This window comes from Armigeres subalbatus, chromosome 3 (genome assembly GCF_024139115.2).
Source record: "Armigeres subalbatus isolate Guangzhou_Male chromosome 3, GZ_Asu_2, whole genome shotgun sequence".
In the NCBI taxonomy this organism is placed as follows: domain Eukaryota; kingdom Metazoa; phylum Arthropoda; class Insecta; order Diptera; family Culicidae; genus Armigeres; species Armigeres subalbatus.
The window spans coordinates 194,453,730-194,513,286 of NC_085141.1; the positions used below are offsets into that span (position 1 = coordinate 194,453,730).

At 38.9% G+C, this 59,557-nt stretch overlaps 1 protein-coding gene across 2 annotated transcripts; it reads right to left on the bottom strand.

Moving 5' to 3' along the window:
- Positions 1 to 14,776: 14,776 nt before the first annotated feature.
- LOC134224412 (sex-lethal homolog) lies at positions 14,777 to 59,190 on the bottom strand. 2 transcript variants are annotated; one of them, XM_062703747.1, is made up of 5 exons: positions 58,687 to 59,190; positions 57,695 to 57,740; positions 24,972 to 25,250; positions 15,761 to 16,050; positions 14,777 to 15,691 (listed from the first exon to the last, which is right to left on the bottom strand). In XM_062703747.1, the coding sequence occupies exons 1-5, from the start codon at positions 58,731 to 58,733 to the stop codon at positions 15,496 to 15,498; spliced, it is 858 nt and encodes a 285-aa protein (XP_062559731.1). In that variant the 5' UTR covers positions 58,734 to 59,190; the 3' UTR covers positions 14,777 to 15,495. The 2 variants fall into 2 exon arrangements, with proteins under 2 accessions (XP_062559731.1, XP_062559732.1); XM_062703748.1 differs by having other exon boundaries at positions 24,972 to 25,229; positions 58,687 to 59,188.
- Between the last annotated feature and the right edge of the window lie 367 nt (positions 59,191 to 59,557).

Here is a 59,557-nt window from a genome sequence, read left to right on the forward strand (position 1 = left end):
CAAGGTGTTGACTTTGCAAAATCTATTGATCTGTATCAGAAGAAATCGAAAGATTCGGTTGCAAATTTGTTCCAAAAACAGTTTTTGTTTTTTCGAAAAAAGTGTAAAATGGACTTATGCAGTTTCTCAAACAAACAAATGATTCAATTTTTAAGCAGCGTACTAGAATTGCACCAAATCTTTTAACCGCCGAAATGTAGGCAATAAGCATTGCATTTTCTACATAATTTCGAATTCAACATATTAAATCGAGAAAACCATTATCACTGGTGGATAAATTTGGGTTTTTTTTGTGTACCACATCAATTGCCGGACCCTGTAATACAGTTCGGCCTAAGAAACTTTTAGAAACTGTATTAAATTTTGGTATATAAAATGGGAAGATTTTCATACATAACCATTGTATTGAAATCTCGCAATTTTTCATGGTTTGAATACAGTATATGTATGAGAAGCTTTCATTCTTTTTATTAAAATCTTGCAGAACTGTACTGCCCATGATCGCATATTTGTAACAATTGCATTTTTTGCGAATTTGAGTTAGGCTCATGAATTGTCTTCAAATTGTTAGTTCTTTCATCTAAGTTGGTGATATCTAAAGTTTGTTCTAAAATCTTGAAAAAACTACCAAGTTGTTTTTGTAACATCGAGCATAGTGACCGCATAATTGTAACACTGGAAAATTATTTCACCGGTGCGCCATGTTCCTTGAGCAAAATTAGCACAATTGATTTACACTCAAATATTAAGTAATGCAGATATAGCTGCCGATGATTTTAACTGCAAAAAGTGTTTGTGCAATTTGGTGATTTTTTTAATTAGTTGGATTTCCATACTAATGCATATCACAAACTTCATCGTTCCATTTTCGTCCATGCCTACTTTTGTCAGATTATTTACAAATATGCGATCATGGGCGGTGTAGGTATATGCCAAGATTTAATACAATGATTGAATAAAATCAACGACGCGCTGATATGTGGAGCAAGCCGTTGCCAGGTCGTTCAGCACGCTCCTCTGCGGCGGGTGTCACCATTAACGTCAACAAGACCAAATCGTTGAATGAACACGGTAATTTATTATTCTGGTCTGGTGGTTTTAAAACTGGATCCTGAACTCTACACTGAGCTCAAAACCAATGAAATTTGCAAGTAAGCGCTCTATTGCAATCCGGTAAAATGTCGCAGGATCTCCAGTAACCTTGCTAGCAAAGGCGTAAGATTGTCAATCCGGAATTACGATTCTCGGTCCGGGCCTAGTTCAGGCTAGAATATTTTCTGGTGGAAAACATTCTCGACATACTAATGCTATGGCGAGCATAGAAAAGCTTTCAATTAATAACTGAGGAAATGCTATTAGAATACTAAGTTGAAAAGCAGGCCAATCCAGTTGGAATGTATAGCCATAGAAGAAGAAGAAGAATGTCGCAGCATAGGCAAACAATTAAAAGCAGTCGATAGAAATCTGATCAAAGCTTAGGTCAAGGCTGAAGCGAGCAGTTGCCTAGGATGAAGATCTTTTACTTTAACCCTTTGTAATCCTGAAAGGTGGACTGATCCGGAAATATACGCAATTACGCAATTTTTCGCTGAAATTTGAAGAATCATAACAAATGTTGCAGATTCATTGAGAAATTACTCCGGAACTTCATTAGGAAATTCATCTAAATATTCCTCAGGAAATTCTTTGGAAATTCCTCGGAAAATTCTTCGCATTTTTCTCGAGAAGTTCGACGCAATTTCGTCGGAAATTTTTACGCAATTTAGAATTTTATTTAGAATTTTCATAGGGAATTCTTTTGAACTTCGTTGAGCAAAATCTTCGGGAACAGCTTAGGAATTTCCTCAGAAAATTCTTCGGTATTTTCTCAGGACATTTTTCGCAATTTGTTCAAGTAGTTCTTCAGATTTTCCTCGGATTCTTTGGATTTATTTCGGAGAACTCGGGAGATTCTTCGAGAAATTCATCAAAATTTTCTCGAAAAATTCTTTACAATTTCCATGTGATAAATCTTTGAAATTTTTAGGAAAATTCCATCGGAATTTTTCTCAGAAATTCTTCAAATTGCTCAGGAAAGAATTTCCCGCGTGAAAATCTTTGTAATTCATGGGAATTTCCTCGGGAAGTTCTTTGGAACTTCTTAGGGAAATTCTTTGCAACCTCCTCGGAAAATTCTTCGCTTCTTCTCCGAGAAATTAATCACCATTTCCTCGAGAAATTCTTCGCAATTTCCTCGTATTATTTTTTTTAGGAAAATTCTTTAGAATTTCCTCGAGAAATTATTCGGAATTGTAAAGAGAAATCCTTTGAGGCGTCCACGAAAAATCCTTCGAAATTTATTTCGGGAAATCATCCAAAATTTGATCAGAAAGCTCTTAACTTCTTGGAGTTATTTGGAATAATCAGAACAAGAAGAATATATACTAACGTATACATTGATGGTGAATTCAAACCGACAGGAGCAAAAATGTAAAAATGTACGTTGTTCCATACTAATCCCCATATAACTTTCAAACGTGATGCGACCAATCGAACTCAATCTGCGCACTTATTGGTGGGACCTCAAACGTCTAAGAAAAATATTTATCTTACTTGATTGGATGAAGTTTGCGTTATGCTATAGCGTTTTCCTACAACTGCGTCCCACTATAATGTGTCATGAATGAATTATACTGCCGCTAACCGCAAGTCAGACTTATCTGTATATGAACGCCATATACAGATAAGTCTGACTTACAGGAATTAACAATATAGGAAATGTAACTATCGAAATAAGTAATAAAACGCACAAAAGGCAGTGTTATCGGTTTGGATTAATCAGGATTTAAATCAACGTTCTCTGCATAAAACGATGAATAATATGCTTTGTGCACAAATTACGTAACGCTTGAAGGGGAGAGAGGGGGAGTTTATGAATCGTGTTAATTGCGTTATTATACGTAACAAAATAAATTATTTGAAAATAAATCAAAATCGGATACGCAATATGCATTAATAAAATGCCCTGCTTAAAATGATGATAAAAAAATAATAGCTGATTTTTGTGGTGTTTTTGCAATAGAAGTTAGGGAGGGATTGTCTTAGTAAACGTTACGTAATTAAAAGGGGGGATGGTCACGCGTTACTTGTCGTTACATCAGGGGAAAAGGGGGATAAAAATCCCAATTTTTTACTTTACGTAGTTAGTGTAGTGCTATACAACGTACAACAAATTACGCCTTCATTAGTTTTTTTACCTCTTTTGAGACGAAATGGATTGTCATTTTTTTTTGGAATATGATTTCAACTGGCTGGCATACTTCCACACTGAAATTAAATCAACATTACTGGCTTCACCACGACTTTAAATGCAGCATATAAGAATTAATTCATCAATATCGATATTTAATAACTAACTACATACAATATAGAGGAAATTTATGTATATAATATTAGCCAATGTAACGAATTTTATGTGTAACAATCGATAATAGATAATTATCAATACTGGCACATAAAATTCAATAGCGAACATTTTTTTTCTCAAGAACATGGTTGGCTGTTGGTTGTCGATGAAATTTGTCTTTGGCGAAAAAATGTAAATAAATTCAGTTTCTTCTTCTTCAATGGCTCTATATTCCAACTGGAATTTGGCCTGCTTTTCAACTTAGTATTCTATTAACATTTCCTCAGCTATTAATTGAAAGCTTTCTATGCCCGCCATTGCATGAGTATGTATCTTGTGTGGCAAGTACAATTGATACACTATGCCCAGGGTGTCGAGAAAATTTCCAACCCGAAAACATCCTAGACCGGACCGAGAATCGAACTCGCCATCTCCGGATTGGCAATTCTACGCCTTTGCTTGCAAGTTTATTGGAGATCCTGCCTGAAAAAAATCAGTTTATTATTCCCAAATCAACTTCAAATTATTTTTCAATTTTCAGCTTCATTTGGTCGGGGTTCAGCCAAACCGCACCAAGCGGCTTTTCGACTGACTTGTGATATTTTGTTCGTACAAGGACAACGGAAATAGTTTCATATCAAATTAAGCATACATTTGCGGTAGGATATCCTCAGTTATGGGTTTGAGGTATATTCGATGCGATTTGCGATCAACTAAATCTGCTAAACGAAAGTTTGAGCAGAAAAATCGGTAATTTTTCGATGGCACTTGGTGTGATTCGGCTGAGCCCCGACCATTTGAACTTCGGCCAAAGACGTTAACAAAAACGCAGAGCCAACTATTCGTAGGCTTCGCCAGCAAGTTTTCGTTATGCCAGCATATCCTTGCGCCATCATGAGTAAGGGAGGATATCGAGTTGCACAGGTAAAATTTTGGAAATAGTATGAAGAAACCGATCAGGGTAGCCAGGATTTTCATCGAGTTAGGGAATATCAAAAGGGAGAGTTGAATGTATGTGTGAAATTCATTTAAATAGCAATTAACCCCGACTGATGGCGAACTTGTTTCACTAGCCATATGTTTCACCAAAAGTCGAAATAAAAAAAATCTAAATCAACAACTCTAATTTGATGCTTTTTCTTATAATAAAAACAGGGTATTCATTGAAAATAATATGTCTGTGTTATTTAGTGCAATGTATGATGCTTGTATTTAAATACACGAAAAACTGTAATGGCTTTTGTGGCAACTATAATGAGCCAGTAATGCCTCAAATGTTTACATTGATGGTGATGGTCATCAAAATAACTTTATGAGTAATACTTCAATATACCTACGAAAGGAAAAAATATTATATTTGTGGAGTTATCATTTATACATGAGCAATGCAATATCTTTAGCCCAGTCGCATCTTCTGAAATAAACCTTTTTGCCTTTCTCGTATTTTTATCAAGCTTTATATCATTTAAGAATCTTTCATCGGAATCGGTGTTGTAATAAAACATTTTGTTATTGGTAAATAATCATCTCTCTGTAAAAACGCAACTCAAAAGTTTTCTTTTTAACTATTTTGAACAGATTTGTTTTTATGATGGTGAACATATGGATGACAGACCCTTAATCTCGATACCATTATGAACTGGGCATAAAATGACTAATGCTGTGTTTAACTCATATAACTATTGGAGACAGTGCAACATAATATCCTTTCGTTGTACAATTTGTATTGGAAGTAACTGTAGGGGGTTTTCAAATATATTTGAGTTTGTCATTCAGTTCAATGAGTTTAGTTAGCCTAAATATGATAAATACACTTCCAGGAATCACGGTTTCATATAGTCTAAATAAGTTCGATTATATAAAACTATCGATTTAGTATGTATATATTTAGGTATCTCAATTCCATACTACAAACTACCGATGTTCGTTATGATAATACCCTTGACGATTTCCATAGTCGTGTAATTGAAATGTACAATTCGATAAAATATTTTTATTCTCTCTAGCGTATCATGTTTCATTTCCTAATATCTAATAATACCTTAAATATCAGTAGGGATACGCTTCGATTTTTTTTCGGTTGTTAAAATCCAATCCGTCAGCTATAAGATTATCGGCAAACGCAAGTAGAGAAAAAAACATAGCTTCAACATATCGTTACTATTTGTTTCGAAACTAACCACTATAGGGGGTTCTTACGCTAAGCATCGAAGATGAGAGGGTATGGACGGTGATAACTACAACATCATCTACATAGGACTAGAGCGATTCGATGGGCTCTTCAAAGAACACCATTGACAGGTTAGCTTATTCTATCCTACAATATAAAACTTAATCCAATGAAGCCTTACTGGATTGAAAGTAAGCGATGAAGCAATGACACTAAATGAAGTTTCGCAAGGAAGAGATTGTGTTTATGCTATGCTACTATCGTTAATTGTAAGCAGGAAGAAATTTCATTTTTTGACTAGCATATTTCTCAGCAACACAGTTTTTAGAATAATGTTACTCCAAACACGATGAAGTAAACTTACGAATCCAGTTATTATAGAGATTTTGAACATTGTTTTAGTACTCACTCAGTCAGTGAGTTGGAAACAAACAAAAACCTTGTTTCGCAAATTTGTATTGAAATAAATAAATAAATAAAAACAGTTTGTATTTTCACATTATGAAAGTCCCAATATCCTCCTAGGGGTAAATCAATCCATGCAATTCAAAATGCCACCTAATAAATGATCTCATCCCAAAAAGCTAAAATAAAGTTCATAAGTCAATGAAAAATATAAGTCTGGGAATGTACAGGGTGTTGCATAAGTTCGAATACACTTTCAAAAAATGTTTAAGAATCTTATAATATCATATTTAGTAATCATGTTGATTTCATTGACAGCAAAATTTGTTTTCAGTATGATTTCACAGTGTAAAAATATGCTCTCATTTCTGCTGTGTTAACCGTTAATCCATACAAAACGAGATCAACTGGAGTAATCAAATCTCGCTTGATTTTTGAAAACGTCGTATGTCCAAATGAGAGACTCTCTTTCATAACGCTCTCTTTCACTAATATCTAACCTAGTTTTGCATTTATTGCTAAATTTTCACCTCAACACGCTAGACAAAGCAATTTTCTTCAGATCTCTGTTTAAAAATCCGATGTGAATGTTTTTTTTTCCTGTTCGGGTGTGCCACTGCGACCAATTATTAGATCTATTGTAGCGTTACCCGTATCCTTAGTGTTTAAGTGCATGTCGAATTACTCCAGTGCTATTGAGAAGCAATGCAGTATCGGTTTCGATACAGTTGTTGTTTTGTTTCTCAAGACCACCATGACAATGTCCTGCCATTTAGACCCTTCATAGAGAAGCAATCCCATTGAAGGCACGCCCCTTATCAATAGGAAATCAATCCTTTCTTGAGAAAACAGAACAGTAATACTGTTTTTGGCCATGCATCGGAGCCATGGTGCAAGTGCAAAAAAACAGAATCGGATAGGAAACCCCCACAGAAAAAATGTGATTCTCGCTTTGTTTTTTGCTCATTTCGTGTTGGTAACTGCACAGCTGTGTAGAACTCAAGTTGAAGTTGAAGTTGAAATGCATCATCAGAGCTAGTGCTCCCCGCATTTGGAGCTTTCTAAAAGAAATTTATCATGAGGTATAGCCTCCCGAATCAGTTCTCTATCATGACAGCTTGCGAAAAAAGTCTCTCGCGGTATGCTACATATCGTATATGTATACAGAGATGATAAGTGAGAAACTTGTTTATTCTCTTTAGGATTTATTAGGATTGATCAGAACCATAATATCGCATTGAAACGCTGGTAGTCAAGATGATGGGATTGTTCTACATAGTAATAATGCGTCAACTTGATACAGCTGCATCAAATGGGACATACACCCAGGTTTTTTTACACGGTTTGGTTTTGGTCGTTTAAGACCTTCAGCGTCAATGAAGTATTAAGTTAACCCCACGAAAAAAATCACAAAAAATCAAAGAAAATTCAGGAGGTATTTAAGGAGGAAGTAAAATTGGCAACCAACAACCACGTGTTTCAGGTGAGTGTTTGTGCTGCCGCTCGGTGTTGCACTACCACAGTTATAATTTTCGGCAGACGAAAAGAGACAAACAACACACTGCCGATGATAGCTCGATAGGAAACCTCTTTCAATTGTCCAATTGTTTCTTGAACCTTAAAAAGCTGTGAAAGTTCAGGTTAACCGAAAAATTTATGAATTCCACCGCGTAAACAAAAACTGGATGTATAGCACAATAGATCTAAAAAATGATTGCAAATGCCCAATAGGGGAACAAAGTCGTATTGAAAATAAGGAAATTTTAATCAAATAGGGTTTCTTACCCCATTCCCGGCCTAACATGCGTACGACTGCATTATTCAATTGATATTTATGACAGGAAGCAACTTTTCCTGAATTTTGTGGGCTGTATAATACTGCATTGGGGTTCACTTCTGCTTAAAAATAGCTATTCGTGCTAAATATCGTTCAAGAAAGCTTTTATTTGATTTAAATTAACGAGGTGCAGCACTCATTTCAGTCATAGCGATTTCCATTCGGCATATCACAAAAACCAGTTCCCGGCCTAAGCAAAATTTCACTCAATCTCTCAACATTTCTCTCTCATTCTCTCTCGGGACGGTAGAAAATGCGACGTAAACAAAAATATGCACGTTCCACGACAACAAGATGCCAGATGGTATCATTCATAATCATTTTATTTGGTTGAGAAGATTTATTTACTCATCCATTTTTTTTCAAATACTTAAAACAATATTTTTCACCTTTTGAAATCGAGAAAATTATAAATAACATGATAGCGTCAACATATTAAACAGTTTTCCTATCAACGATGAAGGATCATTTTCATTCTCCTGGCCTTTTGGCAGCACGGTGCGGCTAGAAGTTTTTGGGCCGAGGTGATTTTTGTTCAGTTTGAGAATACATTTTAAATGTATTCTAATTATGTTTATATAAGTTCTAGTGATACGTTCTAGTGATTAGATTGAAGTGCGTGTGTGGAGCATTATGGTGTGGTGATTAAAAGCTTGAAGCAATGATTGTAACGAGCACTAGGACGATTTTCAGGTAGGTGTTTATTTGATGATACCGTTTTGTAAAAGTGGAAAGAATCACCTGGCTCAGTGGTGTGGCATCGGAGAGAGAAATTTTGAAACCTACATTTTTATTTTCTACAATTAGATCAATTAGGAGTAAAACAAGTGATTGAAAGATATTGAATATTGTGAAAAATAAATGGGAGACTTTTTAAAAATTATCAATCATAAACCTACGGCTTCCAAATAGTATAAATCATTAGTTTTCTGTGTAGTGAGCCGGGAACCGGGTCCATAGGCCCAAGTAGTGATTTACCCTAGAACGATTTTGAAATTTTTTTACTACTCTTGTGAAGGTAACGGGCGTATGGACAGTGTCCATTGGACACCCATATTAAAGAAAAAGAACATCATCTATCTCATTATTATATGTTGTCGTTACCTAATTTATGGATCAACCAACAATAACATTACCCAATTATTTATCTTCCTGACATGTTTTTGTATGAGATACCTAACAATGTGAATAGATTAACAACATACGAAAAACTATTTCCCTCTTCTTGAGCGACGTCATTTATGAACGGTTTCTATTAAGACATTTTTTATTCCATGGTGATTAGAAGAAGATTGATTACATAACGCAAGCATTTGCCATTTTCAGCCGCCCTCACACACTCGCACTTTTTGTATGAAGCATCTGAATTTCTTTAATTGATCGTCACACTTATTGCAAGACCCCTCTGCAAACGCCCCCTTCTAAGCGTTACGTATTTCATGGCTGCCCTATCCAACCTACTGGCAACGCCAATCCCAATCTGCCTCGGAGTACATTATGCCCTTGGTCCCCTATTAGTGACGACCTCAAAACATCCGTGCAAAGTTATTCTCCAGCGGCTGCAGGCCGGATATCGCGCTGGAAGATCATGTTTGGTTCGTGTTGTTACACTCAACGAATTTCGAGGGCCCTCTATTTGGTATTTATTTACTACGAAAACTTCCGATTGCCGGAGACAAAATAAAAGACACAAGGAAGTCCTCGATACCTCGTCAGGCTCATCGAAGTGCAGTACGAAATTTGTACGTGCAGAATAATGAATAATGCACAACGGAACTTTGTCTGTCGTAGAACTGGAACAAGAGTGTATTGTATTGTGTACGTTACTGTTCCTAATCATAATGGATGAGATCATGGTGGGTGTAATTATCGTGTGGCCAAAATTATCCATAACACAATGATTTTGTCTATGATGCTGTCCTATTTACGCGAAACCGCTTTGATATGTAGAGTACAATTAACGACCTGGCTAAACGCTCTTCTGTATTTATTATTATGATTAATCAATAGGCTAAAGACAACCCCCAAATTCTTAGCTAACGCTACCCAAATATTGAGACTACAGCGTTTGCAAAACAAGGTAATGCGCTTGATTTTGAGATGCAATAGGTTCACTTCCTCAACATTTTTGATAGACGCCTTGCAGTGGCTATCAGTGAAGCAACGCATTGTTTATTTGACTATGGTGTTCATTTTTAAAGTAATTAATTGTTTGCTGCCTCGATATTTTTGAGATCGAATTGAAAGAGGAGATGACATACATAGATATAATACAAGAAACGCGGTTGAACTAAGAACACCTTTCTTTTTACATGTTGCTTAACAAAATTCATTGATGTACAAGGTTATAAACGTACTCAATCCGATACCGATACCGAGAGGGTGGTCAGGGCGGCAAAGTGTAAACTGTGGAGTCGAGGTTCACCCAGACTGAGGCCCAAGGATCTGCGGACTCGGGCAAGGTCGAATCGATCGAAGGCGTGCCAGCGAAGACGGTGGTACCAAAATCTACCCAGACTGAGGCTCAAGTATTTGTGGGTACGTCGGGGTGACTGCTCCAACGGAGCAGACACAAAAACGGGGAGACAGTCTCCAGGGATGAGCTCCCTGGGGCCGCTCCAAAACGCGGAGGGTTACTACCCCGAACAAGGGTAGTGGGGTTGGGAAGCTGAACCCCGGTCAGGTACCTCCAAAACCGGGGGAGGAAGGACCTGGAAAGGTCCGTCCACCCAGGAAAGACGGTGGTAAGGGGTTACGGCAGACTGAGAGCTCTCAGCCGCACTCAGCTTGCCACATGTGGTCTGGACACTACCCCGGACAACCTAGTTCGGGGGATGTGTAAAGATGAAGTTGGCTGGAACGCCGTTTTATCGGCTATCGCCCAAGCCGTCTCAGAGTTACACAGATGGTGGCGCGTGACTCAAGGATGGCTAGTTCAGGCGCAAATAAGAGGTGGTCCAAGGGATCGGAGTCGGCTTCATGGGTCATACCGGTGGTCATGCTCTGTGGTCGAACTCGATCCTTTTATCGAACAAGTGGCCGCGCGAAGAACAACATGGTATCGTCGCTTTCGCGGCGTCGGTCAACCGGGCGGGTTCCGAGCCCGAGGACGGAAAGGGGTCCTCGTCAAGGCTGGGCAGGCGTAGGCACCGCGTCGGCAAGTCCCTCTGTGTGCTGGCGAATAGGCCCTATCGCAGAAAGGTCAATTTGGGGTGCACGCGGCATCATCATTCTTGATACCAGTCGTGCAGAGGGAAGCAGGCGAAGTCGACCCTTCCCACCTTCCGAGGACATAGGGCGTGGTAAGGCCTCCTGGAAAGCCGGTAATGCGCTGGCACAATACCATGGTGTTCTTCTAAAAAAGCGAGTCACGAAGTACGATGCTGCAAGGATATGCAGCTAACTTCGAGGGTGCGTTGTGCACTGGCCCCCATTTGAAGCATTACTTTCTGGTTGTACCAGAAGGGACTATGGGCTTAGCGGCAATGGAAACGGTTTTAGCGGGTCGGGGATGTAGTCCTGCCTCCCTCGTTTGCTATTGGAAGTGATCCCTAACCCGCACTTCCTGGACAACCCAGGATGTTTGTTGAGCAGATTCTCCTCCATTACTTAGGAAGAAAAAAACACCTAATTTAAGTTTTGACGAAGTTTTACCTAACAAATACTTTTTGTGTTTTATTTCTATTTTTATAATTGGGACATTTAATATTATTAAAAAATATTGATTTTTAGGGCTTTGGTGCTAATGGGAGTATTTCGGAATCATTCAACAAAGTAAAATCCGAATAGAAGGAAGATGGGTTTTGCCCACTGACAACCATAGGTTGTCATGTAGTGCTGTCAGAAACATTGATAATAGCTATACATGTAGACGAGGAATCGGAAAGAATAAAATTTGGCTTTTTACACCCTTACACGATAAGCTTTTCAATTTGAGCCCGACAAAATCGGACCCTGCTGTGGCTCAGTAAATTTCAGAACTGAGGTTAGTCGAGATCTGTCCTGGCCACGTCCTTGCAAATGCTGATGAAGGGGAAGGATGGTTAGTTGGACACATACTTAAAAAAGATGCAGAGAACTCGACGACCTCTCATAGATGCCACGGGAGTTTTTGGGATTGTGTGGAAGGTTATAACAGTAGGAATCGTTTTGATAGAAAGTGTAACACAAGAACTAAGATAGAAATACAAAGTAGGAAAGGAACTAGTCTGAAATTGGACCCACGACCTCCTGCTTATATAGCAGAAGCGATAGCCACTAGAACACCGAGCTCGTCAGTAAATTTCAGAACTGAAATTCGGCAGAAAATTTGGTTTATTTTTAATTTTTGGCTAAATATTTACCGTATTTCAGCAACTGAAATGTCACTTTTACTGGGATTTCGGCAAAAATCATGTTTACTAAAACTCGGTGGTGCCCAGCTCGTCAAAAAAATTTTTTCTAAGAAAATTATTTTGAGCTTTTTAGTGGAATGTCTTTACTTGTCATAAGACGAGTTTTGTACAATCCCATTTAATTCCACCACTTGATTGTACCTTGACAGTAACGTATTTCGACCTCAACAGTAAGGTCGTCTTCAGTGTCTCGTACTTGACTCGACTGACCTACTCAGGACTAGGCTACAACGATGAATCGATCGACTGTGCAAGCCATTTCGATAATTGAAAAAAAATCGGCAATGAGCATTGACGTACTCAACATCCCTGGATCGATCAGGAGGAAACATACAGCGCGCACAGAAACAGATTACGGTCACCAAGCTGGATTGTCATCCAAGTCTGCTCAAAAAATTACCCAAGCGATATTCGCACGCTTCGTGCTTTCAAGCCGATTTTGCTGTCACCAATACTCCACTACTTGTGGATCTACGACTGATGTTTCGGCAACGATCGCAGCGAATAACTTCAGAAGTCCGAACCGAACACCTGACTAAAGCCGACTTACAAGCAATGACCTTGTAACAATAGTTGAAGACTGCAAGTCGACAATCTTCGACAGGAGTTGATTGTAATTCTAACATTTTGGTAATACAGCATTGAGGTGTGCGGCTGATCAAGGTTCTAAAGAGAGTATTAGCTGATTTCAAAATCAAATACATAACGCCTATTTGAGAAAAAAGAAGTTTTTAGATTTGATTGCCGTTTGTTGTTTAGTGATTGGGACGGTGATGGCTCACAGCTGTGATGAAAATTTCATTTAATATTCAACAATAGGAAACGTTGAGAAGAACGTGAAAACACAGATAGAACATAGATTGAGCAACAAAATAGTAAACTGATATGCCTGGGATTGACTCCATCGACCTCCGGTATATAAAGAACAAGCGATAGTCATTAGTCTAGAGACACGCCAGCAAAAACCGATATCAAAATAAATTCGAGGACGTAAATGGGGGCGGATCGACCAGGTATTGCGAAAGAGCAGATGTGTAAATGCTGGATTAACCAGGTCGGTAGGACATCGCAGCAGAATCAGGACCAGGGGATCATGGCGATGAAGTTTCAACAGGGAAATAATAAAGGAGATCGTTTAAAAAATGACCTGTGTTCAGAATAATATCAGCGGAGGCCGATTTTTATACAAAATGGTCAACTTTGACAAGCTGTTACTTTGTACCCTAATGACCGGCTGAGATAAAATTTTGGTACACTACACTGTCGTTATACGCATAACTGTCCCATGTACATAGGAAATCCCAGCAAACATGGGATAACTATGCGTATGACGGCTGTGCAAATATATTGAAATTTCCAAATTGAAATGAAATTTGAACTATTTTTAAAAAAAATTATACTTTGTATATGAAGATTTCAACACATTTGTAGTTCACTGCCAAAATTTCATCTCGATCGGTCATTTAGGTACAAAGTAACAGCTTGTCAAATATGGCAATTTGGTATGAAAATCGGACTGCTCTTATTATTCTGAACACAGGTGTATGTACCTCTAGAGATGCTCTGGACCCTGGTGAGTGACATCAAAGGGAATGTTTTGACATTCGGAAATAAGTTGTAGCTATTGTAACGATGAAAAATATGCGTACTTTTGGCAACTATGTGGATAGAGGCGAATAGACATAGAGTGTAATAGGAGACATATCTGTGATAAATGACACAATTGTTCAAGGGATATTTAAGGTTTGGATTTTACAACGTTGCATTTTTGTTAATAATTTTTATAGTTAAATAATTACAGGCTGTCTCTAAAATTTTAAGTGCACTGCACGGACGAGCATTATCGATTTCACACTGCATACAAAAATTGGAAAACAACAAGACCACTAACTGACAAAATTGATATTTACAGGCCTGGTAGTTTTCTAACTTTCATGACGAACAGAAGAGAAAAAGATTCCCTATTGAACCGATACCAGTTAACATTGTTCCCTCTTGTAAATGTCAGGATAAACACTTACAACTAGCACAAGCGATTGTCAGAAATTGAAACAGAACAGGACAATAATCGTCTGTCGCGCTTTAATCAGAAATAACCAGATCTTGAAGTATTTTTCTATAAAAAATATATTAGTTGTGTAAATTTAGACAAAACACAGCCATTTGTTGGCATGATTTCAGTTTTGCCTTTCATATATACAAATATTTAATCGTAGTTTGAGTTCGCAACATACATCTTATTATATTTGTCGCAAATACAATTAAACGCAACAGTGTTTTTTCCTTTGGAGATAGTGCCAAAGAAATTATCGCTAGTTTCTTTTGTTGCTTTTTTATATCTGGTTCTAATGAAAAATTAGATAGGGTTGAAGATAGGGTGAGCGACACCAGAAAGAAAGTTTCAAAATAACTGGAATGCACAATATGTTCGTCCGGCTGGGATATTAATGGTTGTAAAGTGTAGACCCCTAATCAAGGACTACTTAATTATGTAGTAATCTAGCGCGATCTCTAAATTGGTATTAGTAAAAGTGTGTTTAATGGAGTTCCATACCACTACGTAAAAAAAAACTCTAGAACGCATATTTTCTTCCACCAATGACCTTCATATTTATTCATCATTTTCAAGACGTCATATTACATCTTTTATGCTACGACTAAGGACATAGAGTTGACAGAATATTTTAGTATCATAATATTAATGTAGGTTGGCTCAAAGCCTTTAAATTTCTATTGCGTTAAGATATACTACAGCACATAAGTCTGTGAAGAGGGCAAATTTGCACTCAATGAATATTTACTAACCATATACAGCGTAATAGCTCAAGCACATTCGACACACGAAATGGATCAGTATGACCTTACTATATGAATTTAGTGTCCTACAAAAGAAGCTCATAGGAATTACGGGAGAAAATAATCGAAATCTAAGCTTTATACAGCTATGTGTGTAATTGATGGTAATGTCGATCAGAGAAAGCACAGCTATTGCAAATTGTTTTGTCACTATCATGCATTTGAATGATGAGAAATCACAAATATAAGGTATGATTTAATTTCTAATAAACATAAGTAAAACTAGTTCTTGCTTTTTTTTAAGTTGATATAATAAACTTAAAAGTTTCATGTTTGAATATCTGACTCAATTCCAACTTAAAAGATTTTATAAAAGTATTTTCGTAGCGTAAAGTAAACAGAACTCAAATTATGTACTGATAATAACCAAGGTAAAGTAAAATATGGAATCAACATTCAAAATGGGAAAATCATGAGCAAAAGCATTTAGTGTTGATACATTTTTGATTTAGTAAGGATTATTACGCATTCGTACTCTACCTCGGTTGTTATGTACTATTGAGTTATATGAAGGAACGTAGAGAGCAGCCTTTGCTCGTCCATGATCCTCTGCCACTCGGACGATCAGTGGTTGAATACCACCTTGTGGTATTACATTGTTCAATGCTGATATCGCCTCCTGGGCTTCTTCTCTTTTATTGAACCTTAAAAAAAAAAACAAAAAAAAAGTCTATGTGATTCTTTCTTCTAATGTGTATATTCTGTTTACAAACCTAACGAAAGCTACACCACGTGGAAAGCCAGTCAGTTTATCTCTCAAGATATTCTTTTGTACTATGGTACCGTATTTACCAAAAATAATATCTAACTGTTCGTCAGTTATTGTTCGTGGAAGATTTGTGATATAGAGATTTGTTTCCTTGATGTCGTCGCTCTGTGGCCTTGCATATGAAACCTTTAATCGCTTGTTCCGAACCGAGTAACCGTTCAAACACCTGATAGCACGTTGTGCCGCATCTTCGGACAAGAAGTTAACGAAACCGAATCCGTAACTGTATCCAGTCTGTGGAATAGTAAACAAAATGACTTTATTTAATGCTTGTAAATTGTAACTGGTATTTACTAATATAAAGAGACGATAACTGAGAGGGTGAGAAGATCATTGGAGGAGAGGATCTGAAAGAGGATGGTAACAACCAGTGGTGCAATTTATCAACAATGCCTGCTGAGTGTGATTCTTTTGTTTTGTATTTTTCTCTGCTCCTCTTTGCCTATGACGGTGCCTTTCAGTCAGAACGACAAAGCAGGAGTAGCTTAGCAAACTCGGTTTGCCAACAGCGGGCTGAAGCTGATGATCATGCGGCACAAATTTCCTGTCATTATCTTTCAAGTGATAGTATTCACCCATGCATTTATATAGGGCCGTCGCATTCACACAGCAGCGAGTGAACTGAATAGACTGTCAGTGCGGGCTGCATGTGCAATGAGAAGAGAGGTCTTTTGTTTACTTTATCTTTGATTGTTGCTGCTAACCATTTTCAGTTTTCACTGCTAGGAAGTGAGTGTGAAGAGGAAATGGTTCAATATCCAACAAATTTCAGTCACTGAGATTGATAATTCGCACCACTGGTAACAACACCAAAAGAAAACTAGTTTTCCAATTCATGAGCATGACCGTGCATTTCGTGATCGACCAGAACAATCGCAATTGCACAGGGAACCAATGGATGGAAGCATGGGATTTGCTCTCCAACCTCAATGTGCACAGTCCGAGAAGCTCTAGTATTTTGGATAGTCGATAACGGCGCTGGCCACATCCTCACGGTCATCGGGGATGGGAAGGAATTGATGATGCAGTCACTCGCCCACTGCAAGCCGAGAGAACACCTCTGCACTGGCCACAAGTTCCTGCGGAATTTTATTGGAATCTTGGGGTTAAGGTTTATGGCAGAGGTTCGCGTCTCGGTTAACGGGTTGCCAATGTAATAGTTATGAAAGGGTGGTGTATTAGTATTCTAATTGGATGCAGAAACGAACATTTTCGCTCATTTCGAATTCTAACAGTTACCTGCTAGAACTAATCAAGTTGTAGGTATAGGGATAGAAGGTGGAAACGGTATGAAAGCCTATTTCCAGTTCTAGCGATTGTTAGAACATGAGAAATATATGAAAAGATACGAAGTAGGAGGAATGGAACGGGCCTGGGATTGAACCCACGACCTCCTGCGTATGAGGCAGAAGCGGTTGCCATATGACCACCAAGCCCGTTTTTAGAAAACTAGTTTTCCAATTCAACACCTAAACCCTATGACATGAGGAAATGAATATTGAAGATGAATCGATGGTTTGACGGCAGTAAATGGTTTGCAAACTTATATTGTCTTCTTCTTATCGTTATAATTATACGCCAATGAGGCTTGGTGTTTATCAGCAGAGATCTCGCAGAAGCCGTAAGTATTCATCAATCGATGTCTATGATTTATAAATCACAACTAGATATCGAATGCTGAGATCCATCGACGATGCCATCAAAACCCAGGGGCCTCATTGCGCATCTCCTTTCCTCCTCTCCACCCGAACGAAATTCTATCGAGTGGAACATGTTTCGCATCACGGCTTTCGATTCGATCTCGAAAACGACTTATCGTTCGAGGAGGTACAATAATATCGAGAAGTTTTGGCATTATTGATACTCGATAGCACACTGGAAAACGACTCAAGTCGAATGGAAACAGTTTGTCACCTTTATAGCTTTCGAACGGCGTTCTAGACTTATTCATTAGCGCTTACTGAAAGTTTTAAATTATATTTGTTATTATGTCCCAATGTGAAGAGAATGAATGTTCTATTATTGTATTGTGCCTTGAAACAAAATGCTTCAAAATGGCAAAATGTTTCCACGTGGCGGCCAAATTTTCAAAAATATCAAAATAGAATTTTCTTCAGTCGCTTATTTTTCGTTGCGTCTAAACATAGGCGGAGGAGTAGTTTTTTATGCGCGGTACAATATCTTGAAGGAAATAATGTCATTAGTATACATACTTTTATAGTTCTCTTATAATTATTTCGAAATCCGCTTAAAAACGACTTCAACAAAAATAGGTTTTCCGCAGTCTTCATTTATTTTTTGAAGATTTCAAAAAGCCGCGATAAAAACTTCTGGAGTAAATCCGCGTATAAACGTGTATATCCCAAGATCCACGAAAAAATAGTTGCGTGAAATAAAAAATGCGCAAAAGGCGAATTGCGTTTAATTAAAACACATAGAATCATCGAAGTAATTTATTATTGAATCTTTCTTTAGCTTTAAATTATTTAGTTCAAAATTTAATCTTTGGCATAATTATTAACATTAAATTAATTTTGTCGCTTTTGCAACTGCTCAATAAATAATCCTAAATTTGCTTGTATATAAATTAACTGCCGATTCGATTCGAGATGCACAATGCCCAGATATCAGGATAAATTCGAGAGGGTAAATGGAGGTGGATCGGCCGCACATTATGAAAAAGCGGAGACAAAATCTGCAAGCAAATGCTGTACTGCAATCCGGCCGGACTTTGCATCAGAGGCACACCCAGGGGATAATGGCGACGAAGCCTCAATAAAAAAAATTAAGGAAGTGAATAGGAATCTGATCTGTGTCCAGGTCAAGGCTAAAGCAACAGCCCAGAATGGAGACTTTTTACGTTGGCCCTAGGAGTGTTCAGGTCCAATGATAATTTGCAACCGCTGAATCACTTTGCAGTTGCTGATCAGCACCACTTCCGTTTGTGAGCCAGCCGTAGCTTGAATCCATGACTTATCCAGGTTTCTACAGCGTCGGTAGTCTCCGCCTCCAGCATTTCCACCTTTTCCAGCAACTCATCGGTTATCATTAGGACGACATCATCCGCGAATCCGTAAATCTTCACGCGTTAAGGAAACTTCAGTGTTAGCACCCAGTTGTACATCACGTCCCACAGCGTTGGGCGTAGTATGGACCTTTGTGGAACGCCGGCCGCAGCCCTTATCGACTTCTGCCCCGAATTCGTATCGAAGACCAGAATCCGGTTCTGGAAGTAGCTCCTAAGGATTTTACATACGAAGTTGGGGTTCCGCATTCGATGCTGGATTCCCGGCGCAAAGTAACCATCTACTAAACACTTCTGCAGCATCATCTTGCCGTTAAGCTGTCCACGCTGATCTTCAGCCTGTCCGGACACATTTCCGCTGGACCCTGAACTTCGTTGTTACGCCCCGATAAGCGTTGGCCCAAGGATCAGCGTAAGCTTCTCTGAACAACTCTTTGAAGCAGTTGGACGTGCTAACTTTAATCTCCCGTTTGAATACCGCCCCAGGTTCATAGAAGATTATCTTATGCTTCTCTTTGTTTGTTTTGGACTTTACAGCAGGAAAATTGGCAGGAGTTTCGTTCCATTAATTCGTCCTTAGACCGCAAGCCCTCGCTAGTGTTCCCGTCAGCTGTTCTAAATCTTTAGGGGTCGTACACTAATTACGTAAGCACTTATGGGGGGAGGGCCTCCCGTTACGCTGGGATATGGATATTCTGAAATAGTGCGTAACGGTGTAAATCCGGTCATATCGCCAGGCTCGGTACAAAACTGAAGCTGACAATATGACGTCCCTAACCCCGAATCCCAAGGTGTCAGGCGACCCGTCCCGAGGGGATGAATGGAGGGTGAAACAATTAGCCAGGCAGTTAACGGAGCCTGTAATGCTTGGTAGACACCTTTTCGTGCTGCATTACGGAGAAAGATCTACCACACTGTGCTCTAGTTCTTACTATTCTTGTAATACTTATGAGTGATGGTCGGAAGAGTATGGAACGACTATAATTTGCTTTTAGATGACCCACCTTTTGCTCCTTTTGGATGGAGTCAATGGAGTAAATTATAAACACGTAACTCAATCTTAGGTTGGTTTCGAAGCCGACGACATGATTCTCCAAGCTCCAGAGCGCTGATTAATTAGGAAAGAAGCGGATACGAATTTGGTGGATCTGCTGAACCCTCTGACTGATTAGAGCTCTGTGTAAAGGTGAGATTCAGAAATGCCAAACGCAATGAAATCAGAGATCTGTACAAAAACGAATTCAGAACTCATAAGAAGAAGCAAAAATATGTTTGAACTTCAGTACCGATGCATGGTCAAAACCAGTATTATCCCACTTGTTGTTGAGCCGAAACTGATTGAGGCGCGCCTTTGAGAGTTGGTATAAGCCATTTCTCGAAGGATACAAATAGCGGTACCTTAATCTAAAGAGGCCTTACAATAAGTTTGGGAAATATCTGAAAAAACGACTTCTTCATTTCTTCTTAATAAAAATGGAGCAGAAAGACATGCACTAAACAAATGACACGGGTATACTACAAAAGTTCAATGAAATGGACGCAGTGGTTCATCCTGAACAAAAAAAATGGGGAAGGGCATTTCCTTACGTTCCATGTAAATAAAAAATATTTGTGTGGGAAAAAATTTGACATGGGGAAGGGAGTTTAAAAACCCAGAAACCCGTTATTGCCCGTTATTCCCCTTATCGAAGTCCTTCGTCTTCCATCTTTGCCCGCTAGTCCCTATCTCTCTTCGGACCGTCAACGGTCGTGTTTCAATACTATACCGGATCGCCTGGTGGTATTGTTCGGATTTACCAGGACTGCACCTCAAACATTCTTCAGTTAGTGCTGCAGACTTCCCACTTATCTCCACACCACAAATTTATCAATGCTTACATCGTTCGTCACTAGCCAAATGGGAAAAGGTTACCAAGTTGATGCCATCTACACAGACTTGTCTGCAGCTTTCGACAAAATGAACCACGATATTGCGCTTGCTAAATTTGAAAAACTAGGCTTAAGTAGCATTACTCTCAACTGGCTTCGATCTTATTTGACTGATCGCAACATGGCTGTCAAAATCGGGGATCATGTTTCGACGCCGTTTCCGGTTAGCTCAGGCGTCCCTCAAGGTAGCCATCTCGGACCGTTTTTATGTGTACTTAATATGAAAGATGTTAATTTTATCCTAAGCTGCTTAACTTTATCGTACGCTGACGACTTAAAACTTTTTTGTGTCATAAGATGCCCAAGCGATGCTACGTTTCTTCAGCGGCAACTCGAGATTTTTGCAGCCTGGTGTCAGCTTAATCGGTACTCAATGTCTCTAAATGCTCCGTTGTTTCGTTGGGACGGAAGCATGTTCTATATCAACATGAATATTTTTTATATAATACTAGCATCAAGCGTGAAACGACTGTAAAAGATTTAGGCATTATGTTAGACTGCAAATTGACTTTTAAACATCATATATCGTATGTTGTGTCCAAAGCCTCATTACAATTAGGGTTTATCTAAAATTTAGAGATGTTTATTGCTTAAAAACATTGTACTGTTCATTAGTCTGTCCTATATTAGAATATTCTTCAGCAGTCTGGGCACCATATTATCAAAATGATACTCCACGAATCGAATCAATTCAGCGCAAGTTCGTCCGCTTTGCTCTCCGATTTCTCAATTTGCAAGATTCCTATAACCTATACCAAGATATGAGAACTAATGCATGCTTATAAACTTGGAAACACTTACGTTTACTTACGTTTCCTAATTTACAACCCAACATACAAATTCTGCAGGGTTATATACCACATGCTATCTGACTAAGCTATTTGTAAATGGTTGTTCAGTCCCAAATAACTAGCGCAAAATAATATTACTGAACCAAATTTACCTTTACTTCTACTCTGCGCTGTTGTAGATGGAGTTACATTACCTCATTTAGCTTTATAGTCCAATTACAGTCGCCTCTCCATATCTCGATATTGAAGGGACCATCGAGATAAGGAGAGATCGAGGAATGGAAGGAAAACTGAAATGGGTATTAGATCTAAATAAAAACTCGTTGCTATGAAAAACAAAACAAATGTCATTCCTCGTTTTTATGTGTTTTTTTTATTGTTCCGAGGTGGTCTAGTAGCCTAGAACTTTGAAAATATCAACAAAGGGAAAGAAAATCCCGCACAAAATATGACCAGAACGAGATAGACCATCGAGATAGGAAGGTTATCGAGATGTAGAAAGCAAAAATGTATGTAGATTGAAAGGACCAAGCAAACCATCGACATATGAAGAGATATCGAGACATAGAACATCGAGATGTAGAGAGTCGACTGTAACATATGTAATTCACAACTATTTACTCCACAATATTCAATGCTAGCTTTTTCTGTTTTGGTTCCTATTTCTTCTCTCTACTTATACCAATTGATTCAAATGTTATAACAATAGATTCGGACTGATGTTCAAGAAACCGCGTGGCCAGCTTGTAATTCTTCACATACTCTCCAGTTCATGCTCTTCATGAGCGATGGACTGCAGTACATGACGTCGTTCCTGCCATCGCTGCAAAATGTACTAACAACGTCTTCGTTGCCCAATCTGACTTCCAACTTTGCCGGCACCTCCAGCAAACTATAACCTCTGGCATTGAGTCAATCTACTTTCCCACTCCACTGCCCAAGCATTGACATCGGATCTGATAATTACGATGATATTTATTTACAGGAAATATTTACCAATAGGGTTTTCAAACCGAAAAAAAAAATTTCCAACACATTCTTACAGTGTTGAAATATCTAAGATTTCGAAGAAAAAGAACTAATTGACAGTTTTTTTTAATTGTTTCAGGAAATTTGCGACAAAGATTGTTAGCATAAAAAAATGTCGTGCGGTTGTGCATCGAACATGTTTCTAACCAATTATTTGAGGCATTGAACGGATTCTGAAATAAGCGGTTCAAAATTGTAACCAACCGTTTGTAGGTTACAATGAAACCTTTATCGGCGAACATCGACTTGATATTCTGTTCTATTAGTTTGTTAGTTTTTGTTAAAAAATCATTGTATTTAAAATGTTATTAGGGGAAAAGACGGCTTTGGCAGGTTTTGTTCTATTATTGACAAGGGGGTTTTTGTCGACCAAATTTTATGAAATTTGGCCACAATATTCTTTTATATGCAAAGAATGTTTAGGCCAAATTTGAGCATAATCAGTCATAAAAAACCCCCCTGACAATAATAGAACAAAACCTGCCAAAGCCGTCATTCCCCCTAGTTATTCAGTTTAAAAAAATGTTATTTTGTTAAAACTTATTTATATAAAACTTAAATTTATAGGAATAAAACCAATTAAAATCAATAAATAATCTAATCTAAAATGATAAAATAAAACGACTTGCATGCAAGAAATTCAAATTCAAATCGACACAAAACAAAAATTGTAACCCCCCGTAATGATCCGGATTGCAGCGGTTTCATCATACTGGGACGGTGAATGAAGATCACCAACGAAATAGGATAGAAGGAGGAATCGGGATTGTATAAAAGGGTTGGGAGCCCAGATGTGGCTCTCTTGTATCTTTGAAACCAGCCCGGAAGAGCGACGATTGCGACAGCGACTTTTCAGATAGTCAAGTTTTCTGAACACGCGTTTCGGTAGTCCGTTAGTTAATAATGATCCTAAGGATCTAGTGATCGGACACTTAGTGAATTTTCTAATCCGGTCGATCGGGTGGCATCTGTGTGGCAGTAAACGATGTTTCTGCGGTCCGAAAGAACAAAATCGTACGTCGTGCATCCGAAGTCGAGGTGAACAATACCCAGTAAGGTTCCATGATAGTGTGTATCGGGACTAGTAGCAAAAGACGCTAGTGAAGTGACCGCCTAAAATACTGCTCGTTTCCGACCAATTTGCTTCGATCCCACCCGATCAGAAAACACTCGCGAAAACAGTGCACAAGGTACCGCTCCCCGGGCCTGCAGAATCAGTGAAACGCCAGGCCCACCGATACCCCGAGTAACACACTCAGGGCCGGATTTATGGGGGGCCGGGGGGGCCATGGCCCCGGGCCCCCACAAATCTTATGTACCAAAACCCACCTTTTTTGTACATTTTGGGGCCCCCACATACCGTCGGCCCCGGGGCCCCCTTCCGGTTAAATCCGGTCCTGAACACACTTGTCACATATCAGTTACTGTGACTCATATGCGACCAAATCCAGTCACATTGGAGTTGCTGTAACAAAATCGATCCAAACTGTGCTACTAGGGACATGGGCCGAGTTGCCGACGGAAAGTTGAACCACGTGTCTTCAGCATCACCACGCCGGTACCCAAGCAGGGTCCGCGACGTTAGGCATAATGGACGTTAGCCATAACGGACGTTAGGCATCATGTACGTTAGGCATAATGGACGTTTGGCATAATTCTGCCTTCTTTATGTCATAGGCTGTTCTTTGGGTCATTTTATGCCTAACGTACATTATGCCTGTTTCCCTGTTGTCCCTTATGCCTAACGTCCATTATGCCTAACGTACTTATGCCTAACGTCCTTATGCCTAACGTCCTTATGCCTAACGTCCTTATGCCTAACGTCCTTATGCCTAACGTCCTTATGCCTAACGGGGTATACCCCTTAATGAACACTAAGCTGCGAGGCGGCTCTGTCCCAGTGTGGGGATGAAATGCCGATAAGAAGAAGAAGAAGTAGTTCTTTGTGTTTTTGTTCCCTTATCCATTGTTCGCCGATATCGAAAGGTAAGGGGCCGTACACATATTACGTAAGCACTTTTGGGGGGAGGGGGTCTGCTGTTTTCTTACGCGCCATATAAATAAAAATCATACATTGGGGGAGGGGGTTGAAAAATCCAGAAAAATGCTTACGTAATAAGTGTACGACCCCTAAGTGATTAGTCAGTCCACCTCATTGATTAGGATTTATCCAGAGATCGCCCAACAGAAACGACTCTGTACAGTGCGTGTTGCGAGCCTTTGTCTGGCACCTAAAACTCCTATAGAGCAGTGATGCTCCCTTGCTTCATCAGCCAGGAGTTGCTTGGACTTGGAAGGTTCGCAATCCACTCACGATGAAGAAAAAAATACGAGAAAGGCAAAACTATCAAAATATAATATGAGCATTTTTAATCACTTACCTTTACATCTCTCATGATTCGACATGTTTCGATCTGACCCATGGTAGAAAACATCGAATACATTTCACGCTCGGTCATGTCCTGCGGCAGGTAATTGACGATCAGATTTGTTCCGGCATTGTTGCTGCCGGGTCCGAAGTTCATTCCGGACAGTGAACTTGTGCTCGATGATGACGTTTGCTGTGCATTGCCGCCGAAGGTGCTACTCGATGGCATATCGCACATTCGCGGTCGCGACGAGAACGAGAAATCCGAATCCTGTCCGTATGCATAATTCGACTAGAAAATTTCAAGCAATTTGAACTTGGCAATTTAACATCAGCGACTAGAGTAAAGACGGATACTGGCTAAACCAACTTCAGTACACATTTCTATCTGATTTAGCAAATGACGTTTCGGTTTATTTGATTCGGCTTTTATTACTGTTTTGCTGTGTTTAATATGTATCTACAAAAAGTATTGTACGTGTGATTGAGACTGAACATAAAAGCGATGGAAACCAATGAATTCAGAAAAAATAACACATAGGGATAGTGTGAAAATGTGTAGCAGAACTTGTGTATATAACTTGTCTTGATAGTAATCAAAGGAAGATAGAAGGAATACTTGATACATGATGCTAATTAATATTCCTTTTTTCCTCCTTATTTTTGGCTTTTCGTTAATAAAATTGGTTCGAACATTACGATAGCGCAAAACAATGACGACTTTAAACGATGTTTTTATCGATTGCTGCAACATTATTATCCCTATCATACGTATCAATTTATATTTTCCTCTTTTGAAGAGATTTGCTGCCCATGACAACGTCCATGCAGTATCCAACTTAGAGCAGAATAAAAAATAAAATAGTTGTTGTTTCTGGCATTCGCACGGTTTGAGGATTTGGTTGAGAGACTCCTAATCTTTGTCGGCATCATAAACTACAATACGTAGATATACATATGTATGGAAGTTCGTTTTTGAGTGGATGATTCCAATCATAACCCTGCTTTACATGAGTAGGCAAAAATGTGAAAAATAACTTTCCTATCTCAATACGACATCATAGTTGAACACAAGACCTATACAAGGGATGAATTTGAAATATTAATGATGGTGAAACATACGTATTGTATTTAGAAATCAGCAATAATATATACACTCCCGGCCAAAAGTTTGGGTTCACCCTCGAAAAATATAGGCAAAAGTTTTTGGCCGTATTTTCGCCGTCTTACATCCGATTTCTATACAAAGAATATGAGTTGATCTTGCATCGTAGGTATTTCAAACAAACAATTTTTATTTTTTCATGTGCTAAAATATTACATTAAGGGCCAATTTCTTTAACTCCGCTTAACTCTTAAGCGGTGCTTACCCATACGCTTAAACCGGGTTTGTGCACTAAACGGAGGTGAAGAAATCGGCCCTAAGATATGCATTTTTCTTATATTCATGTTGTAAAAAAAGTGGATTTATCTCGAAATTGAGCTCACAAAATTTCGAAACAAAAAAGTGAAACGGAACATAATTTTAATTTCCTTTGAGATGCATTGATGAAATTTCGGTGAAAAAATCCTGTTTTATTTTAAAAAATCAAAATGTTTACTCAAGTGCATGGTATGCATCGACCAAAAGTTTGAGTTCATCAATTTATTCGTACGTTTGTTCTTGGATAACCTCAGATATAGGGAAGAAGGATATCCGCTACGATTCATGACCAATTAGATCTGCTACATGAAAACTTGTCCAAGAAAATGTGTATTTTTTTATTGGCGCTTGGTGGGATTTGGCAGTACCCCTACCATATGATACTTACACCATATTACCAAATATGTTAGAATTCCACATTGTTAGACGAAACGTTTTATAGAAAGCGTGTTTCACATAAGAAATAAAGCTGAACAATATTATACCTTGCCATTCTCTATCAAAATGATTTTTTATCGAATCGAGTGACAATAAAGTAGTACCAAATGATTCTTCTTACAAAGGCATAATATCTGCATTAAAATGTATACGATGTTGTGAAAACTCACATGTGAATATGTACATTATGTGGAAGATATTGATTTGAAAAATGTATTGGAGGTAACCATCCTGAGAATCGTGGGTTCGAGCAAGATTTTTTTATGTACAGGTTATCCGACTTCGTCAGTAGATGGGAATAACCAGCGCGGGGGGGAAACATACGTTTTCAGTGCAAAACGTAAACAAACGAGCATAAATTCCATACAAAAATCCAAGATGGCTGAGTTGGGGATATTGACAAGTCGGATAACCTGTACATTAAAAAATCTTGGGTTCGAGTCCCATCGAAGGGAAAGTGGTTACCTCGAATACATTTTTCAAATCAATATTTTCCACATAATGTACATATTCACATATGAGTTTTCACAACATTGTAAATTAATGTCCAAGTCGGGTGGTTTAATCCCCGGAAATAGGAAATTAACTTTGATTGAACTGTAAACGATGCTTAAAAACGGCACTGACATCTTACCGTGACCCATATTGCCCCACTTTACCCTGAACATTCTTTATGCCTACCGAATCCCAACAGAACCTAACAGAATCCTAACTATCTGATGAGTCAAGTTTGAGAGATGATATTAGCATTTTCATATCTTTTGTAATGTGTTCTTCTCATTTGATTTAATGAGAAAGACACACCACAGCTAAGTGAATTGATCTGGGTTTAAGGAAAGTAAAGTTAGACGGTGCTAATTTATTAACAATTTACATCAAATAATTATTTTGTATGATTCTAATTCCAATAAAACATTTTGAAAATAATTAGAATTTAAATTACGATTGAATGAGAAGCTCGATAGCGATCAATAAATTTTACATTTACTGTCAAATGCGTTACTAACGTGCCTTGAATAATTGAAAAGAATGGTTTGCACTGGGAGCATCCACAGCATCCAAGACGAAGGACAATTCCAAAGAAAATCAATGCATGTGACACATCGTTCGCACTACTTTTACGCATTACCAAAAGACGGGGCACCGAAAACGAGAGGCATGTTGAATTATGTACCGTGGAACCAGCCAAACATACACAAGTTTGCCCCTGGTCGATGATGACGCATCGCGGTTCATGTGGTTGATCCGCATTTAGACATGAATCCAGAGGGACTTTTGTGCTAAGCGTCGAATTGTCTAGCGTGAGATGCTACATTGTTTTCAAACGAACTCCGAGTATGAAGGGGCTATTTTGAAAGCTTTTAGCAGAGAATCATTATTTGATTGAATGTATTCGATTACACAAATCTTCACAAGTGTTTGGGTGAGTTTAAGCTATTACTGAAATGCGCAACAGTTTGCCATTTCAAAACTGACGTTTAGTGTCCAGGTTGATGAATTAATCAAATGATTACATTCATGGCTAAAAATCATGTATCTGTTCTTTATCTTCTTTGTTGACATTACTTTCATCTCTTCACATTTTTAAGAGCCAGTTCGCGAGAAGCGCGACCCCCTTTCCAAGGGAGGTTGCAACGATGTTCTCCGATTTGGATGACATTTTCAGGGTTTGTTCATATATGTAAGAGAAGACATTTTGCAAATTTTCAGATTTTTTCATTGAGGGGAAGTGGGGTAAAACGGCTCTTCAAAAATTATTTATCAAAAATCTCCAAAACCAAAAAAATGCAATAACTTCGGCAGTGACTGACCGATTTTGTTTAAATTCTGCACGCTTTTTCTACTCAACTAGTGCTTTATACCAAGTGAATAATATGGTTATAATGTTGATTATTTTAGAAGAAAATGGACTTTTTCGATAAAAAATGGTCGTTTTTCCAAAGGGAATATTGTTCACCAACAGATCTAGGATAAAAAACTAAACCCGTAAGGCAATTAAGGAATTAAAGAGCTTTCATCTCATATATAATTCAGAAGCGCCAACTCAAGAATTTCTAATAAAATCGCAGTTTACTGCAACACTGTTTAATCAAAAGAAAGTTCGACCCTACTTAGGTTGATGTTTTCCGATCTGCTGAAAACTGTCCAAACTTTTTGTCTAAGTAGAAATTATAAATCAGGATTTTCCATTAGGGGAGTGTAGGGTGAAATAGGCCTTTGAAAATAAATGTCAAAAAATACATCATTTTTTTATGTGAGCTCTAGCAGAAAATAAGTTTAAAAACACTATGTCTTCTTCCTTTCAATTCATCTATATTTTTCGTCCCAATAGAAACGTATATCCTTCGCTGATCTATATTAGATGGCAATCTATTTGCAGAACAATTTTCAACACAAGTAAAATAGGACCAAAATAAGTGCCTTGAACATTAGCACGTCTTTCGCACACTGAAACAAAAATAAACGGATTCGGCGAAAGTGCTTGTTGATATTTTTTTTTAATCAGCTACAATTACTGTGGGTCCCGGTACTGATGTTGCTTTTACAGCTATGCGGAAAAAAAAATATTCTTAACGGCAAATGAACAATTTCGGTAAATTGGGTAAAATAGTCTTGTTAAAATAAAATGTCAAAAATTCACAAATGTTTATATGTGAGCTCAAGCAGAATATACATGAGTATAAAAACATGACGTATTTCCTTTCTAACTTGAAAATTTATTGAAACTTATTTCAGTGCGCCGACTTAATAACAATCAATCAAATTATAAGTTTCCGCACACTGCACTGTTTGTTTGCAAGCCAGTTTGTGAGAATCGCAACTCCATTTTTATCGATGTTTCTGCATCTGGCTGAAACTTACAAGGTTTATTTCTATATGTAGATGAAACTATTCGGCAAAATATTACGATGGGGAGAGAGGGGTAAAATAGATCTCCAAATATAAATAATGTTACGAAACCAGATGATCGTAACCACACTTCTTAGATTTGATTATTCCGACCCAACAGTCAACTAATCTAGCGATTTTGCTAGTTTGCTTCGAAATTCTTCCAAGCGTAGTATTTTTGTGGTTTTTTGTCTGTCAACAATTAAATACTTCACAATCTCTCAATCTCAAAAAATAACGTGATCTGATTAACCAGTCATGTCATTTATATAATATTCCGGCAGAGGTATTATAAACTTAGCGCCGTCTTAAACTCCCGTTCAAAAATATTGTTCCACCAAAATATATTTCCACCAGTTCTTCCATATATGGGTGACGTCTTAACTGCAAGAACGATGCAATTTTTAGCAAACCACACCTTGGATGGTTGGTTGGAAATATGTTCATATAAGGTTAGAAAAGATTTTAAGAGAAAAAGGCTGATATTCAAAGCATCCATTTTACACATCAACTACATAGTCTTATTAAGGTATTCAAGCACTTTCAGGTGGTGTAAATTAAGCCGAGAATAAAACAGTTTTGCTTGGTAATCTTTTAATTAATTGATTAAGCGATCTACAATTTATATACTTTATCTATGAGTGTAGAAACGTGTATCCTGAAATTTGAAGTATTTTCATTAGGGGTGTGCTTTAAAATCGTCAGACAATAGTATACTCTATCCTATTCAATAGTATACACATTACATTGTTACGCTCTCCGTGTAAAAAAAAATCAGCTCGTTGTAGCAAAAACAAAGGTTTTTTTTGGATCGTGCAAAATGAATGAAACTTTGTTAAACTTTGGAGTTTTTTTTTACACAGTTGTGTAAACATAGAATCAAGGGCATTCCATTACCTATGAGATAAAATTGGCCAACCCTTGAAAATATATACACCCGATTAAACCTGGTATGTATTTTCTGCTAGAACTCACATAAAAAATTGATGTATTTTTTGACATTTATTTTTAAAGGGCTATTTTACCCTACACTCCCCTAATAAAAATCCTGATTTTTAATTTCTACTTAGACAAGAAAGTTTGAACAGTTTTCACCAGATCGGAAAACATCAACATAAGTAGGGTCGAAATTTATGCGAACTTTCTTTGTTGCAGAAAATTGCGATTTTCTTAGAAATTCTTGAGTTGGCGCTTCTGAATTATATATGAGATGAAAGCTCTTTAGTTCCTTAATTGCTTTACGGGTTAAGTTTTTTATCCTAGATCTGTTGGTGAAAAATATTCCCTTTGGAAAAACGACAATTTTTTATCGAAAAAGTTCATTTTCTTCTAAAGTAAACAACTTTATAACCATATCAACTACTTGGTATAAAGTACTAATTGAGTAGAAAAAGCGTGTAAAATTTAAACAAAATCGGTCAGTCATTGCCAAAGTTATTGCATTTTTTTGGTTTTGGCGATTTTCCAACAATAATTTTTGAAGGGCCGTTTTATCCCACTTCCCCTCAATGAAAAAATCTGAAAATTTGCAAAATGTCTTCTCTTACATATATGAAGAAACCCTGAAAATTTCATCTAAATCGGAGAATATCGATACAAGAGGGGGTCGCGCTTCTCGCGAACTGGCTCTTAATATACACTGGATTTTGTTTTTACGCGATTTACATTTTCTCAATTTTCCACTCATCCTAAATGTTTAACGCATATTAATTATCATGTGATTTTTCTTTGATTTATTCTGGATTTTTTGATACATGTTGCAAAGAGTTTGGTGGCAAATTGAAGTCACACGATCAAAAATACGAGCGAAAAAAAATCGTGTAAAAACAAAATCCTGTGTAATGTATATTGATTAAAGTGTGCTTCCGTGTTTTTGTTTCTAAAATCACCCTTCCAGACAAATCCAGATTTTCCCACAAAATGCTACAGATTTGTTGAAAAACGAGTTGGCATCCCTGCCGTCGACAATGAAAGTGAATACGCATCAACATGACAGCAGAAGATATCAGATCTAAGAGCATCAATCGATAACACGACACAAATGAAAGTGGATTTTATTTGAGAACTGGAAATATAAAATTCAGTCCGATTTGCGTTTACATTTTGTAAGCAAACATTGCTTTATGGGTTCCGTAGAATGCAAGCATTTTTCTACAAAACTTATTTCCTTATCTGATTGGGGAAAGCTTATTTTGTCGGATACATACCGTGTTTTTGGGCAGCAGGGACTATGCCTAAGGGCTTTACGATCCCTTTCTAGGAGGTGGTGGGCTCTGTCAAACCTCTCCCAAAAGCCACAAATATCCGCATGCAGACCCTATTAAAGCGACAGTGTGCCGCCTAAAGTGCACGAGCCCAGCGGGAGTGCCAATTGGCACATCAGGATCGATGCCAGTAAGATCCTGATTATGGAATATCGGCCACGCTACAATTGATCTAATAACTTGTCGAAGTGACACACCCGAACAGTAAAAAAATGGCATACTGGCTGCATGTTGCTGAATTGTGTTTTGAATATTGTAATACTGTACGAGGGCTGCTAGTTTGAACTTAGTACGGACGGCGAGGGCTGCTAGTCTGAACATTTTAATCTCTTAGTACGGCCGTGGTGGGTCAGATGAGATGCCGGTCGTTGTAAAAATTCGAGGATAGTGGAGGCCAGACAATGAAGGGGATTACTGATGTTTCAGATATAATCATGTCCTTTCTGTATACCTGCGTAAACTATAGTAAGGAACCGTCTAAGACGAGTTTAGTACTCTCCATTTATTTCCACTACGTTTTGTTATCTTTGCAGATACGTATTTCGACCTCAACTGGAGAGTACTAAACTCGTCTTAGACGGTTGAATACATTCCACTAAAAAGAGCTTAAAATATTTTTTTTATAGTAAGAATCTGAAACAGGCCGTACCCGAGCAGGAGAAATTGCCTCAATAATACCTAGTTCTGTTATTGATACCATACTCTGTTATGAACCAGCCCTGCATAAGAGGTAAAATACCAAAAACTAATATGCACAATACTGAAGCCATAACATACTCAGTTATTAAATTGAATTTCAATACCAAATGCATAACCAATTATTATTCGTTTGGTGTTGAAATACCTAAGCATGTTGCGGAACTCCAAAAGAGGATGGCCATTAGCGCTGCAACTCCGAAGCTAAGTAAGGTCACGCAGGTGGCGGACCTGGATGTAGCTAAAAGGGTGCCGCCTAAGAGAAGAGATGCGGACACTCGCCGGGAGAGGATTGAGCGGACAGTTGGCATATCAACGGAAAACAGTACACCCCCTCCAGAGACTGGGGAGAAAATGGGTGCGCCTTCCAATGCAAGGGCAGTGGCAAGCGAAAAGAGTCTAGGAGAAGATGTCAACTCTGGCTCTGCATCCGTAGAACGCAAAAAGGCGAGATGATTCTCGTCTTAAAGCGGGATGCTACTCAGCTCTGAGTATAAAAAGTTCAGTACATTCAAAGTTAATTGCCTATATGCCGGGTATTAAGCCACCCGGAGTGGAAATTAATTACTATGTCTGAAACTTGATTATGCATATGTACAACATGTGATAGATTTAGTTCGGAAAAGGTATTGGAGGGTAACCGCCCCTTCGGTGGGGTTTGATCCCACGACCCCAGTTCGCATGACAGGTGCTTTCCCTACTAAGCTACGAAGGACCTCCGTCGTCCACCGCAGTTTAGCGGGTACTGATGAAACCAAATTCCCAGCACCAGGTACCAGCCGATCTCTCGCAATACATTTTCAGAACTAACCCTACTTCATTGAGCGCCGTTGCTGATGAAGCAAGTGTGTAGGAGCCGGACAATATTAAATACTCATCCTACTTGGTTGACATCATGTGTACAAAAATACATTTGAGAGAGTTAGTTCTGAAAAATGTATTGCGAGAGATCGGCTGGTACGTGGTGCTGGGAATTTGGTTTCATCAGTACCCGCTAAGCTGCGGTGGACGACGGAGGTCCTTCGTAGCTTAGTAGGGAAAGCACCTGTCATGCGAACTGGGGTCGGGATCAAACCCCACCGAAGGGGCGGGTTACCCTCCAATACCTTTTCCGAACTAAATCTATCACATGTTGTACATATGCATAATCAAGTTTCAGACATAGTTATAAAAAGTTGACAGAGGAAGTCCTGGGCAATGGGGTTCAAGTTAGAGCCCTATGATCAGTTTCGAACACCCAGTACAAGGGCCTGGATGAGGTAACCGAGGCCGGAGACCTGGTAGACGCACTGAGAGATCAGTGCAATGTCGAGATCCAGGAATGCGCTAATAGGTTACGCAAAGGCTATGCGTAAATGCAGGTTGCTTCATTCCGAGTACCTCTGGCCGTAGGGCAGCTATGTCCAAGGGCTTTGCGACCCCTCCCCACGGCCTCTGCGAGTTAGGGGGCCGGCCTAGGACGTGTTGCGGTTTGGCAGTGGGCTCTGTTAAACCTATCCAGTATTTTGCGCTCGATAATGGCGGCGTAAGTTCCCCTCAATTTGACATTCAAGAGGTAGAAAACATTGGAACTCATCTAGTATGCCTTGCCTCAATAAAAAATCTTAGTATCAACCAGTGGTGCGAATTCTCAATCTCAGTGACTGAAATTTGTTCGATATTGATACCATTCCCTCTTCACACTCACTTCCTAGCAGTGAAAACTGAAAATGGGTAGCAGCAACAATCAAAGATAAAGTAAACAAAAGACCTCTCTTCTCATTGCACACGCAGCCCGCACTGACAGTCTATTCAGTTCACTCGCTGCTGTGTGAATGCGACGGCCCTATATAAATGCATGGGTGAATACTATCACTTGAAAGACAATGACAGGAAATTTGTGCCGAATGATCATCAGCTTTAGTCCGCTGTTGGCAAACCGAGTTTGCTAAGCTACTCCTGCTTTGTCGTTCTGACTGAAAGGCACCGTCATAGGCAAAGAGGAGCAGAGAAAAATACAAAACAAAAGAATCACACTCAGCAGGCATTGTTGATAAATTGCACCACTGGTATCAACAAACAAACGTCAAAAATTTTCATCAGCTATTCTCGGGATTATTAGTATCAGTGTACTGGTGGTCGAATACAATCGCAGATCTTCGTAGAACTTGTCTTAGACCTAAAAGAATGCTGCGACGTGCTAGAACAGACGCTGAAATGGTCGATAGACGCCGGATATTCCAGTCTGCGACGATAAGCTCAATTTCACATGCCAAGTCGATTATGCATGCCAACTGGCATCATTGGCGATAAATGTTTTATCACGAATGATGTTCAACAGTTCGGCGGTGCATAGTCAAGTGCGTAAGATGATAGCGGATGTAGCATTGTCTATCATCTGCTACGGCATACCAACATGGGCCGTAGCACTAAATGCCAAGTACAACATGAAGAAACTCATCAGAGTACACCGGCTGATGTGTCCACGAGTAGCAAGCGCATATCGTACCATATCATATGAGGCGGTGTGCGTTATGGCTGAGATCATGTCGATTGGCATACCTACTCAAATGGTGAAGAGCATGGGACATCGCAGTCAAACGTCGTTGGACCCACAGACTAATTCCGGACTTGTCAAATTGGGTTAGTAGGAAGCATGGTCAGGTCAATTTCCACCTAACACGGGTGTTGTCTAAACATGGCTGCTTTAAAAAGTTCCTACATAGGTTCGGGTTAGCAGATTCTGCGGAGTGCCCGGAATGTGTAGGTGAGGTAGGTTCGGCAGAGCATGTGATATTTGCATTCCCGCGATTCGATGTTTAACGCAATGCCATGTTGCTTGTCAACGGCATGGATGCAACCTCGGACAACATCGTTGAGAGGTTGTGTCGGAAAGGCGTTATATGGAATGCTGTGAACACAGCGCCTCAAAAGATTATGTTGAAACTACAGCGCTGGTGGCGTCTTGAACAAAACCAGCAGCTGCAGTAGAGACTATTGTGGGGTCGTTCACAAATTACGTAAGCACATTAGGGGGGAGGGCGGTTCTGCCCTTTTCTTACTCTTCATATAAACATAAAATAATTTGTATGGGAAAAATCTTACAAGGGGGGAAGGGGGTCCGATAAACCAAGAAAACCGTGGATAGTACTATTAATTGAACTGTCAAAAAAGTTCATTCGACGAGGACCGAATTCATTCGTGACGTCGTGCTGCAGAACCTAATTCGACGAGGACCGAATTCATTCGTGACGTCATGCTGCAGAACCTAAGAGCTTCATTATTTGACGTTTGAGTGGCGCCGAAATTAATTTAGAATGAACTCGACGTATGAAAGTGTTTATTTTCAGTAAATTGTATCAAACAGACAATTATTTCAGAGGTTTTCATTATTCTGGGATGATAAATGAAAAAATAGCTATGAAGTTTGCTCAGTACCTATTGACTTCTACTGTAATGTGAAATAATCATGCAGAACGGTTGCCAGAAAAGAATTATTTCAATCGTCGAAATAAAGAGGTGCTGCTAGTTTTACATCGCTGAATATTCGGCTTTAGGGAAGATCCATTAATTACAAAACGTAAAAATTGTCCATTTTGAAGCCAATCCTCCCCCCTATGTCACACTTTTTGTATGAAGCATCTGGAAATTTTGTATGGGTCGTCACATTTCGGGCAGCTCCCGCTCTCCCGCTCCCCTCCAAGCGTTTCATAATTTATGGATGTTCCTTTATGCTGAATGCAAGGATGTTATCGATCATTCAATAATTTGCGTTCGATCATTTAGTAGTTTGTCAATAACTCATTCCAGAAGCTGATTTTCAAAATGTATTGTATGGTAGACTTCTAATGCGAAGATTTATCTACAACTCTGCTTAATGGTTTGTTGTTATAATTCGACTAATAACAGAGTTATAGCGCTAGTTGCAGTAACTTAAACTAAATGATCGTAGTTTTGCTATCATTTAGTCTAAGTAGTAGTAGTAGTGGAACCTCTAGTAGTAGAAATGCAAAAATACACGTTCTCCCATACTAATTTCCATACAAACTTCAAACGCGATGCGGAAAGCGAGGAAGCAACCAATCGTTCTAAATTCTGCACAGTTGTTCAGAACTCAGAATGGCTTTGAAAAACCATTGATTTGAAAAAATGACCATGACGCCCCACTCTAATATATATGCACACACACAGACAGACATCACCTCAATTCGTCAAGTCAAGTCAAGTGAAAGTCGGCCTTACGTCTTTTATCAAAAGTTCGTTTTTCCAAGTGAACATAGCCTTTCGGTACTCCTTGATGTACGAAAATGGCAAAAATGCTGATTATAATTAGGGGCCTTGATAAGAGAAACGCGGATAGAAAATGTAACTCGGCCAACACTGTAACACTGCAGCTAATCTTCAACACATTTTAAAAACAACACATGAAAAAGAAGAAATGGTTTCCGTCTCCTTATTTAAATATTTTTGCTAATTTATCCAACACACTCAGAAAATAATAAATTTTTGAAGAACTAGTCATAAATTTACTAAACTGAATTTATGCATGAAAAATACTAAAATGTATACTTCCGATGCATATATTTCAGTATTATATCTGTTCTTCCAAGTTTCATTGTTGGGTACACTTACATGATGGTAAGTAACAACACATTTTTGATACCATTACCTTTTCACGCTCACTTCCTAGCAGTGAAAACTGAAAATGGTTAGCAGCAACAATCAAGATAAAGTAAAAACCCAGATTAATCCACCTACAGTGAGATTTTGACCCTTCCCTAATTAAAAGGGAAATATTTTCAGACTCTAGTATTTAAAACGAGATAAAACTACTCAACCTGTCACGGCGATTGAAAGTGTAAATGACAAATGAATTGCCTACCAAAAGGCGGGTTCCATGGGTTGAGTGCCAACAAAACGAATGACTCCGCACTGTACGTCAGGTTGCCTATTTATCAGGCGCTCGTCTGATTGAATAGCTATTGTAACATGTGGTAACATGGTTGGTTAGTAACTATCGTTACGCTTGCAGCATGTATACTCGTGATTTCCAGAGACCTTGATATTAATTAATCCAGAACTAACTAAATCAGTCATTGATCTGAACGAAACTCAATACCGTTCAATAATAACATATAGAATGCCTTATGGCTGCCTAATTTTGTAAAACTAATGTTGTTTAATACCTTATAAATGAGTGAGATTTATATGGTAGTAAATTTCAGAATTTGCACACATACATGCATATCTATTAGTGTCTCAAAACATGCTCACATTTGCTATCTAGCTTCAACTGAAGATTGAAATCCCTTCAAATTTTTACGTTTTTGCTTTTCTGAGAAGGTTTTGTGGTACATGCTTCTATCTAGCATTAGCATTAGCATTGAGCAATTCGCACAAATTCGTAGGTGGTACAAGCCAAGACTATTGTATGAGAGTAGCATTACTTTCATCCGTTACCTCAGATATTGATTTGGGACTAGTCACTATCTCTTAGATGGAAGCATTGCACTCTCCAATAGTCGAGATCTGTCCTGGCCACGTCCTTGCGAATGCTGAGGAAGGGGAAGGATGGTTTGTTGGACACCTACTTAAGAAAGATGCAGAGTAGAACTCTACGACCTCTCATAGGTGCCACAGGGAGGTTTTGGGATTGTGTGGAAGGTTATAACAGTAGGAATCGTTTTGGTAGAACGTGAAACACAGAAAGAACTAAGATAGAAATACAAAGTAGGAAAGGGACGAGCCTGGAATTGAATCCACGACTCCTGCTTAAAAGGCAGAAGCGGTAGCCACTAGACCACCGAGCTCGTCGTTTTGTGGTACATGCTTCTATCTGCGATTATAGAATGAAGCCCGTGGTGAATTTCAAATTCACCACACGTTTATTTACATACATTTCCAAAAGCCCAAATCTGGCGTAATAGATTCCGTACTGTGCCGAAACTCAAATTATGATTGTTCAGCATAACCACAGATAACAGATATTGAGGCTGGCATCCGATACATGTGTAAACATCCGCAACCGTTAATTCAAATGTATTTTAAATTGGGACCGCGTTTGGCAATCGATTGGAGATGGCGCACGGATCATTGTTATTGAAAACGCAGCCCGAATGCGTCTGTCAAATACATTGGCTGCGTTCGACGGTTGTTAATCAGCTGCGTTCGTATGCACTGCCGCAATCAGTTGACTAGATGGCAGTAGTGGGCCAACGTATATCAATTTAAAAGTTTACACAGGATTTTCAATAAAATTTGTTCTAGCCTAAATATCTGTTATCTGTGGTATAACTAAGCAAACGATCTACCATTATTTCAGCCCCATACGCGTTATTCTTTTTCAAGAGCACTAGATGAAAGAACCACTTTCATCTAGTGCTCTTGAAAAAAATATTGGAAAAGCACGTGGTTTACAAAATGGTCGATTTCTGGCTTTATTGTATAATCACCTTAAAATCATTTTTTTTTATTTCTTTCTTTATTTGGTAGGCACTCTGTGTTTCTTAACCGCTACTGTGCCGAGATCTACTGTGGTATTCTGCTGTACAAAATCCACACAGAATCTATTTTTAGATTTTTCATTACCATTATTGTTGTCGTTGCCAGTCCATCGCATCGTGTCGTGAGTCCATTGTGTCCGTTTGTCCATGTCGTCTATCCAATGGTCGTTGCATAGTTCGGTTGCCATTTATCCGGGTAAAGTTGGAGGAATGCCTCCGAGAAGAACAAGTTGTCAGTCATCATCAGGCAGCCATGACGGTAAGGCGCGTACCCCAAACGCCACCGCATGGGCTGCGGATCCGGTGACTGACGAGGGTTTGGTGGAGGGGCTGGGAATCGAACCCATGACCATCCGCTTGTAAGGCGAACGTGTAGCCAACTACGCTACGGGACCCCTCAATTAAAATCAATTGTTTCTTTGAAACAAATCAGAAAAATAAGCATATTTTCATATTATATCACTTGTTGAAATTATATTTTCAATATCAAAGTGAATTTGTTTCAATTGCCATACATTTTATTTCATATTTCAAGAGGTTTATTATATTTAAAGAGTCTTTAATAAACATAAAAAAAGAGGGTTATTGATGGATTAATACATAACACGCCTGCGTAACGCATACAAAGTGAAATTATAGACACTTCTGAAGGACAACAAAAGACCTCTTCTCTCACCGCACATACAGTCCATTCGGTTCACTCGCTGGTGCGCGAAAGTGATGGCCCTATATAAATGCATGGGTGAATACTATCACTTGAAAGAAAAAGACAGGAAATTTGTGTCGAATGATCATCAGCTTCAGCCCGCTGTTGGCAAACCGAGTTGACTAAGCAATTCCTGCTTTGTCTTTCTGAATGAAACGCATTGTCAAAGGCAAAAAGAAGCAGAGAAAAATACAAAACAAAAGAATCGCATTGTTGATAAATTGCACCACTGTTTTATATGTTTCCATTTTTGAATTACAGCATTATTTCCATGTATTGGTTACTGATTAGTTCTATACGTTCCTGATACACGGATAGAAATTTCATCCATTTGCTTCAAAAATATACATGTTTATTTCCAAAATGGTAATATGTTTGAATCAAACATATTTATTTTTAAAACCAAATTAAATCCCTGTTTGTTTTATACATACACTAGTGGACAGCCCCTCGCTCGCTCTTGCAAAAGTAAACAAAAACTCGAGTTCGGATCAGATCCGATCGGAAGTCAGCAGAGGAGCAGGAGCAAAAGTAGAAGCATATGTTTTCTTGCTTCCAAATTGATGATAGGGATGTTTTTCAGGTACAGAAAGGTAAGTAAATGAAATATGAACGTTTGGAATTGTGAAATCTGGTAGTCAAATGCTACCGGAATATGAAAATTGGTAGAATTGATAAGAAAATATTATAAGGGGTCGAACCAAAACAATAATATCCATGTTTGCTTCAAACATTTAGCTGGTTAAAACAACTTAAAACGCACATTTGATTCAATAAAAAGTTTTTGTTCGCTTCAAATGCAACAATATGTTTGTTCCAAACAGATTTATTTTTGATGCCAGAATAAACTGAATTTATGTTTGGATTTACCTAGAATATGTTTGTTTTTAACGTAGTTTTTTCTGCGTGTACTATCTAGGGTAAATCACTACTTGGGCCTATGGACCCGGTTCCCGGCTCACTGCACAGAAAACTAATGATTTATACTGTTTGGAAGCCGTAGGTTCATGATTGATAATTTTTAAAAAGTCTCCCATTTATTTTTCACAATACTCAATATTTTTCAACCACTTGTTTTACTCCTAATTGATCCAATTGTAGAAAATAAAAATGTAGATTTCGAAATTTCGCGCTCCGATGGCACACCACTGAGCCGGAGTGATTCTTTCCACTTTTACAAAACGGTATCATCGAATAAACACCTACCTGAAAATCGTCACAGTGCTCGATACAACCATTGCTTGAAGCTGTAAACCACCACACCATAATTCTAAACACATGCGCTTCAATTCTTCCTAATTTTTTGTTTCACTAGAACTTATTTAAACATATTAGAATACATTTAAAAATGTATGCTCAAACCGAACAAAAATTCACCTCGGCATAAGAACTTCTAGCCGCACCGTGCTGCCAAAAGGTCAGGAGTATTTCTTAGTATGAAAAAAATCCTTCATCGTTCATAGGAAAACTATCTTATACGTTGACCCTATCATGTTATTTATAATTCTCTCGATTTCAAAAAGTGAAAAAAATATAGTTTTTAAGCGTTTGGAAGTAATTTGGATGAGTGAATATATCTTTTCAACCAAATAAAAAATATTATAAGTAATACCATCTGGCATCATGTCGGCGTTGAACGTCCATATTCTGGTTTACGTCGCATTTTCTCCCTCCCGAGAGAGAATGAGAGTAAGATGTTGAGATATTGAGCGAAATTTTGCTTAGGCCGCGCATCGGTTTTGAAGGGGGCCGGAAATTAAATCGCTATGACCGAAATTAGTGCTGGACCTCGTTAATTTAAATCAAATAAAAGCTTTTTCAAACAATGTTTACCAAGAAAAGCTATTTTTAAGCAGAAGTGAACCCCATTGCAGTATTGCACAGCACACGAAATTTAGGAAAAGTTGCTTCCTGTCATAAATATCAATAAAATAATGCAGTCGTATGCATGTTAGGCCGGGAATGGGGTAAGAAACCCTATAACGATAGAACTCAGAAAGCATCTTCTGCTGAAGACGGGCCATCGCAAAACACTTCTGAAGAAAAAAAAAATGGCAATGAATCTGTGGAACGAAATACAAGTTTAACTTCCAAAAATCATCCTGTGGTGTCACGATATGGTGTAAGGGTTCTATACTATTCCCCAGAAAACCGTTTCCCAGAAAACCATACCCCAGAATTCCATTTCCCAGAATGTACCATTCCCCAGAAAACCAATCGCCAGAATGTACCATTCCCCAGAAAACCATTCCCCAGAATGTACCGTTCCCCAGAAAACAGAATATATAGATAAACATGGTTTCATAATAAGTCACCATAATTAAAATCATTTGTCTTGATGAGTTGGATGTGCAATGGCCATTGTGGTAATTATTAGAAACTATAGTTTCAAATACAATGTGCCTTTTGGCATAATGACTATAAGGTGCCCGCCAGAGTAAGGTGCCTGCCAGAGTAGACGCGTCAACGCGACGCCGCGCGAAAAGTGCATACAAAAGAATAACAATCAATAATAAGGAGCTGTCAAATCGTATGGACGCTTCGCTTCACATTGCACTTCGCGTCTACTCTGGCCACACCCTAACCGCGATGTGCGATGCGATGCGACGCGACTCACGCAAAGGAATAACAATTATTATCAATGAACTGTCAAACTGCACTGTCGCGTCACGTCGCATAGCATGGTCACGTCTATTCCACCCCCCTGAAATGAGATGTAGTTCTTGATGCCGTCTACCGATTGGGTGGCGCTAGTGTTACCTTTCCTATTTTAAGCTCCGTTCATACTGCCGCGAGAGAATTTGCGATTGGCGCTTTGATGTTGCATGAAGAAAAAGAAGCAGAAAGATGATAATAAAAAATATTCGCACGGGAAAACATACGAAGAAATTTTTGAAACTCTTCTTTAAAATTCTAGAAGCAATTAAATTGAAAACGGTAAGCAGTACGGGGTTAGACTTGTTTTCTACTGCACAATAAACACAATATTTCAATTTAAATTTTTACTCTGTGATATGCCTCTAGAATTTCAGAGATATCTTCGTATGTTTTCCCGTGCGAACATTTTTAAATATCATCTTTCTGCTTCTTCTTCTTCTTAATGCAACATCAAAGCGCCAATTAATCACGCCGAGAATCACGTAACAAAGCAATACATCTCGTTGAATATAATTTAACAATACAACACATGCCGCTTACGCATCCGATTTCGACATACTGACTGTATTTATTGCTTAACCGGCAATGTTTACATCCAGCACCATGTTGCAGCACCATGTTTTCGGCTTCAGGCGAGTTGTTCGTGGATGACAGCCGTTTCATGGGGGTGGTCTATTCTGGCTTAGCATAGTATATGGTTACGTCTATTCTGACTTCACCCCAAAACAGAAAAAAATTCTTCTTATTTTGAAGCTTGCCTTGATTAAGGAATCAAATAGGGACCCACGTATTTGCCTGGAATAAGGCAATTAAGTCAGTGATTCCTTCTTTTAAAATGCGCATTTTCCCGGTATATGGTGTCTTTAATATGTTTGTGCTACACACGCGTTTGTCCATAATAAGGCACAAGAATATAAAAATGAAACAATAATGAATTATTGGCAGTGGCTGATTTTCTACTCGCCGCCGTCACATCCAGGCGCTATAGTATATGCGCAAAACAGCCAGCAAGAGTTAACCGCCAGAAATTTGTATGGCGAAAGTCATCTAACACGGGTTTTCTCAAAATAAGAAACTTTTCATGACAAACAATTTGGTACCGATTATGCAGGAAGGTGTCCGCTACCATGCCTACCAAATATGTTATTGATGAAAGTGCTTATTTTTGAGAAATCGAGCCTTAGATGCTATTCGCCATACTGATTTCAGAAAGTTAACTCCTAGTGTGCCGCTGTAAGCACGCTCAAAGCAGGCGATTCATTCCTTCTTGAAAGGCACGAATATGCCCGAAATAAGGTTAACGAATGATTCCTTCTTTTAAAATGCGCATTTGCTCGGAAAAAGGGAAATGAGTGATACATTCTTTAGACTCACACATTTGCCTGAAATACGCCTTCTTTCAAATCACGCGTTTGCACGGAGTATAGCGAACAAGTGGATAATGCCTTCTTTTGAAATATGAATTTACCCGCACTAATAAAAATCTACAGTTTCATTGAACAAATTAATACTTATACTTTATACGTATATACGTATATATATAAATAAAGTATACGTATACAAGTGAACCAAGACCATGAGAAAAGTACATAGTCGAACATGTTTCGAAAACTGCCATAGCATTTTTTGGTCAACTAAGCTCCATTGTATGCAAAGGTAATTGTAAGGCCAAAATCACGAAGCAACTCATAAGCAGGATCAGAAGCAGTATTTCGAAATTCGATGTGGCGATGACTAAGCTGCGCTGCAAGGTGAACCATGGACCATATGCTAATATTCATTAGTTTAATTTTGAAGACTAAGGGCATCTCTTTGAATAACATAATCTATTATATCAGATTGAACTGTACTTCTTTGTAGTTTTTCAGACCCGTTCTTTTATTTATTTATCATCAGACTAAGGCCGGAGTGGCCTGTGCTGCACATAAAAGACTTCTCCATTCAGCTCGGTTCAAGGCTGCACTTCGCCAACCACGCAGTCTGCGGAGGGTCCGCAAGTCGTCCTCCACCTGATCGATCCACCTTGCCCGCTGTGCACCTCGCCTTCTTGTTCCCATCGGATCGTTGTCGAGAACCATTTTCACCGGATTACTGTCCGACATTCTGGCTACGTGCCCGGCCCACCGCAGTCTTCCGATGTGAACGATGGATGGTTCTCCCAACAGCTGATGCAACTCGTGGTTCATTCGCCTCCTCCACGTACCGTCCGCCATCTGCACCCCACCATAGATGGTACGCAACACTTTCCTTTCGAAAACTCCCAGTGCGCGTTGGTCCTCCACGAGCATCGTCCAGGTCTCGTGTCCGTAGAGAACTACCGGTCTTATAAGCGTTTTGTAGATAGTCAGTTTGGTACGGCGGCGAACTCTATTCGATCGGAGCGTCTTGCGGAGTCCAAAGTACGTACGATTTCCTGCCACTATGCGTCTCCGAATTTCTCTGCTGGTATCGTTATCGGCGGTCACCAGTGAGCCCAAGTACACGAATTCTTCAACCACCTCGATTTCGTCACCACCGATAGAAACTCGTGGTGGGTGGCTCACATTGACCTCTCTTGAGCCTCTTCCTATCATGTACTTCGTCTTCGACGTGTTGATGACTAGTCCAATCTGTTTAGCTTCGCTTTTCAGTCTGATGTAGGCTTCCTCCATCCTCTCAAAGTTACGTGCCATGATATCAATGTCGTCGGCGAAACCAAATAACTGGACGGACTTCGTGAAAATCGTACCACTCGTGTCAATCCCTGCCCTTCGTATTACTCCTCCAAAGCGATGTTGAATAGCAGACACGAAAGACCATCACCTTGCCGTAACCCTCTACGCGTTTCGAAGGGACTCGAGAATGCCCTGAAACTCGAACTACGCACATCACCCGATCCATCGTCGCCTTGATCAACCGTATCAGTTTATCCGGAAATCCGTTTTCGTGCATTAGCTGCCATAGCTGGTCCCGATCGATTGTATCATATGCGGCTTTGAAGTCGATAAATAGATGATGTGTGGGCACGTTGTATTCGCGGCATTTCTGCAATACCTGACGTATGGCGGACACCTGGTCTGTGGTAGAGCGTTCACCCATAAATCCCGCCTGGTACTGCCCCACGAACTCTCTTGCAATTGGTGTCAGTCGACGGCATAAAATTTGGGAGAGTACCTTGTACGAGGCGTTCAGCAATGTGATTGCGCGGTAGTTGCTACAATCCAGCTTATCGCCCTTTTTGTAGATGGGACACACGACACCTTCCATCCACTCCTGCGGCAGAACCTCATCCTCCCAAACCTTGGTAATCACCCAGTGCAGCGCTCTAGCCAGTGCTTCACCACCGTGTTTAAACAGCTCTCCTGGTAGTTGGTCAACTCCAGGGGCTTTGTTGTTTTTCAGCCGGCCGATCTCCTACTGGATTTCCTGGAGATGCGGAGCCGGAAGTCGCATGTCCTGCGCGCGTGCTCCTAGGTTCATTACCATACCGCCACCGTTGTCTGCCATATCGCCATTCAGGTGCTCTTCGTAGTGCTGCCGCCACCTTTGGATCACCTCACGCTCGTTCGTAAGAAGGTTCCCGTTTATGTCCTTACACATATCTGGCTGTGGCACGTGGCCCTTACGTGAACGGTTCAACTTCTCATAGATCTTTCGTGCGTTATTAGCGCGGTACAGTTCCTCCGTCTCTTCACGGTCTCGATCTTCCTGCTGGCGCTTTTTCCTCCGGAAAATCGAGTTTTGTCTGTTCCGCGCCGCGTTCCGCGTTTGTATCGTGCCTCGTTCGCCCTCGTGCGGTGTTGCAGCAATCTCGCCCATGCTGCATTCTTCTCCTCAACTAACTGCTCACATTCGCCGTCATACCAGTCGTTTCTCTGATCCGAAGCCACCGTGCCTAGTGCAGCGGTTGCGGTGCTTCCAATGGCGGATCGAATATCTCTCCAGCCATCTTCAAGAGATGCTGCGCCTAGCTGCTCTTCCGTTGGGAGTGCCACTTCCAGCTGCTGCGCGTAGTCTTGGGCTAGTCTACCGTCTTGTAGCCGCCCAATGTTTAGCTGCGGCGGACGACTCCGACGCGTGTTGATCACCGTCGAGAGTTTTGAGCGCAGACATACTGCGACGAGGTAGTGGTCGGATTCAATATTCGCACTGCGGTAAGTGCGTACGTTCGTGATGTCGGAGAAGAATTTACCGTCGATTAGAACGTGGTCGATTTGGTTTTCCGTTACTTGATTAGGTGATTTCCATGTGGCCTTGTGGATATTCTTACGGGGGAAGAAAGTGCTTCGGACTACCATTCCGCGGGAGGCTGCAAAGTTTATGCATCGTTGGCCGTTGTCGTTCGATACGGTATGCAGACTATTTGGTCCGATGACCGGTCTATACATTTCCTCCCTTCCTACCTGAGCGTTCATGTCACCGATAACGATTTTGACGTCCCGCAGTGGGCATCCATCGTATGTCTGCTCCAGCTGCGCATAGAACGCTTCTTTCTCGTCGTCGGATCTCCCTTCGTGTGGGCAGTGCACGTTGATGATGCTATAGTTGAAGAAACGGCCTTTTATCCTCAGCTTGCACATCCTTGCGTTGATTGGCTGCCACCCAATCACGCGTTGGCGCATCTTTCCCAGCACTATGAAGCCGGTTACCAGCTCGTTGGTGGTGCCACAGCTTTGGTAGAAGGTAGCCGCTCGATGCCCGCTTTTCCACACTTTCTGTCCTGTCCAGCAGATTTCCTGCAGCGCTACGACATCGAAGTTGCGGGAATGTAATTCATCGTAGATTATCCTGTCGCAACCTGCGAAGCCAAGCGACTTGCAGTTCCATGTTCCAAGCATCCAATCGTGATCCTTTATTCGTCGCCTAGGTCGTTGCCGATTGTATCGAGTCGTATTATCTTCTATGTTGTTCGTAATGGTTGTTTTTAAAGGCGGCTTATTGGGCCTGCGCAAACCTCCTGTCTCGTCGGAGGGCCGTCGTGTCAGGGCTGTTTAGCGTCCCACCTAACACCAGGACTTGGGCTTGTGCGCTTTGAGCGGCACACGGTCGCTTTGGCGGAGCCTACTTGCGGATTCATGCAGCTTTTTATAGAGGTTTAACAGGGCCCACTGTCAAACCCCACCACATCCTAGGCAGGCGCCACATCTCGCAGATGGCCTGGGGAGGGATCGTCAAGCCCTTGGACATAGTCCCTGCTGCCGTTCTTTTTATTCCAGTTTTTTAGTTGCCAAAATCTTTTTTCTTCATTACAGGAATCTTTATAAAGGTATGAAAAAAATTCTGGGATATGGTGCATTCTAGGGAATGGTTTTCGGGGGAATGTTCATTCTGGGAAATGGTTTTATGGGGAATGGTACATTCTGGGGAATGGTACATTCTGGGGAATGTTATAGAATCGGTGTAAGAAATTGATTTGTTTTCCTTGAGGACAATAGATGAAATGTACTGTATGTGTATTTGGGGGTCACTACCCCGATTATTCCACTACCCCGAATGACCACTACCCTGAATGCCCCACTACCCTGAAAGGCCGTTACTTCGAAAATCATATAAACATATTACGCTCTAATTTTAATTATTACTTTTGCATATGCTAACAATTGTCCAAATATTTGAATCTGGAGCGCTCGGGATAATGCAAAAGAGCGAATGCCAGAGACGATGTTTATAGAGAGTTTAACCCGAACGTATTTGTGTTCATTTTGTTTGATTTCTTAAAATAATTTAAGCACATTTTTGCAATAAAAAAAATCGATTCGTAATTTAATCAATTTTGTATTTTAAATTTGTTTGTTTTGTTAAAATAAAATATTGAATTTATTGGTCAAAAGTATGAACGTTTCTATTCAATATTATAATATTGGAATATTTAAGGTTTTGAGACTTTTTTTCATTGTAACAGGTTAAAAAATATCTTAGAATATATCTTTCACCATCATAACCTTTTATTATATTAGGTTAGTTGTGTAAAAATACTAAACTAAAGATTTTTTACTCTTTAAAAATATTACAAACAAAATCACGTTAAGTTTTGTTAAATTACCATTTTACAATGATTTGTAGAAATTTTAAATATAGGGTAGGATGGGGCAAGATGGGTCACCTAAGGCAAACCCTCAACGCCTCAAAATAGAAACATTTTAATGTGGCTTTTCAACGTGGATCTATAAGAATAGCTCATAATCTGGCTTAGCTGTATGAAATAACAAAAATTCTACTTTTTATTTCATTTCGAGTCATTAAAGCAGAAGTCTATTTTTCTGTCAATCAAGAAATGCCGGGGCAAGATGGGTCAAACAGCGGGGCTAGATGGGTCACCTTTAAATTCTGCAATTAATATTGTTTTCATTCACAATATTTAATTACACACAGATAGATGAGTTTAATGCCAATGATGTGATCGAATAAAAAAGGATTTTAAAGCCTCGAATTAATAAATGGCACTACATTTGAAAATGTCTGTAATTTCTTATGAAAACAAGTATTGCTTTTGCAAACGAGTATTGCTTTTTTAAAGACAAAAAAATATACATTATTAATTAACAAATTAAAGTCATTATGCTCAAAAGAAACCTTAAAATGATTACATCAGCAATGAAAAATATGTTTTGAATACGAACTATGTTCTTTAGTATGTGCTGACCCATCTTGCCCCATTTGCAAGTTCGTGTTAGAATGTCTAATTTTCGATCAAATTTATTTATTTCAATGTACTTAGTACAACACCGCCTACATTACTTATAATACTTTCACTATATTACTAAAAATGTTTTAATTTTAGATTGCTCGACGAGATTACACGTTTTATAGAAAATGTGTTTCGCATAAGAAACAATGCTGAAAAATAATTTACCTTGTCATACACTAACAAAATGAAATTTTATCATCAAATCGAGTGACAATAAAGTAGAAACAAATTATTCCTCCTACAAAGTCATAATCTCCACATTAAAATGTATACGATGCTTAAAAACGGCCCTGACCCGTGACCCATCCTGCCCCGCCTAACCCTAATTCCAAATAACTCTTGACTATGTGTAAAAATATATAATTATTATATATAACTAGTTTATTTGTGGACGCAGTAGCGCCCGTGGCAAGCGTTTTTTTTAATATAAACGGTTCATTAATTGATGTATAAAAAAAATCAAAATTTTCAACGTCTGTTGTCTGTGATTATTTCATCAAATGCTGTGTCTGGTTGTCTAAGGTTGTCACTGGTTTTGTTTTCTGCATCTGATAGGAAAAAAGAATTGAAGTGTCAAATATTTTATTTTTTGTGAGAATTTCCCCGCGTGCTGCGTCTGGTTGGCTAGTCACCGGACAGACAAACAGGGCTATTATATATAGTATATAATTTTTTGTGAGAATTTCCCCGCGTGCTGCGTCTGGTTGGCTAGTCACCGGACAGACAAACAGGGCTATTATATATAGTATATATAATTATTTATCACCATATCCATTTTTTCAATCCTGCGCAATTGTAAATTATAACAAAAAAATGAAGAACCTCGTCTAAAGGCGAGCTTGAACAATAGAAGAATTACTTAAAATTGAATACATTCCATGCTTGCCTCATAACGCAATATTTAATTTATGATATGTGCCACTCGAAATTGATATCAAAATGATCTAGTGCCAACACAAACTGGATTTGGGAAAAAGATCTACCTAATTTTTGCACCTTAACACACCCTGTACTAAAATCAAATACAGGGCTGTTACAAACTAGTCGAATTCCGATACGCGAAATCCGCGACTGGCAAATTAAAATCCGCGACTGTAGAAACAAATCCGCGACAAACAAAATTATAATTTCTTACTTCAAAACACGTTTTATAAATGCGAAATTTCAATATTTTTGCTTCTAATCTATTTGCATATTCGTCGATAGAAAAGAAAATGAAAGAACATTCGCTAATTTATGTAATACCCAAAACTGCATTGTTAACACTTCAACCATATCACGAGCAACAGAAAAGTGCAGTGTGCAGTGTTGAACTATGCTCGAAAGAAATTCAATTTTTAATGTTTCCGGGAAACCCTCCATTCTAATCGATGTTGTATAGATGCATTTAGTTATAAGTTGGTTGGGCAGATGGCAGTCTGTTGTCATAGGTAAATACCAGTTAGATCAAGGGTTATATTTGAATTATACTTTTTAGTACGCTATATAGTTTTTTTTTTCTAATCTCTACCATCGTTTTACAATGTCGTGGCCGCACCAATAATCCGTCAGGCTATTTATTTATCAGTCATTGCATTTTGTACTTCCATCAATCCGCCAGTTAGGAAATAATAAGACCAATTTCTTCAAAAGCAAGCGACATAGCTCCGAAGCTCTGAGACCCGAACGAATTTTCAAAAACTTGGATAATGTTCACGATTTGAAAATGATGCCATTACCATTACTTATGAGATAATGGATGGGAATTGCTAAGCTTATATAACACGGCACACACGACACGTTGTTCATTTGCCAAATGCACTAGAGGTACCAAAAGAGACCGTAGGTAGGCTTCATGATAGGTCGCGTACACGATGGTGTTTTGCAATTGCAGTAGACCTGAGGGTACTAAACTTCAGTGCGTCTTTTAGCAATTGGCTCAGCATCAACTGAGTACGTAAGAGTTAATCAACCCCGTGAAATAAGCACTAGTTCTTGAAGCCACCGTTTGTTGGTGTGGCGCTAGTGCTGTTCTTGAAGTTTAAAGCTCCGTTCATATTGCACTGATTACATTTCGCGGAAGTATTTAATTAATGATAATAATGAATTAATGAATTAATGATCGCAAAATGATTTTCGATCGTGAAAATTTAAATTTCAATAACTCAAGTTCTATTGTTCTGTTTTCGTAATTTATCCAGCATTTTACGTGCGGTAATAGCCGCCATAATATAATTATCATTGAAATCAGCCGAAATTATCACCGAAAAAAGCCAGTAAATTAATTTCGATAGCCGCCACAATTTATAACAATATATAACATGTTCTGGTAAGATGCAATCTATTTGACGATTGTCTTGTGTCATTTGACATCAAAAAAACAAAACAACAACAAAACAAAATTTTTAGGAGCAATTTAATTAGAAACGGTTGGCAGTACGGGGCTGTACTTTCCTTCTACTGCATAATGAACGCAATTTTTCGATTTCAAATTTAATTTTGTGATATCATACTTGATACACATTATAAGAAAAGTCCAACCCCGTACATACTACTTTCCGTTTTTAATCAAATTACTTTTAGACATTCCACTAAAAGAGTTTCAAATAATTTTCGTATTACTTCTAGAATTTTTAAGAAGAGTTTTTTATGGTGATTTTTTTTCAAATATCATCCTTTGGCTTCTTCTTCCTCTTGCAACTTGTAATCGCCTAACCACGAGCGTCTTCTTTTTCCACGATTTTTCTTCTTCTCGGTTGGAAAAGTGACATCCGGTGCGAGCTGATGAATATTTCAGTGAACTCGGAGCATTTTAGTTCATCGGATGTTCATGTCGAGGTTCCTTTTTTGTAAACATTACCCGCAGCGGATGCTTTCTTCTTACTGAAAATCGGCGCATGACGTCATCATGGTTTAGTCCATGATGCTGGAAACTTGTCGTTTTTGTGTCAAACCACACAAGTCAAACTTCAAACTGTCTCTACTCTACCTAAAACTGAGTTCAATTGAGGCGGTCATTAGCGCTCGTAAAATGCTGTGCATGACCAAATTAACTGGGATAAGCAAAAAAAAGAAATTAAATTCTGAGAAATTAAATTAATATATTGTAACTCTGTTAGTTATCATCCGATTTTGACAATTTAGGGATGCCTGAACCGGAGATTTAATATACAGTATATTTACAGGGCCGGCTAAGGTCTTCTTCTTCTTCTTCAATGGCTTTACATTCCAACTGGAACTAGGCCTGCTTCAACTTTCCTCAGTAATTAATTGAAAGCTTTTCTATGCCCGCCAATGCCAATGTATCTTGTGTGGCAAGTATAATGGATACACTATGCCCAGGGTGTCGAGAAAGTTTCCAACCCAGAAACATCCTAGACCGGACCGAGAATCGAACTTGCCATCTCCGGATTGGCAATCCTACGCCTTTGCTCGCCAGGCTACTGGAGACCCCGGACCGGCTAAGGTCCTCCAAGAAATAAGTACAGAGAACAGACGTTCATCTTCAATCTTATGTTGTGTATTCCAACACCTCGCTTAGTGAGATTGAGCTTTCATGTCGGGCAGCTTGTGTTCGCGGTGCTGAGGCGCGATTTAAATCTTTACACACGATTTCCACGAAATTTTGATCGAGCATCCACGTCTGTTCTCTGTAAAATAAGTTTATCAGAATCCGAATGAAAACACACATTAAGGTCCGTCTCATTTACCGAATTAAAATTGAAAGTGCCAGTTCCAAGATTTAATAAATACCCAGTCTTGAAAAAGGCTGGAGCACCTTCCAAAACCATTAAAACATAAATCTATCAAAAGTAATCTTGCTCTGCAAGCAGGGTTATTCGATAATTATTGAACTGCCACTATGAGATATGAGACAGCACACCTACTTTCCAGTTGACGAAATCAACTGATTGATCTTGACGCATAAACTCTTTGGTTACAAACTTGAGCTCACTATAATATGGGCGTCGAAACTAAGATAAATTAATCTACTTAGTCATTGTACGTGTCATCGACAGGTGTTTTATGAAACACTATTGGAACCTTTTTACTTTACATGTGATCTGGTCCAATTGGAAGTGGATGTCGCCTTGTGGATAAAATTTTGCTTTACTCTGGACCATTTGTGTGTTGTTAGAATAATAGTTTTTGGAAGCATAATGGACTTTACGAAAACATCTGGAGATTAAAAATAATAACTATCATGCACCGGAAAAAGTTCTTTTGGATGACAAGAAACCTATCTATACTGCCCATGTCTCCCAGCAGCTGCCCTAGATTTGTTTAAGTTCATATTCAAAAGCTCAAAACTGTTGCACAGCTTTGTTCTATTTTCTGCAGATTGAATCACGAGATTCAAACATTTCTTTTATGTTTTGACGATTGAACTCGTTATTTTAACTACGGAATTCGAATCAATGCACTTTACCCGGCGTTTCTGAGCAGCAAGATAATTTTCATTTATTTAAACAAAATTATAACATTATTTTGCTTCAGATTCCAACGAGAACAGTGTTCTAAAATTAGAAGGAAAAATGAATCACTGCTGATCAACCAGTTAATTGGTTTGCAGTCTTATTTTTTCTACTTGCAAAAATTTGGGTTTCAAACAGAAAGATGCATTAGGAATTAAAGGCCCACTCTTTATCTCAATGCCAAATATTTGTCAAATTATTTTAGATATCTATCAAACTGTTTAGATATCGATATGGGTATCAGGCAGACAAATTTGTTATTATAATTAATTTGATATTTGTTATTGTGACAAAGACAGTGCTGAAAACTTTTGCGCCATAGCAAAACATGTGTATCTGAAATGAACGAATAAATTATAGAGATAATAGCAATAAAGTTTTGAAACATACTTTAGATGGTGCGCTTTTTCTTTTAACAACAGCTTGAAATCGAGCCTACAATAAAAAAAAACTGTTTATTTTGTTTTTTATTCGAATTAAATCTGCCCGCGAGCGATATTGTCGCATGCGTCACTGTGTCCCGTGCTTAAAGCCATCGCTTGACAGCTAGCACCAAGTTTAGCACCAAGTTTTCGGCTTCAATCACATTGTATGCAGATGACAGCCGTTTCAGGGGGCTGGAGTTAATGAATCTATTGTCGGCGTAGCACCAACTTAGAATTCGGAAGTCCGGACTTCCGAACCGAACTTTCTTCCGAAGTTTTATCTGTCAAACTAATGGATGCGTTGTTTAGCGCATCTTCAGGGGAATCCAGCGCACTACTTCCGAAGTTGCGAAAGTTGCCTGTATCTGGAGAAAAATCCAACTTCGGTATAAAAAGCGGTATAAATTTATTCCGGATACACAATATATCGGAGTGAAGCTTAGTAAGCGGAAATAGTTAGATTCTGCCCCCACATGTGCAAACTAATTCGTTAGTGAGTAATCTCCCAAACGAAGGAGAGACTTGCCAGGTTCTAGCGATTAGCCATCTATAGTGAGCATTACAACGCCGTATGTGCTACCCATCGTAGGAGTCTTTTGGAGTCTCAAGGATCAAGTTCAGCCAGAGAGTTTGTTGTAACTAAGTAATCACGAATAAACTCTCAATGGATATAAGAACAGCGAGGAATTTTGAAGCACAGGTAATGGAACAAAAACATTGAACTGAAGAAAAAAATTAGCCTATACAAAGTTATTGGAATACATAATAAAACAAAGGACGAAAACCGAATGGTTTGAATGATGCCTGCAATAGCGGGAGTCATTAAGCATGGTACAAAACTTGACACAACTGATGGTCGGACAATTATCTATTATCAAAAATCTGATTTCTGAATATCGCCCCAGCCATTGACATGCGATCTGATCCTTTCTCAACAAAAAGTGAGGTCGAACAATCCACAAGGACTTTCTGTTTGGCAGCTGATATTGCCTAGGATGACCAAAACGTGGCATTCCTCACCTAGACCTCAATCCTTCAGCAGTAAGTTAACACACCACTGGAGAACAGCGCGCAAAGAAAAGATTAAAATTGCGAGACACTCGAGGATGCAGATGAACCAGGTTCCCACCACCCTAGGATAAGGAGTCATACAAAGCGGCAGGAACCCCAGAATTCTAGTCCTCATGGAGAAGCCGGAACCGCGGGAACCCTATCATGGCATTTTTTGTCTATTTTATTAGTGTTTTTGTGTTTTTTTTCTCTACCAAATTTTATCCTTACAATAATTTTAATGTAACAATTTTAATTCAAAATAACTGGCGAAGCCTTTGGTTGGCTCACAAGGCGGCCCTTCTAGTCCGGCCTTCCTTTTAATTTAAATTGCTATTATATGTACCTTGCTATTGGCGGGACCCAAGGTTGGCTCGCGAAAGGAATCCTTCTGATTCCTTTCCTCATTGATGTTGAACCTAATGTTATAAATCAAAAACACATAAATAAAGACAGCTTCGATCAGCTATCAGTTTCGTTCCGGCAGTTGCATGTGTGAATATTAAATATAAATTTTATGCGTTTGATCCAACTTTATCGTCCACCCTCTATGCAGCGCAAGTAATCATAATTGTAATTCCGAAATTAGTGGCACAAAAGTTCTAGGCAATAAAATAAATAATGCTCGGCATTTCAGTTACCTATAAATGCAATTCGACAGACTTTCTATGTGTCAGCTTAAACCAACTTCCATACGACTATTGAATGGTTATTCGAATGTCATGTGTTTGGATTTTTGACGGATTGCTTATTTTGCAAACGTTGGGCGACATGTAGAATTTATCCTAAAATTAAATTGAAAAAATCGCGATTTTCGCGACAATACTTGAAGGAACCGCGATTTTCGCGACTGGAAGGGTAAATCCGCGACAAATCCGCGAAATTCGCGAAAAACGCGAAAATCGCGAAATCCGCGACTGTTGTAACAGCCCTGCAAATAATTTGGTTAGAATGCGACTTTAATGCAAACATTGAAGAGTAAATCTTTTCCTTATATCAGTTTTATAAAAAAAACTTTGAAGCATTTTTGTCCTTTGTCCATGTCCTAAATTCCCGGTTTTTCCCGCTTTTTTTCCCGGTGACTTCAATTTTCCGTCTTTTTCCCGGTTCGGTGACCACCCTGTTTATGATGCGCGAAGTTAGGGCGTGCGCGAAATTAGGGTACATCACGGTACGCTTTTTTTTATTTTTTTTGACAAATTCGGGGTAATGATAATATGGGGTAGTGACCATTCGGGGAAATGGGTTATTCGGGGCAATAGCCTTTCGGGGTACTGGCCTTCGGGTTAGTGTCATTCGGGGGAGTGTCATAGAATCGTATTTGGGATTAATTAAACAAATGACCGTTGTGTATTTATCAGCAATTTTCTATCTTTGAAAATGATTTTAAATCTATGAACAATGAATCAAACATGTATTTAGTCGTAAAATGCACAAAATTTTCTTTTTTCAGGCTGTAAAATGCAATGTTTTGGTTCAAAGAAGATTAAAAATATGCATTTAGTAACGGTATATAGCGTTTAGTTCAATTTTAACTATCTAAATTGTATTCATATTATGCATGAACCAGCCAAATCATCACTTGAAAATAGTAATTTAGGACTAAATTATTATCTGAGTGCACCCCGATATGGGATCATTTGACAAAACGACGTATATAAATATACATTCCTAATAGCCCTCACCAATAGAGGTAATAAACTAGAGAGCAAGATTGTCACTGTCGTCACTGGCGAAACATCTTTTGCTGGCGAGGATAGGGAACTAAATGTCAAAGAAGGAAAAATCAGTACTTTTTGACAGATAGGTACTCAACATGTTTGTGAACGATTACAAAGGGAACCGCAGCGACAATCGTCCTCTATAGTTTATTACCTCTATTGCCTCACCGTAAACCGGTAACCGTAAACGACCTACCAGCAAAAACTTCAAAAACATATTGTCCCAGGAAATTTGTTAGAATTTATGATTGGATGTAATGATAAACAATTAGTCGGAATCGGGTTGACATCAAAGCTTTTCTCAATGTTTATATTTGTTAATTTACGCATTTTCTATTAATTATGCCTGAATTAGGCTATGGCAAATTAATTATTTCGAAATCCATTTTGTCTGCAGTATGTATCGAGTATGGAGAGTGAATCATGACAATATTTCCGTCTCCCTCGACATACTTATTTGTCCGCCACATATTATTGCTTAGGAACACATGCCAAATGTATAATAATTATGCTCACATTCGACAGATCGTCGCCAGAATTAGTAGATAGCAGAACAAACAGACTACAAACGCAAGATGTTCCACTTGCATACGATTCCAATAAGCAGAAAACAGCACACTGCCCCTCCTACCTACTTCTTTTTCTGCCAGAAACGACAGATTCATACATGAGAAGGATCCTATCGGAATTACCCCGTTTGCTTCCATAATTAGTGTCACTGTTTGACGCCTTTCCGATAACGTTCGAAGACCAATTTTTTAGTTTTAGTTGTTATACCTTCTTTTATGTGATTTATATACAATTTTTAGCCAGTATCAGCCTCAACTCCACTCTGCATAAAGGATCCACTTTAAAATTCATACCATTCCTGATGGGAGCGAGTGCGACATTCCCCACAATCGGCCACCACTGAGTGTTAGTTCATGGAATTAAAGTAAATAGATATCTTTTTTAGTATTTACGCGCTCTGATAAATAATAGTAGGGGAACTGTTCCGATCTCAATCTCACTGTACATATATCAATCTCATCGCTAAACAAAGAAATACGGCACCAAATTCGTCGCTTCTTTTTGTCAACATGCGTGCTCACTGCTGAAAAAAAACACAAAAATAATAAACAAACCAAATTCTTTTCCATTTCTTTGTTTTTGATGGGATGGAAATAGGAGCTATGAGATGAAGTGGCGAACCGTTCCCCTAATCGTTTTCGAGTCAAAGCTGTCCCAGGAATCTTTTTTGTATTTGCACTGCACAAGATCGATCTGTATCGATCCCCTTAATTACAATTCTAGCGTGACAAGTCACAGAGACCATAGCTAAGGAACGTAACTTTTTTTAAAGGTAAATTGGATACAGTTTTGCTACTAAGGTATCTTAGTAAAAATGAAATGATTTAATATCTTATTCTATTAATTAACATAATCTGAACTCAATATTATAGAATACACAAAAATATTTACATTTTAAATGTTATTATATTGCTTCCTTGACCCGATTAGAAGAACTAAGTATATACTAACTGATTTCCTTAAAAAAAATACAACTTTCTCTATCTCGCGCGACATTGCCTTTGTTTCAGATAAAGCTTGACTTGACCTTTTTAACTGAAATATTTCAAGTTAAATTTATGTCTCCGGAAATATTCCAAAATCTGAAAAAGGTTCGATGTTGATTTTATAAATAAGATGGGGAACAAACATTCGCATTTTCTATGGGATCCATATCACAAGTTACGCTAGAATTGCGGTCAATGTTAAACATCCCTACGGCGTCCTTTTTCCAGCTTTTGTGTAAACCCAAGGGCTACGGAAAAGCACTTTTCCCTTTTGTATTATGTGTACTTTTAATATATACCTCGACCTAAATGTTGATGAGGGATAGCCATTCATTTTGCTGTACATCTTCACTATCTTCTATTTTTCTGCTTCTGTTTTCCGATTTTCCGAGGCGTTCCTTCTTCCTCTCGCGCAAACACACACACTTGCTATTTTGTTCTGTTCACTGTGCTTCTTCCTCACTGTGAAATTTGCTTTTTTTCTCACTCAACTGAACAAACCTCCCGCGGAATCTTGCTGCTGGTGACGGAAGAAAAAACGCGAAAACTCCCTCGAATCAAGAAAAACGCAAAAATTAACGCCAACTTCGATTAATCCTGTGTCATTTCTTCCCTCGCATCGCGGATTTTTGAAGGCCAACGCAAATAAACGGACCGAAATTCGGGGTAGTAAAATTCCGAGAACTTCAGCTGCACTTCCTCGGACCGATAACTATCGCGAACAAAAACGACGGACGAAGAACACGACGAGACGATGAGCTCGCGTAAAAGTTGTTCTGAGACTGATGACTGATGATTTTGTTCCGCTTGTTCCACACAAACAAATGCAAGCAGAGAATACAAATCCAACACACACATGCCATGGAATGTACTCTTACCTCTGACGCGATTGCTCTCTTGTTTCTCTTAGGCGCAATGATTATATTCGCAAGGTACAAATTTGGCATATAGACTAAAGGGTGGTATGGACTTCTAAAGTACTGTGCAAATAGATAGGACAAGTAGCGGTCAAGGAATGATTATGCTGCTGAAACTCCTTGAATAGTACGGAGCTGGCAAGTAAAAGGAACAATTAGGCAATAGCAGGCGTATTGCACTGAAGAAAACACAAACTGACGTCTTCACTTGCGGAATAATGTTCTGATGTATTATTCCGCAAGTAAAGTGACT

Coding starts and splice junctions, on each gene's coding strand:
- LOC134224412 (XM_062703747.1), bottom strand. CDS start 58,733: ATGTACAGCAAAATGAATGGCTATCCCTCATCAACATTTAGGTCGAG. Junction 25,251..57,694: donor ACTCGCTCCCATCAGGAATG/GTATGAATTTTA, acceptor GAAATTTTCTAG/TCGAATTATGCATACGGACA. Junction 16,051..24,971: donor GAATCATGAGAGATGTAAAG/GTAAGTGATTAA, acceptor ACTATTCCACAG/ACTGGATACAGTTACGGATT.